This window comes from Catharus ustulatus, chromosome 1 (genome assembly GCF_009819885.2).
Source record: "Catharus ustulatus isolate bCatUst1 chromosome 1, bCatUst1.pri.v2, whole genome shotgun sequence".
NCBI classification, from domain to species: Eukaryota; Metazoa; Chordata; class Aves; order Passeriformes; family Turdidae; genus Catharus; species Catharus ustulatus.
This window is the reverse complement of record NC_046221.1, coordinates 99,277,467-99,349,555: the sequence shown is the minus strand read 5'-3', so window position 1 is coordinate 99,349,555 and position 72,089 is coordinate 99,277,467. Positions and strand designations below refer to the sequence as shown.

Genomic DNA, 72,089 nt, shown 5'->3' with positions numbered 1-72,089 from the left:
GATTTTATATTGTGACAAAAGGAGCTGTCGACAAAATTCAATCACTCTGCAACACTAAATTTGAAAGGTTTTTGGGACTTTAAATATAACACAATATCATTTAAGCTTTAAATCAAACAAATACAATTCACTTCCTTAGGCAAGAGAAGGAGCAGAGACCTTTTTGTTCTCCAGATGAATTTTTATTTGTGTCAAAACTCAGAGAAGTCTAACACAGCATTTCAAATGATGTTGCCTCAAAGTAGTTGCATTCACATTTTGCAGTGAGTACTGCACTATTTCATGTTTACTGTCTGCAGCTGGTAGCCTCTAAGTTTAGGAGAAAGACCTGTCTGCACTTGAAGAATGGGTGTGAATATGGAAATTAGGACTTGGAGACTGAACCTAATCAAAGAGCCAGGCCTGGTATATTCTATAATTTTGTCTCAATCAACATCTTCTTCCACTTATCTTTTTATGCTACTAGCACAGTATATAAATATAATCTAATTCAGGAACTGAAACATTGTGAAACTTATTCACTGGTGTATTGTATCTGCTTCTCACATTTTCAAGTTTTAGCCATTATATCTGACTAGAAGAAAGAATTGTTTCGGATAAATCGGTCAAAAAAGCTAGTAAAAAAAAATAATTTTTTTTTACCTCCCATGGGTATTACCCAACTTCCAGTTGAGTCTAGAAAAAATTTTCTCACTTTTAAAGCACAAATCTCTGAAATTCTCTCTTTTTTTAGCTGAGGAAAATGCTTCTTTCCCTATAACTTTGTTGATCCATGTCCCAGTCAGCACCCATTTTGCTTGTAAAGGATTGTTTAGAGGATTTAATGACAACCCTTTCAGGGGGAAAGAAAGTACATTTCTTTGTATTACAGAGGATGACTGCAACTGTGCTCCCAAACTTCAGAACATTTGAATTGCTTACAGGGAACTTGAACTATTTACTGTGAAACTGCCTTTTAAAACTCAGCAGTTTTACCCTGCTTCAGTTTTCTGTTGATCTGAATGCTGAATGTCCAACCTGCATTATTTTAAAATGTTTGTTAACAAACTTTCCAGTCCAATTAATTTCTTGCCTCACTTTGACAGAGTTTCTCATATAACTGCATATGTCTCACTATGAATGAAAGAATAATTTTCAAGACTAAGACTGAAAAAACTATCATAATAATCTTTTTTTTACCTTCTTCATACAATTCAGCCTCAAGCATTATTTCCAACACTTAAGTTAAAACCTCTCTATACATCTTTCTAGAAGCTTGACTTCAATGGGTAAAATTTTAATACAATGACAATATTTCTCCATAGTTTCAATCAAACCAGCCTTGAATTAACAAATATTGTAATGGTTAACCCAACTGAATTAATCAAGCTAGAAATGAGGTCTATTCTAATTCAAATTTCTGAAGGTGATGTAAGTTGCAAAAGGCCCAGCTTAACTGCCACCACTAAATCACTCAGAATCACAACATGTGTGCTGAGAAATGGAAATCAGTGTAAGACTGAAAGAGGTGTTGGCAAAACAACAAGACTTGGATTTGTGTGTGTAACTCATTTTATTTAAGAGCAGTGAATCAGCATATTCTGGAAAGTAAGAGACCCACATACAAACTTCTCTTCATTCTTCCACTGGTACCATAAGAGTGAAGCACACATTTTCACTGGTCTGAAACAACCTGGCTGTTCAGCTGTCTTGTGCATGGCATGCAATGCTTTGAAACTTCTTGCTCTGGGACCAGATAGGAACATGTCAAAGTACAGACTGGCCATGAAGCAGTGCAACCTCCTTCAATCTCTCTGTTTGCCAGCAGCAGCTTTATGAGGATGATCCATGAGTTACTTTCATCTCACTGCATCATGTCAGAAACTAAATGTCACTTCTGATCAAAGTTAGGCAAGAAGGAGGGATTGTCAGAAAACACAACCACAAGTCATGCATAACAGAAAGGATGAGAATTTTAGATTATCTATGGCGAATAAGTACACAGACTTCATCTCACCAGTGGATAGTACTCATCCAAGTTGTTCTTTGTCATTATAGAAATACCAGCTCTTGCAGCTGGCTGAAGTCATTAAGAGCCATTCCAGAGCATGTGTGAACATACAAACCTACCCTGATTAGAGGCTATCCCACAGCATCTGCAGCTGCTTTCTAGTGGCTAGAATATTGCAAGTCCAAATACTCTAACAGGAACAAAGGTTGCCAGTCTAACACCTAAACCCAAAAAATTGATTTTAAATGGTTACAATAGTGGATGACTTCTCCCTCCACTCTGACTTCTGAATCTGCTGCAAAGGAAATAATGACTCTGCCAGGTTGCAATAAAGTGACATGAACCATCGATGACTTTTAGGAAAAAAACTCACTAGTATCTGAAAGGTCACAGTAGGACTGAGACTTTGGAACTTTAACAAGAATCATAAATGATTTCTATTTCCTCTTGGGCACAGCAGCACCACAAACCGTACCTTACTGCTGTTGTCACTGGACTATTTCTCTGGCAAAGGATTTCTGTTTGGCGAGAAGAAACATTTTTGCCCATAGTAAATGTTACATTTTGAAGCATCAGTTTATAGCTGTCAGGAAAACAATAAGATTAGAGGGAATTGAAGATCTGCAGATGTTTCTGGTAACATTATGCAGATCCAATGACTGTACTGTGTAATGTCTACTTAAAAAAAAATACTACAGCCCCCAAGATATGCTTATCCTCAAAAGTACAGTACGTCACTGAAAAGGCATGTACTACATGAATTAACATCCAGAAATGAATGTGAGATCTATCAGTAGTTCTACTTGCTAAAGAAAAGTTTAAATCTGAACCTTCTGACAACAAGTTTTCATTTTCCATGGTAGTGGTGCTCGTGCTTTTTACCAGATCTTATAAAATTCTGCACAGATTCATGCATATGTATGCAAATAGTGGAGGGTTGTGAAAACACCATTATAGAAAATAAAACCAATATGAGTCACTCATTGCCAAGATAATATTAACCAAATTAAAATATTTAGTTGCTATGCTTTGAAATCCAGGAGAGAAAAAAAGGCTGTTTCCTTGTAAAAATCACCTTGTGATTTTCTCAAGCCCCTTTTCCTCATCAGTCCTAATTCCCACCAGCCTGTCTTCTACAAGCTTGGGGATACTCAGAAAAATCCTCAGTGAAGACTCCTACATAGGGGTTCAAATGCATGAGAAGTCTATGGCACATATAAACATTAGAAAAAGATATATATATGCATATATATACATTTATACACACAAACATAAGAAAGCAAACATCACCAGTTATCTCCAGAATCACACATTGCCTCTACCATGCTATGTTGCCATTGCAAGTCAGCATTTATTAACACAGAATGACAAAGAAGGTTTTTAGTAAGAGTTCTGAAGCTCTGGTTGCAACAGAGTCCACTTCCTCCAGTGCAGGAGGCTCTTCTAACACACAGCAAAATAAAGGAATGTACAGAGGAAGAGGTATTACCTTGGAACAAGAAATGCACCTCCACTGGAGTCCATGAAGTTGTCAGATGCATGGTCAACCATGAAATGTGATATTAGTGAAGAAGTCAGGCTGATGGAGTTGCAGTAATGTTTCCTGTGCTGGGTGCTTCATCTTGAAAAAATAATTTGTTCTACTGGACCCTAGATTTGGAATTTTATGCAATGTTATCAGGGAATGAAATTGCATTGCCAGTCCAGGATTTTTCCATTCATTTGTCATTCTGCAGGATATTTTGGCTTTCATTTTGCATGCAGTGAGTTGTGGCCAAGTGAGAGACGGAAGCAAGTTGGATTAGGAGAGGGAATAACCACTGAGTGAGGGGAAGACTACTGCCCTTCAAGTAGCTGATCCTCTGGGAGAGATTGTCCTACTAGCCAAAGCGAATTGGATCTGTCTTTTGGCTGAGGCATAAAATCATGTTCCTATCCACCTATCCCCAGTAAAGAGCACAGCTCTTTATTGAGCAGGTTACAGAAGGAGATTAAGAAATTGTAACATGGCTTTACACAGAAGATGTGAGTGAAGGGCTTGTCTGGAAACTACTGCGTGCAGCTGGCACAGAATGACTGAATCCTGCTCTCTGGCCTTCTGCAGTGGGAAGTTAAGCAGGGATCTGGTAAGACCCAGGTGGCTCTGGGGACCTGCTCTGTAGCAGAATTGTCCCACTGCATAAGTTTAGATGCTTTAGATGAAAGCACAACTCTACTTGCCTCTGGTGTTTCTGCAAAGCTGAAACATGGATGAACCATGTGCACTGTAATTGCTCAATATTCCCTGAGAAGTCACCCCCTAGGCTTGATAAGCCAGTATTTCTGCACTATTATTCTACCTGGGATCAAAGATCATCCTGACCATCTCCTGATAGGTATTTTGTCATTGTAATCACCTCTTCCCTCTCAGTTTAAGAGGCTGAGGTGAGTCAGGTAACAGAACACCCCTTGAAGGCTGTGGCTTTATTGTTGTTTTCTCTGAGTAATCGAATAATGAAAAAAAAATGTTCCCATTTCCCCACATTAGCAGTGTGGCTGAGTGACCACTTGTATCTCTGACAGCAAAATCTGGTCAAATAACTTGTGAAGTAATATGTACAGCAATGGTGAAAGAAAAATTGCCCATGACAGCCACTGAGACAAGACAGAATTTTCCAAATCTTTTTCATTACTAACCTCTGGATACTCTGACCTTTCAGGATGCAGCCATAGAATTAAACTGAGCAGAATGCCAAAATACCTGCTAATTAACTTTATTTAACTTCCTCTAATATCAGTTTATGAACAGGATATGCTTTCAAATAATTAGGCATATAAGATCTTTAAAACTTCCGTAATTGTTTTATTTTCTAACTGTGTTAGCTGAATGATTTTTGAACCCTTTGGATTAGTACATTGTTAGAGCTGATGCTAGTGAAGAGGTGCTCTGTGGCTTCCCTTCTGCAGGCAAGAGGAATCTAACATTAACATGACATTCATAACATAACTCAGTTTAAAAGGAGGTATGCTGAGCTTTAGAGAGCAACTGCACAAAATAATTCTACATAGTAGAAATATAAATCAAGAGGCTGAGCATATTTCTTTCAATTCAGGGAATACAGGCGGATCTTTGTACTAGTACAGACAAAAACCCTAGTTTTCATACTAAATTAGGAAAGGAGTACAGCAATACTCCCTCTCTGCTACTTACTGAACCATCTGCCTATTTATGATACTGCTGATTCTGCCAACAACTGTTCCCTAATTCCGCAGAAATCAGGGAGAGCCTTAGTGGTTTTTATAGACCAATTCACAGGTGGAACTTCTATCTTTGCTGGGGGAGCTGTGCAATTCAAGACAGCTGTACTGTGACAGTACAGCTGCAGTCCTTTCCCTTTCCAGAGAGAGAAACTGCTGAAATGCAGTCTGCCTTTGACAGGACACAATATAAACTTGTCTAAATCACTCATTAATGCCTCCAAGGATAGTGACCACTAAAAAGCACACTAAGTAACATTTGCCAGGTGAGATGCTCCTGGCTCTGTCTCCTTTCCTCTGAGTTTCTGATGTTTTCATTGTCCCTTGCAGTTTCACTCTAAGTGCATTACTTGATCTGCACCACTGAAGAGTTGAAACTGGACAACATCCATTATATTTGGGTTCTTCATTATTTTGCTGCCAAAAGAATGCTGCCTGCCCTTTCTCTCACATACCACACATGATGGCAATGAAAGGATGTGTGCAATTGCTGAGCACACTACAGGAGGGAACTGGATGCAGTAACCAACCCTTAAGTTGTCTCTCTCATTTTGTTCCCTTATTAGGTGTGACTAGAAGACACAGAAAATTAAAACAGTCTTTCCACAAAGCTATAAAACCCCCTATCAGCCACCTGAACAGAAGAAAAGAATGGTGTTTCTCTAGAAGCTGGTTAGAATGAAGCTTCCTCAGTGGCACTCTAATAAATTTTGACTGGTGAAGCTGTCAGCAGAAAACACAAGAGTAGATTTGTGTACAACTGCAAATCTGTGCAAGTGTAACACAGTTGATATTTCAGTGAGCAGCAGAGCACAAAGCAAGAACAGTGTGTGCTATACAATGAGAAGACAAAACAAACTTCAGAGTTAAGCTTTTCTGTTTAGGAAACCAGAGAAAAGAGCCATAACCTTGTAAAAGGCCTTGTAATTTTCTTCTGCAACATTTTTGCACTGATTGAATTGCTGCTGGCTCATCTCTGAAGGCCTGAGAAAAGCCAGAAAGTTTCTGGAATAAAGATACTGTGCAGGTGGATAAATGCATGAGAATTTATGATGCATTAAAATACCAGTAAAAAAATACACGTATACATATATATCTGGAAAGTGCATGGTGGATATGCTGTAACTTCTGACTTCGTGCATTTATTGTGGCTTTTTTCCTCCTACTTACAACTTGCATTGTGCTATGCACGTTATCATTAAGATATTATGAAAAAAAAGGCATTTAGTAGGAAGTGTGAGGTTTTGATGGGATGGACTCCACTATTCCCAAGACGAGAGCTGCTCCTGTTCCCTTTGTCTGGCTCAGCACCATTCTTCTTCTCTGCATCACTTCCCTGTAACAGAAATAGCCCACCTGGGCAAACTGGCAAAAGAAAGTTCTGGGTCTGCTCTGAGACTGATCAATGATTCATGAACATGCTCTCATTCCTTCCCAGCCTGAGCATGCCTTTATGATTGCCATAAAGATAAACTCACCAAAATTCAGAGCTAGTGTATGTGCACATCCACACATAAACACTCATGATGATTTGGCACAGGGTTAGCATGTGTATCAAAAACAGTTGTGATTCCATCAGCTGAGATGTAAAATTCACTCTTCGCTGCATGTTATTTTTTACTTCATCTCTAACACCCCTGTAAAACATTCTCTTTAAAGAATGGAAGGGGAGGGAGGCTTTATTGCTTAGAAAACCCAGGAATATTAGAAACCTCTCTATTGACTGATACCAATATCATCCTTCACATATTCATGGGATATTGGATTTCTCAGGCAGAAAAATTAGTGCAGTTGTACTGCACGTGGGGTTTATTTGAGAAGCAGCGCAGGGACTGTGACAGCAGTAGGAGCAATAATGGGAAGTTCATGTTTTATTCTCAGTTATTGAAGGACACATACCAAGAGATGCTGTTTAAATCACCCTGTGAATCAGCATAATTTTGAGGTTGGCAGGAAGAAATCGCCCTTGTATTTAGAGCAGGCCAAAATTTTTCTGATAGAAGAGTTCTGCAGAAAAAACCCCCGTATGTGGGTCGTGTCAGGGTTGTTAGCTGTGGCTGCTGAGAGCCCAGGAATACTCAGTGGGTGAACCTTCAACATAGCCAGAGGAGATTGGCTTTCCCTAGATAAAGTCTTGTGTAAGAGTAAAATAGATCTGTGAAGCAGGTACTGCAAATGAAGTGTCTTGCGAATATTCTAGGAAAATAACTGGAAAATTATTTTCTATTGGAAGAGAAATTAATCATCACCATTTGTCTTTACCTCTGGTACATGCTCGTGACTACTCTGCAAAATAAACCTGCATACATTTGTCATGCCAGATGCTGAATGTTTATCCTACCTCTCTGATGTTTTCCCTCTCATGTGATACAGGGCTTGATCCACCTTCTGTGACAACACGGAGCTGGAAAAGACTCGTTTGCAACCAGTATAGGTTATTTTAAACAACGTAAAAACAGTCTTCATCACAGCAGAGCTGAAATTACTTTTGTTAGGCGTCAAGCACACGAATAAAATTATGTGAGCTATCTTCAGGATACTTTTAAAAGAGCTTCTCCTCCAAAGAAATTCTTAGTGTTTTATGTTCTAATACAAGCAGCAGATTCACATTGAACAGAGAACATGCTGTTCCCCGTGATGATGTACTCTGAAGATGGATGTTGTGCTTTGTGCTGAGAGAATGTGTGAATTCACTTGACTTCTTTCAAACAAAGCTCAGTCTGGGGAAGAGGCTTGGTGTCTGTGCTTGGAAACAGGCTAAATTACAATAGCAACCTTTACTTGACACTGCACCATGGTGCCAACAGGCTAAACAAATAGAAATACAGTGTAGCAAAAGACTCATAAGAAAAATAAACTGAAGAGTTTGGCACCATAAATTATAGCATTTTCTGTGTGCTTGACAAAAAAGAGGGGAAAGAGCCCTGCTGTCAGCAGGCATGCTGGGTCCTGCCATGCTCTGTACCGGCTGTGCTGCACCAGGCACTTTCCCTCTACCATAATATGGTATGAAATATTACAGTAAAATAAGTAAATCAACAGCAAAATGCTTCCTTCTTTATTATGTTTAAAAATTAACTATTAGTGTAAGTACATTATTCTTTCTGTGAGAAAGATGCTTTTAAAATTGGCTTTGCTTCCATTTACAAAAAAACATTGACAGTGTGAAAAAATTAATGACACAAAAAGTCAATGTTTTAACTGATAACAAATACTCCTTAAAAGCAGAGCATTCATGAATAACTGTTTAGAAAAATCCAAATTAAAACTTACAATATTTTGTTAAAATTATTATCATGATTTGAAAGCAAGGGAAACTAAAACATGGGAAACTGTTTTTTATTAAACAAGCATGAGAAATCCCTCTGATTTCATCAAAAAAAAAAGAAATTTGGTGTAAATAGCTCAGGATAAATGAAGATCCCACATTATACATTGATGTGAGATGTTGTTGGCTCTCAAATTTAAAATAATAACACTAATTGATGCTTGCTTTAACTGCAAGAGTTTACATCTACCGTCAAGTATTATTCTTAGAGAAAAATTCTTCTTCCTAAAGAAAAGACAATCCACATTTGTAGATGTACACAAAAGACATTCATGGACTGCTAGTTTGTGTGAAAATTATTATTTCTGTTGGAACATTTTTTTTAGAATTGTGTCAGCATGAAGAATGGTTTCCATTATCCCAGGTTTTTTAACTTTTCTTTTAAATGTCTCCCATCACGTATTATTGATTTCCTTATAATAGCTCTGAAACTAAAGAAAAAATATTTCTTTCACTGCAATTCCCATCAAGACTTCAGATGAAATGTTTTTATTATAGGCACTTTGAATTAATGTGAAGCCTTCTAATGTACTCAGAAGTTTGATAAACCCTCTGACTGTTTCCAAAATGTCCTCTTCAATGAACAAAGGTTTAAAACCCCAAAGATTTAAAGCTCTGTGGGGACAAAGCAGGTTGCTGCAGGTATTTCGAGTTATAAACAAGACTAAATTTAAAGCTGTAAACCATATGTGATTACTCCCATTTTGAATTAGAATCCTGCTGTTCCTTATAAAACTAGTTCCTCTACAAAAGCCAACTTCTTTCCATGAACCTCTGTAGAAAACAGCATTATCCCTACACTTCAACTTTCACAGTGCTGCAATTAGCCAACTGCATATTAATTGGCTACATGTCATAAAGATTTTTTTCAAAGAACTCTTTTTATACAAAAATTGCCACTACTAAAGACAAGGCTCAGTCAATACTGCCAGAGAAACAGCCACTATGTGCACTCTTAAATAGTAAGTGGTAGGAGTACTTTTCTTGCTGATTTGATGTGCAGTAGGCAGAAACCACCAAGAGAAATAATGACAGTTTTATCAGGGATATGATTTAGGAATTACTTTTCAGTCATGTTATGATTATGGCAAATATACAGAGAAAGGAAAAACTAATTTAATATCAGGTAAATTTGCACTAAGCAGCAAAAAGACTCCCTTGGTGCCCATGGATAAATTTTAGTGCAAGGAGCTTTAAGCAATATCCTGCTTATATATATATGCATGCTAAGATGGATTTTCCTGCAACATAATTCCTCCACACACTTGCCACATTTCTGTATCATTACCATCCAGTCTTCATTTATATTTGCTGCTAGGTAGAAAGCAAGCAGTCAAGATCCCATCTGTCTTTGAAGGTGATAGCAAAATGTTCCCTTCTAAAATACAGCAGGAATACATTTCCAGAAAAAAATTCTTTGTCTGTGAACATTGACAGTAGTTGTCTTGACTCGTATAATGCATATATATACTTAAAGAATGTTTGAAGAATCTCACATAGATAAAAATATGAGTCAGGTTCAAACAGACAGACAAAACAGTAGGAGGAAGTACAGCCCTCTGTCTCTATGCCTTTTGAAGACACAGAATACTTTATTCGACTATATGTTAGATATACAAGTCATCTATCTATCTGTCTATCTATCTATCTATCTATCTATCTATCTATCTGTCTATCTATCTATCTATCTATCAGACCTGCAACTGTTCACATAGCCTGTTGATCTGTAGTTAACACTTGAGCCAGCTCTGACTTCAAGAGAAAATGAAACAGGCCTGTGGCCCTGGGAATTCTGAGATGGAAACCAGAATTGACTCCCAAGTGATCAAGCTGTAGAAAACCTCATCCATAACAGCATTCCTTCATCATGTGGTAAAAACAAGATACATCTGAAATTAGCAGGTGAAGAACACACTGATATCACATTGGTTTGGGGACCTTTTCTGACAAGCTGAGTGTTCAGATTATTTGATTCTGACAGCTTGCTCCTGTCAGTAAAGAAGGATTAAAAACCCCCATGCCATATATAACTGTATATTTTGGCATTTGTTGCAAAGGCTCGGAGAATGGTTCAGCGTAGACAAAAGCACAGCATTTGTGTGAATGTGTAAACAAGAGAAATGTATTTTGTTAAAAATAAACTCCTTTGGAATAGTTCTGCCAATTAAACAGTATCAATAAAGGATTATTATTATTATTATTATTATTATTATTATTATTATTATTATTATTATTTTATAGAAATAAACCTTACAAAAACCCCCTGAAATTCACGTCTATCCATTTAACCCATTTCATTCTCATGCTTTAAAAGTGGTCATCACTACAGTTCCTGCAAGGACCTCCCTCTCCTACTCACTAAAAATTATTCTTCTGAAGTAGATCTCAGAAAGCCTCACAAGGAAAATCACTCTAGCTGCTCCTTTGTCTCTAGAAGCTAGGCTACTTCTGCCTCTCTGTCTACATATCCCTCTTTCCCCTTTCTACACACCCCGCTTTCACACACCTAGCCAAGGAGGGCACATTTTACTTGGAGCCCAACATTCAGGCATGGGGGAAAATAGTTATGGTGGCTTTCTAGCTTAGCCTCTCCCTTCCCTCATCCAAGCCCCAGGGAGACCAAATGTTGGGCTGTCAAATACCAGAAAAAAATCTTTGTTCTGCTCCCCTGTGTAACAGTGGAACTTCACTGGGAGTTGCCGCATTATTAGACCGGATACTTTGCAGAATAAATTGAGTCAGTATGGAATATCGAACACATTTTTCAGTTAGACTAGAAGGTGAGATTTGCTCAGTAAGCCTTTTTTAACTAAATAATACAAAAAGTGTTTTTTACCATCATGGATATTTTAGAGAAATGGATAATTAATAAAGAGGAAATGCATTATCACTTTTTTACAGGTGACTGTGAAGATAATGACCTTATCTACTATGAATAATTGTACAAAACTTCTTCAAAAGTGCTGCACAATTTTTGATCATGCCAGATATGTAAGAACATTAAACTAAATAAATAGCAAAAAATGCTACCATGCCTTTTTCATGTCTCTAGCAGATAATTAAAATGTTCAGAACTCTAAAAATATCTGGTGACAGGATAAATAAGCTACATCTTTTCAACTTCCTTCTTTAGATATGCAAAAAAATTTAATTAAATTAATCAGTGTAGAAAGCACCACACTTTGAAAAGCACAGGCAGGAAGGGACATTTCTGGTACCTATGACCCAAAGCAGGAGTGATTCATATAATGAGAATTTCTTAAATAATATTAGCTTAACAGATGGTTACAGATTTTTCAGACCAATCAATTCATATGCTTTTCACAGAGACTGAGATTAAAGAAAGGGCTCGTAGTGACCAACTTTAAATACAGTAAACTGATCCTTATAAGCTCTCTCTCCAGACTTTCCTTTCCTTTCCTTTCCTTTCCTTTCCTTTCCTTTCCTTTCCTTTCCTTTCCTTTCCTTTCCTTTCCTTTCCTTTCCTTTCCTTTCCTTTCCTTTCCTTTCCTTTCCTTTCCTTTCCTTTCCTTTCCTTTCCTTTCCTTTCCTTTCCTTTCCTTTCCTTTCCTTTCCTTTCCTTTCCTTTCCTTTCCTTTCCTTTCCTTTCCTTTCCTTTCCTTTCCTTTCCTTTCCTTTCCTTTCCTTTCCTTTCCTTTCCTTTCCTTTCCTTTCCTTTCCTTTCCTTTCCTTTCCTTTCCTTTCCTTTCCTTTCCTTTCCTTTCCTTTCCTTCCCTTCCCTTCCCTTCCCTTCCCTTCCCTTCCCTTCCCTTCCCTTCCCTTCCCTTCCCTTCCCTTCCCTTCCCTTCCCTTCCCTTCCCTTCCCTTCCCTTCCCTTCCCTTCCCTTCCCTTCCCTTCCCTTCCCTTCCCTTCCCTTCCCTTCCCTTCCCTTCCCTTCCCTTCCCTTCCCTTCCCTTCCCTTCCCTTCCCTTCCCTTCCCTTCCCTTCCCTTCCCTTCCCTTCCCTTCCCTTCCCTTCCCTTCCCTTCCCTTCTAAAATTGTTTTAAGGATACCTCTCACACTCCCCCATTCAGTTCACCAGAGAAGTCAAATTAAGAGATTAAGAAACTCTCAGGGCAAAAACTTCTAGCAAATTCAAGTACTCCTAGCTGGAGTTTGCTCTTGCCCCTTACTTGGAGGTCAGCAGAATTTAAAAGGAGCCAAGTTTCTAAAGTACATAGACATTCCTAGGTGTAATTAGTATTTCCTCAATGGTTATGCATTTGTCTTAAGTGCCCTCTTCAAAGATTACAAAAGAGAGTCATGTACATCTTAAAAAAATATCCTTTCCAATTCCCAGGTTCTCAAATCACTCCCTACCACACGAGCATATCAAGAGCTGTCTTGACAGATCTTGACAGACCACTTCTGGCAAGAAGGCAGCCACAAGTGCTTTGATTAGAACAGATTCACAAAACTTCAGGCATCATAGATCTGTTGTATTTTCAACTTCTTTTGAATTTACCATTGGAATGAACATGTATTATTAGGTTCCAGAATCTGCAATCCTATGCTGGACTGCTGGCATTTTCTACACTGAGCAACACCTGCAAACCCTGTGAGCCCTTTTATGCCAGAAGAACCTTACTCAAAAAAAACTCCAAAACAAAAATCCGAAAGCCAACAATGACCTTTGTCTCAGTTGAGTTATTATTTAATTTTAACAAATGTGGACAAAACTTTGAGAAGAATGAGTGTTCTGTTTTAGGAGAACAACTACTCCTGCTTATGCAGCTTTGAGAAATTACCTCCCTGGTGCCACAGTTTTCTGAAGTGCACCTAAACCACTAGGTGTGTTAGGATGATCATTGTATTTGAATTTCAAATAAGAAATTTGTCTTTTCCATTCTGAGGGGAATACTTTGACATTTATTAAGCAGCACAAAGGATCAGCGTCATCATAATAGTAATGCAATTATTATATCCCAACAAACAAGACAGGATGAATAAAATAATTATCAAGATGAGATTAAGCTGAAATTGGTGTGTTGCAGCAGGAACTGCAAGCTGCAGAGGAAAATTAGGTATGAGTCCTTAAAAAATGTAACCCTTTACAACTTGAGAAGATAACGTGATGAGGAAGAATATCATCAAAATACCACCTTTGGTCCAATTTTGTTTTCAGTTGAACAGGTGAAAGCCAGCTAAACCACTGGTGCAAGAAGGCAGCACTAATATGAAGAAGAAATAAGCCCAGTATCTTCTGCAAACTGCTACTGAAATCCCTGAACTCACCAGTAGCCATCAAACACCAGCTCACAGGACTTCAGCTGGTGAATTGGCACCACAAGCAAACACTGGAGTTAGAAATGCATGCAGCAATGTTTACACACACAGATGTTTAACTTGAATAAAATAGAAAATGCATAGTTAAAGAAAAAAAAATAAATTAGCTAATCACAAATTTTCTTGGAGGAATTTTTACTAGTTTTGTTTTAGTGTTCCAAACACTTCATTGGAGGTTTTGTGAAATAAAAAATATGCACACCTTGGCATAGCTCTGCTAGGGAATACTGAAAAATGTAAAGACTATTCCTTTCCTAAATACACTGACAGGAAAATGGAGTTCTCACAGCTACAAAAATGAATCATTCCAAAGCTGTCCTCTAGAAATATATTTTGCTGGTAAATAGCCTGAAAAGACTGATCTGAGAGATAGCTCCATTAATTTTCAGACATCACATTACAGGAGGCAAGCACACGGAGTAGGTGAGTAGCCTGGAATCCACCCATGTAACACACTCTAATTATAACTTGTGTGTCATCTTTCCAGTAGACTGTGTGTTTACGAGAAACTGTCACTGACTTATGACATATGGCAGGGCAATTGGGTTGATCAGGGGTTTAACCTATAGGATCTTGAGAAGGTCTTATTTCTATTTATGTTTTTATTTCTCAGGACCTTGGCACACCGTCAGGTGCTGTAGAGCTCCGACATGGGTGAGTAGTCTAGTTTTCCTTGGTAGTCAGCAGGGAGAATTGACCTCTGCAGGCCATTTTAGAGCACTTGAATTCATCATTGTTGTTTACTTCTGAAGCTTAGATTCCTGACAGAAGGCACATAAATCAGGTCATTTCCGAGCATTAAAAAATGCCTCGTCATTAAAATTTCAATAGTGTATATTGATCTCATACATAAGTGCAGAGATTGATCAGAACTTGCTTTTATTCCTTTTCTGCCAAGGTGAGCTAGTGAGCAAGAGCTTCAAAGCAGCTCTATCTGGTGACCTTATTTTAATGGCTGATTCCTATGAAATGCATAGAATGAGTAGCAGAACATAGCCTTGTACAAGTGAGTGTATTTTAAGAGAACACCCCCATTCAAACACCCCATACAAATTACTGGAAAGCTGTTTTAAATAAGTGTCTTGAAAGTATTTGGTTTTTTTCATCCATTTTAGATCGACTCATATGAGTAATGAGGTAGTATATAAAGAATGGCATTCTTTGCTGCTGATTTGTGCCCTTTGTGCAGATCAAAAGAATGCTCATCATGGGTCAGTATTTAAATTCCTTGAGAAGAAAAGGCAACATGATGTGAGAATTTGAAAAAATCATGTGAAAGAGAACCTTGCAATTAGCAGATTGGATGCCTGAACTGATCAGATTTTTGGTTCTGTAGTCCCATGTTTTTAAAACTAAAGTCATAAAAATACAGAATTTCTTTATCAATTAATAGGGAAATTGCAAAGGTGGTGTCTAGCCTGGTGAGCAGCTGCCAAGTAAGGTTAAGTACTCAGTGAACTTTTCACTCGGTGATTGAGTTCCAGATAAGAATCTTGAAAATCCAGTCAGAGCTCTGTTGTTATTGGTTAGTCAGATTTATTTTTAAAGGGTATTTTTACATGAATTTGATTTTATAGTGTTAGAAACGTATTAACATATTTTTGTCATAGTTCCAATTTGATCTGAAACCTTTCTGTTTTCCTGGGCTAAGGAATAAGGGCATGCATGTGCCCACGCACACAAACACACAGAAACAGCTCTCCACCTACAAAATACCAGTAAGGAAAATAACCATATCAAACCAGAAATGTCAAAGTCTAGGTAGAGAATCACAGAATTGATTTAACACATCCTATGTAGATTCCTTAGGTGTTCTCCAAGATTAAAAGGGTGTTGGATTTTTTTTTAAATCACTTTCTCTTAGGGCAATGGACTTACCAAAGGGCAAATAAAATTGGATGTTTCCAAGGAAGCAGTCCTTCCACAATAAAGATGAAATTCCTGCTGCTCCATGACACTGAGGTGACTGTACCTTATCTTTCTACAGTGATTGCCTGCAATACACTGACCTAGAAGGTCCTTTCTGGACCTGGATTTCTTTATGTAGCTGTCAAAGAAATTAATTGGAATAACTTTCAATTCTGTTTGTTATTTCTAAACATCTTCATAGCATTTGTGTGTTTCATGTGAAAGAAAGAGGGAAAATATTAGGCATTTTTTAACAAGCAAGCCCACACCTTCAGCTGATTATTAATTTTCAGAGAGCAAAGCTTATTGTGAGCTGTTATGAGCTTGAAGTAAATAATATTGTTGTGATTCAACCCCAGTCAGCAACTAAGTACTCCCCCACCCCTGATGGGGACAAAAATTGGAGGAAAAAAATCACACCTCATGTGATGACTGAAACAAACCCAAATATACTAAAACTAATTAGAATAATAACAGTAGTCATATTATTTTTATTTAAAAGGAGAGAGAGAAAGTAAAGAAACCCAAGAGAAACATGTGATGCACAATTTAATTTCTCACCACTCACCCACCAATGCCCAGCCCATTCCTGAGCAGCAATTAGCAGGACCTGACCAACTTCCCCCAGGTTATCGACTGAAAACAACCTCCTGTGGTTCTTTGCCCAGCTTGGATCAGCTGTCCTGGCCGTGCTCCCCCAGCTTCTAGTGCACCTGCTCGCTGGCAGAGCGTGGGACGCTGAAAAGCTCTTGGCTCAGGGTAAGCACCACATAGCAACGACCAAAACATGAGTGTGTTATCAACATTGTTATCACACCAGATCCAGAGCACAGCACTGTACCACTGACTAAGAAGAAAATGAACTCTATCCCCGGCAACACCAGTGTCTGGGTTTATTAATATACTGTATTTTATGTGGTTAATACAGTTCAATATAAAAGGCTCTGACTTGTAACAGCTTCTGAGTAAAAGGGAATCTATCAAAGCAAGACGTTAAACACCATTTTTTTACCATTGAGCTGCATTTCTTTAGCACAAACTCTTAAGCAAATTTCAGGGATGATTAATCAAAGGAGTCAGTCAAGACCTGTTCAAATCTATTGTTATGAATTCCTATTACTATTATGCAATTACTATTATGCAATTGTATTTTTTTGTGAAAGACTGGAATGAGCTGTGGTGGCTATCTATTATTATTCATGTGGCAAATAATAAGTGTCATCAACTGAATAAGGAAGTTACAAATTATTTGTGCAAATGCTTCTTTTTTTTTTTTTTTAACTATTTGTCATTGGAGGTACTAGTGCAGATCCACTGCCAAATGTAACACTCATTACCCCAAGGAAACCCTCTGAGAAGGGAGACTCAGGCCACTGAAATGTCAGCTGTAAACAACTGCTGCTTGAGTGACTGACTTAATACTTGTTCACACCAAGCATAGCATAGTAACAAAACCTTTTCCATTTATTCTACGTGGTATGAAACATCCCCACATTTACAGTAATGGACCTAACTTTGGCCCAAATTCAATGAATTTTTTAGCCTATGATTACTGCTCTAAAATGATGATTTTCATCCTGCCTACAGGCAAAAGCTGAATTTTTGCTGTGTTATGGGACCAAGTAGCACTACACGAGGGGAGCTGGTTGGTCAAACCACACAGTTATTCTGGGGACACAAACTCTGTAATTAGCACGTTTCCAGCAGTTTTACCCTAACCCCACTCAGACTGCTGGAGGCACTGGACATCCACCTGCTGCTGCAGCACATCATGTGCACTCTGAGGTGTATCATATCCCCAGCTCAGCTTCAGCTGTAAGGCAGCCTCCAAGCTCAGCCCCAGTGGAAAGAACTGAACTACAGGAACAAGTGTCAGCTGGGAATTTGTTTCAAACACACTCCTGAACAAAATTAATACGCTAATGTAGATATAGCCTAAGTGAACCCCCTGAGTTTCCTTGCATGCAGCCTCAGTTAATGTGTTTTCTATGTTCTTCACTTCTGTCCTTGACAAGAATTCAGGCAAGATTTATTGGGAATAAATCTCCAGAGACTAATTTATGCAGGCTTAAATCTGTGGCTGTGCTGCAGCGGTAACTTCAGGGGAAGTGACCTTATCCCAAGCTGCTTGGATACACTGTATTCCACTAGTACAGGGATTGTTCTTTGTCCATAATCCTCTAACCAGTTTCTTATTGTATTTAAACTCACTGTTTTGCTCTTCCAGCAGATTAACTCCTCTTTGTCATTCAAGGGAATATCAGCCTTTAAAATAAATGCAAACCAGTTTATTAGCAAGGATTTAAGAGTTCTGTATGGATTTGTACTTCTAATTTTATTCAAGTCAATGACTATTTCTTTCTTGGTGTGTGTGAGAAAAATTTGAAATCTGAATCTAGACAACAAATTTGAATTCAGATGTCCTAGAGCAAAATATTGTTCTATAGTATGACCAACATGAAAAGTAGGGAATATTCAGTGCCTTAAAAATACATTTAAAAGGAGAAGCCATTCAAGTGAACATCTGGTTTTTAATTTGTGGTGAAAAATAACAGACCTTTCCCCATGTCAGTAAAAGATGATTAATCAAGAAAGGTCATTTTATCCTTCAACTATTTCTACACTGGCCTGAACCTGACAGAGTTCAGTATCATTTACCTTAGCTTCATTCAAAAACTGAATTTAGTTCTTAAATGAAAATGCACAAACTCAGCAGACAGCTGAAGCAAGACACATTAATTGTGGGGTATTTCTTAGACTCTTAATGTTAAATCTAATAAATTTTATTAATAAAAAAGTTAATAAAGTTAAAGTTAATAAAATTATTCTTAGCACAGTTTGTGATAAGAATGAATGTTTCTAACACAAGTTTTAATTATCAGTTTGACATTTAATTCAGTAGGTTGGCATTACTCTAAAGTTGGAATTTGACTCCTTACCTAAAACTAATCAGGTAATCTAATCTAACTAATCAGATACAGTCAACTTTTGCATTAGCTATTGTGTGATGGTACTTTCCACAATGCCCTGCCTTTCTGTGCATTTTGTGTCCAGTCTTGATGAGATACAAAATATTAAAGGGAGAACCAAGGCATGGGGACACTGCTTTTGAAACAGCAGATGTCTGATGGAATAATCCATGGCACAGGGCTGATCCTGAGGCCTTGGTGTGAACTGCTGCACACACAGCCCACAGGAAAAGCACAGTTTAGATCTTTATGAACCAGGACAGCACCTCAGCCAGTCAACAGAGTGGAAGCAGGTGGGCTCTTCAAATGGAAAGGACCTTGTACTGAAAGCACAGGGATTTGATCCTGATCATGAGTTTGAGTCATGTGAAGAATCCAAAGAGGTGGCAGTCACTGAGGATGCTCAATGCCTCTAAACTCATTTTCTCATGCATCTTGTGCTGCAGCCCACAGCCTCATCTCATCTGCTGCTGTCAAAGATCTCACTCCTGCCTCTCCATACATCCCTGCATTACACCAAGTAATTAAAACCAGTGAGGTGTTTAATATAATTATAAGCTAAATAACTTTAAGCAATTTCCTTAATCTTTTTAGAATTCTTGCTGCCTTTTCATAAGATTTAATGTTGCCTTTGAAATCATAATCGATGATGCTTCTTTTTCAGTATAATCTCCTTTGAGTAATAAGTGATTAGAAAAGCTTTATCCCAGAAAAGCAGCATATCAATTTTATTTATACCAGTGAAGGAAATCCCGGAAGAAACAGATATTTACAGAATTATTACCCTAAAATTAGAATTTTCTCAGGAAACTACATCTTATTACTCTATGTTTTTCTGATTAGCATATCATGAGTTTGAGCATAAAGTTGGTAGCTCAAGTGTCAAAAAACACTTGCTACAAATCTATCAGTTTTACCAGTCCTACCAAACATCATCCCTGTCTAGTATCATTTAGGCTAATTTTCAGGAAAAGTGGAAACCCTGATGGATCAAGTTTGGCATTTGAGTCTTTTGCCAAGCTACATGATGATAGATTTTTCTTCTGACTTCAACACTGACTTCAATACTGCAGAATTTTGCAGTGCCATTGCCTTATTTATACAGGCAATATCCCCAGTAAAGACCTTACAAAAATGTTCAAGATAATTGATAAACTGGAGAACACTACATTAATGTTGTTTTGTCCAGTTTGCGTGAAAATTACTTTTGAGATGCTAATTCTTTCCTTACAAGCCTATTTTCTGTTGTTTGTATGGTCCTTGAGTTAAAACTTAAACCAAGTTTATTTTATTGCCATTTTATGTTTGTGTTTGAAGATCTGCCACAAGACAGCCTTATTGAAGGGTTTTGTATTGTACTAAATATGTACTAGGCTGAAAGATTTCAGGCAGTAGGTGCACAGCCATCATCAGAGAGTTGTCCCCTGGTCTCTCCCACTTCTAATCACATTTCTGTGCTCTGCTTTTTCCTATTTATTTTTCTTTTTTTCCTCTTTTCTTTTTCTTTTTTTTCCCCCCTCTGACAGGTTGAAATGTCATATGCAATGCAAGGAAGTAATGCTCTCTGCTGTAGGAGTTGACCTCAGCTCAATCTTCATCTGTGAAATAGGATGTAATGCTCTTGCTTCTCCAATCATGGAAAGTAGCAAGTGTTCTTTTATAAATCTTCCCAAGCAGACAAGAAATCCCGTTCCAGTGGTTTAACCATCATTAGTGATAAAAGTGTACTGATTGAAAGGAATTTTTTTTCTCTTTTATGGTAGCAGTAACTTCCTATTTATAGTAAATTGTTAAGAAGGGAAGGAAAAAGAGAATTAAGACCTTTTGATCTTAAGAACTTGTTATCTGGCTTTAGATCCAGGAATGCTTTAACAAAATGCCATTCAAGGTTTTGGTAGTACTACCACTTAAGCACATGGTTAGCTATTCTGCTAGACCTAAAAACAATTCAGTAAGGCATCCTATGATACTCCTACCTGTAGAAGCCATGTAGCTACTTACAGGTATTTTCCATATAGTTGTCTCAGTAGCAACTGAGTTTTTGCATTTCCTTTCAATATAAATATGAAATTGGATACTTTTTGAGCATGGATACTTGTCAAAATGTTAGGAATATTAACATTAATTAAAAGTTGAAAGATATTTTACTGGTTTAGGACAAAAAAAACCCAAAAGAATATTCCAAATGTCTGTTTAGAGGCTGTTGTTGAGGAAGATCAAACAGCTACATGCCTGAATTGGAGCACAGGGTTTCTAATCTTATCACTAATTGACTCACTTTTACTTTGTGGGAACAGATAAGAAAATGATTCTTGTTGCTGGGTTGTTTTTAGAGAAATGATGAGACATAAACATAAGCAAAGGGATACACAATTCACTTCATCTGTGGCCTTCAGGTCCAGACAGGAAAATTATATTGACACTAATTTCTCATTAGGTGTTCATACATGTCTGGTCAGTAATGTACCTGAGCTATTGAAAAATTTCCTGGGAATTTACTAATGACAAAGAAGGGGGAAAAATTAAATGTGATTATAGTAATTTCACAACTATAAGGCGCACCAGATTATAACGCGCACTTCCGGGTGTCGGCAAATTTCCGAACTTTTGCCCATATATAAGGCGCACTGGAGTATAAGGTGCACTTTTTTTTTTTGCAGTGAGGATCCGCTGCCAGCTCTCCCCGCGCGGTTGCTGGCCATGGCCACGTCTCCACCCAGCAGCTGTGCCCCTGCAGCCCCGCCTCCACCCGGCTGCCGCGGCCCTGCTGGCTCACCCCACAGCTCGCGGCTCACACTTCTGGGTTGGCAAATTTCCGAACTTTGTCCATATATAAAGTGCACGGGACTATAAGCCGCACTTCCGGGTTCAAGCCAAAATTTTAGTTAAAAGGGTGCGCCTTGTAGTCGTGAAATTGCTGTACTTGCTCAGTATATAGCATTAAAAACAGCCATGGAAAGAACTGAGCCTACAGCTCTCAGACCCAGTCTTCCAACTGTAAGCCTTCCACAGAGATTTTCGGTTTCTTTTTTGCGGTTTACAAATACAATCAAAGCTGAAGAATCAATCTATAGTGCTAAAAGGTAACACAGGCTACCTTTTTCTTTTCCATCCAGTTTAAAAGTCAGGAACAGCAGCTTCAAACGAAGAGAATTTCTACTGTTTCCTCCTCTTTTTTAGTGAAGTGCAGAAACTCCAACTGCAGAGAAACACTCATTCCCTTCTGCTCCTGTGACAATCTGCGATCCTTCATGGTTGGATCTTGTCACATTGTGAAAGAACTTGTGCATCACAGAGTCTGTACCATAACACAGAGAGTGGGAGGCTTAGCAAACAGAAGTTGGGCTCCTGCCCACAGTTTTTGAGGCTTGTTTCAGCATGTTGTTCATTGTTCAATACCCACTATCAGTTAGAGAAATTGCCAGAGAGAAACTGCCACACAGGTTTCATTGTTTATTGTACCTTTACTGTACACTTCAGAGGATAAGGTGTGAACATTCAATCAGATGTGGGGGACTGAGGACAAGGTATCACAAGAAGGCCAACTTTTACCTCTGAGAGGAAGGCAGTATGATTCTGCTGATCATTTTCCTGTATCAGGCAAGTATTATGAAGTCCAGCTAATGAGTAGCAATCAAAAGACCAGCACATCCATTCATTAATCATTGGATGCTCTTGTGGGGTGTTTTCACTGAATTAGCTACATCTACAATTAAATAGTACTTCATCATAAATAAATTGTATTATATTCAAATTCTTCAATCGTCTTGAATACTGATTTTATTGAATGAGTTACCAGGCAATTAAAAGATTATTTAATACCACGTCCACAATGCAACCATAAATGATTGAAACAACAAAAGTAACATTTTTGTGCAACTTCCACAATTAGTGATAATACAGTTAGAAAGTTAAAGAATTCTCATATTTCCTTACAAATATTTACAGTTTAAAATCTTTATTCACTTTCTATTGTTTAAAAATAAAAAAAGGCCCAGCACTAATTTTATGAAGTGGTGCTAAAACACATCTTGTACCTGCCAATGATATTGCTGAATTCTTTAGACCATTATCTGAAGAAATCACCTGTTGTAACCCAATACCCTACTGTTTTGGGAATGGTATGTCCCTTTAGCCCTGTGACCCCTGCAGGACTGGTGGACTGGCCCCTGCGGTGGGATTGGCCAGAGGCCAAGGCTGACCCCGCCCCTTTCCTGACCCTTAAAAACCTGTGCCCGGGTTTGGAACTTCCTCTTTTTATCCTGCTCTCCCACTCTGACCACATGGAAGCCTAAGAATAAAACAGGATACCAACCCTGGGATAAAGAGCCTCTAATATCTTTCTGTTCTACATGAAACAGCATCCCAGGCCAGCTCTGCAAGGTAATTGGGGAGCAGGCCAGGCCCCAATAGGGTGCAGTTTCAATCACCTCCTATAAGGAACATTCATTCCAATTATAATGCATATTTCATCTATTATTATGAGAGCAGGCTTAGATAATATAGTGGTTTGCTGCCATTTACATTTAGAAATGTATATCCCGTTAAGCACATTCAGATTCTAACTTTTCAAAATACAGACATTCACATGCATTGAGGAAAACTTCAGACTTCAGATTCCAAATTTAGTAGAGGTGTTTTATTTAAGTGCTTTCAAAAGCCACATTGTTTTTCTCCTCATTCTGGTAAACATTTCGCTATTAGCAGTCACTTAAAACTGGTAACTCAAACTTTATTTTAAAATGTATGTGACCCCAGCAGTATAAAGCCACTTCTGCTTCCCATTAAATAAATCAACTAGTAGGCTTCCAGTACTTAACTTCTTCCAGTAACTAGATTTTCAGTAGTTCACAAAGTGTACTGTAAAATTAAATAACATCTTTTCTTTTTCTTTTGTTTGAGCCAAGAATTTCAGGAGATTTTCACTTTTATTTTCCATTGTTCATTTACCTTTTTTTGTAATAAAAACGTTGTTCAGGCATGGTCCAGCCTAAAACCCACTATGATCCTGAGATGGTCTTCTACAGCACCTCCACCTCACCTGTTGTTCCTCACTTGAATGAGAGTAGATGTTATTCTGCCACAGGGGGAGCACCATTGGTGTTCAGTTTTTCTCAGATCTTTTTGATTTCTAAGCTTGCACTTGAATGTGTTAACAGGGTCTGCAAATTTATCGAGCACAGTCTTTACTCCACAATTCAAGAAACTAATGAAATTACTGAGAAGGGCATGTCTGAACTAAAACTATTTGCAGTTAACCCATTCGATGCATGAGTTGGTTTTGACATTAACACATTGTTAACCCTGAAAACTATATCCAGAAAGAATATGAATGTTCTAATTTCATTTATAAAGCTGTGATACCTCGGTTTCCAGTTACTACAGTGATATAAGAGAGTTATTACCAGTACTGAAAGAAGAAAACATATTTCTGAGTCTTCAAATCTAATGTCTTCACTTAGTTGAATTAAAGAGAGCCCTTAGGAGAAGCTAAGGCAATTTATCTTTTTGGTTTTTTAGTGGTTTTTTGGTTTATTTTAAAAGCACTTCAGCTACTTTGTACACAAATCCCTACTAACTACTTAATTTAAAAAAATATCTCTAGATGTGGTTTAAAGAAATACGGATGCATCATTTAGTCTCCATTGTCCTCCTGCAGGGTTTCAGTCAGGAAACTATCCAGCCATACAGATTTCATTACTGAAATAGATGGAAACATCAGCTTTTGTACAAGCTTCGAGCATAGGAACAGGAAGGCAGGATCAGTTTTTCTTTGTCAATTTTCCCTTTCCAGGGCTATTTCTGCCCTGTCCCTTTTCCACATCGCTGACCAGCGCAGCTTCTCGGGCTCCCTCTGCTGGGAGCCGGGCAGAGGCACTGCCTCAATAAAAACACGAGGCTGATTTCATTAGCCCTTCTTGCTACGGTGATAATTAAGAAACCATCAGTTTATTAAAATATAAAGCTTTGTGTAGTCTACGTGTGTAATCCAGATCATAACACACTTCCTGAGCTAAAAAATATTTTAAAAGTCTACAATGATTCCTTTTTTTTCCCCCCTCAACTTCTTTCAGGGTTTGAAAAGTGAGACAGCAGATTAGTGCCCCATAATCCCCATTATAATAATCCAAATAAATTTTAAACACCTAAATACAAAATTTCAGGCAAGTGACTTTTAATATCTCTCCTTACTCAGGCAAAATTCTCCAATAATCTGGATGTCTCATATTTTCTTTTAGCTGGCATTCTTTTCTGCAAACTCAGGTGGGGATGTGCACTTTCTCTTGATCCCCAGGATATTTCAAACTAGCATGGGAGAATTTCTAGATCAAATACCAGTAGATACATCCCTCTTTTGAGCAGATATCCAGCCAGTTGTAACATTGCTACAGATTTTTAAAAATATTTCCATGATCAATATAATGAAGTCTCCTCTAAAGGCATGAGAAAAAGATGGGTTTTGTTATTATTTGTTTGGGTTTTTTAAATTAGAGTAACAATATTAACAATTTTATATGGAAAGTCTTTGTATTAAACCAGAATTATTTGAAATAGGAAGAAACACAGGAATGTTTGCACGAGGCAGCCCCAGATCACAGGCCATATGTCTGTTTGACCTGGATGACCTTTACAATCAAGACTAAATAATTTTTCACTGAGGTCAAGCTTGTAACAGTTATTGCTTTTTCAGAAGTTCTTATGGTTTAAATACCTGTATTTCATTTCCGAGAAGCAGCTGAGTACAGAGATAATGAGAAACAGATACTGAGTGATAAACACATATTTCTATGATCGTGTCTTCAACACACAGGAGTTACCTGCTCTTCACTGTATCCAGAAAATAATGGCCTCAGGTAAATTTTAACTGTTAGAACAAACTTGTGGAACAGCTTTCGGCAGCTCAACACATCACTGTTGCTGGTGCACCCCTGTCCAGGGATAAGATCTGCTGGTGTAAAGTCTCCCTTCCTGAATTTTATGATGGTCAAGGTTGTGTGTATGGGTTTTACCAAGAGAAGCTTATGAATGTAATTTGTCTGACATAATGACTATACAGAATGACTTTAGAGAATTTCAGCTTCATTTTAAGTGCTTGCCACATTCTCCTCTGCTCTGCATAAATATTGCCAAACTGTTGAAGAAATATGTAATTTAACACATAATTTTTTACATGAAAGCTTTCAATTTCAGGGATGACTAACAAATACAAAATTGAGCTATTTATATGCCTGTGTGAATGGCTATGAATTAGTTTGGTATTGTTTGATTCAAGTTTGTCTACATTAGGTTTTCCATAGTGTTTTAATGAATATTTGCTGGTTTCTTTTCTACAACTTAATGCAGCAAAAATTTCAAGCAGTGTATTTTTTATAAGGAAATGTGTACTATAAGAGCCTAGTAGAAAATTGTCCTAAGATAATTTAAACACATACCCATTCTCTTCAGTCACTGTATGTAATATTGTCCCTCTCTTTGACACATATGTTTTCCTATGATCTTGCAAGGAAATCCTGCTATTGCAAACATCTTGCTCTTAGAAAAGATCACAGAATAAAATAATAGGGAGAAAGGTAGCAAACTCATGAAACAAAATCCCTGAAGTACTTCAATGTCATTAAATTCAATTTGGATAATCTCTACTGAGGATGTAACAACACTACTCTGGTTCTCTGCATCTCAGAATAAATGTTTTATCTATTGATTATTTTTCCTACATGTTAAAAAACCTGAGGAGCTAATTCTGTCTCCAGGAAGTAACTGATAGATACAACAGATGGGTAGTGGTCTTGACATTATATTTTTGGATAAGAATAGCAAAAGATCATATTAATGAATAAAGTCATCCTTTCATAACTGAAACATTTTATTGAAAATTCTCGGATAGATAAAACGAGCTATCAATTCACTCCAGACATCTCTTTTGAATATTTTTCTTTTTAAAAGTCTTCATTAGAAATGTATAAAAAATAATCTGAGAAATATGACTAAAGTAATTGAAAACTGGTTTTTCTCCTTAGTTTCTGTGGCCATACTTTTTCCCTTCAGTGCTTCAGTTTTACCTTAAAAAATTAAATCAAACACAGGCCACCATAACAAAGCTAAAAAGCTTGCATTTTAATTTATATTACCACACTAAATTCTTAAACAACTATGTGAATACAGGTTGTGGATTTCGTTAGTAAATAACTTTTTATAAAATGTCAAAATCCAATAGAAAATTGATACAAACTGAAAAGGTTCCAGCTAAGCCAAATTTCATCAATGATAGATTTCAAACTCAGTGAACTTAAGAGTTCGCTCTAACCTAAGTTTTTTAAAAATAGAAACAGATTCACAAAGCTATTCCAATTCTATAATCTATAAATTGCTGCTGTGATTGATTTATTTCTGGACAATTACAGTAATTTCACGACTATAAGGCGCACCCTTTTGACTAAAATTTTTCCCCAAACCCGGAAGTGCGCCTTATAGTCCGGTGTGCCTTATCTGATGGACAAAGTTCAGAAATTTGCCAAACCGGAAGTGAGAGCTGTGAGCTGCGCGGGGAGCCAGCAGGGCCATGGCTGCCAGGTGGAGGCGGGGCAGAGCAGTGGCGGGCACGCCCTGGCCCTGTGGAGGCGGGACGGCCCCTCTACAGGCACACCCCTGCCCCGTGGAGGGGGCACGGAGGGGCGGCGGCCATAGCCTGGCCCCAGAGAGGCAGCACGGAGGGGTGGCGGCCATGCACCGGCGCCACCGGGTACAGGTGGGCCCGGGGGCCAATGACTGCCTGGTTGAGGCGGGGCCTCGGCCAGCAACCGCGCAAGGGGAGCTGGGGGCTGATCCTTGCTGAAAAAAAAAAGTGCGCCCTATAGGCCAGTGTGCCTTATATGATCTACAAAGTTGTGAATTTTGCCGACTCCCCAGGGGTGCGCCTTATAGTCCGGTGCGCCTTATGGTCATGAAATTACTGTACTTGTGGGATATCAGTGGAAGATTAACCTAATTAGAAAAAAAAAAAAATACTTTTTTTAAAACATAGGAGTTTCAAAGAGTGGTTTCTGGTGTTATTTTAAAAGGAGAAATAATAAAAGATACAGCAAGAATACAATCAAGATAAAATGAGTTATTGTGTCTTCTTTTTCACACCAAATCCAAACTAAAACTAAAAATCAATTTCTTAAAACTATCAAAGAAAATACAGGAATAATTTATCTTCTGACTCTCAGTTTATCACTATACAAAATATGAAGCCACCCTATTGCATGTTGATTTACACTGGTTACTCCAGGATTCCTTGGGGTAAAATACCCCAAAAATAATGTCAAGAGGGCATTTGATGACCAAGAGCAAACACAGCTTATCATGCTGAGCAGTTGACACAAAGGACTGGGCTGCACACAGGACTGACAGGAAAAGTTGGATATGTAAGGGCATGAAGTATGGATGCTCTTGCAATGTTTCTTCAGGATAGTTTGTATAATCCTCTGGATTCACTAAAAATGATCATTGCACACCAAGGCATGTTGCAATTTTCCATACAGAAGGAAAAGCCAAGGGATCTTCATATATTGGATCAAATTTTTACCTCAAGTTCCTTCACCAGGTGGGCACATGTGAATCTGAATTGTCTCCAGCAAGACCTGTTTGTGTCCAAATATTGAAAAGTGTCTGCAAAAGCAGAGAGAATACGCTGTTTTCCATACACTTAAATAAGAGAGGAGCATGCTTAGATTGCTGCACTAGTAATGTAAGTAAACAATAGCAGAGGTTTCTGGTTGTAAATGACAGCTGAGCATTAGGAGTGTCTACAAAGGTGGTGGGGTTTCCATCAGTGCTGTTGTTTTAGGACAAATAGGTATTTATGAAGATTGGTTACATGCAATTAATTGTTCTTCTTTCTGGTTTCTGTTTGCCTTTGGAGATGTGTGGCAGATAGATGCAACTTCTCCAGCAGAACCTCTTCCATGGAGCTCTGCATATGCCCTGAGTGAGTCGTGAGAGAAGATGGAAGGGAAGGCAACCACATCTATAATTTTGGTGAACTTCAAATAAACCCTGAGTAATAACATCTCCTGTGAAATGTCAGAAAAATGAAAAATAGGATCAGTTTAATGATCTGAATTCTGAATGAAGCCCTGTCCCAGAGCAAATTAAAACATTGCACAACTGAGTCTGAATCCATAGACCCCAACTCAGGCAGTTACTAAACCAAATAAAGACGAAAAGTGGTTCAAACAAAACCAAGCTTAAGCTACCTCCATCCACTGCAATGAAGTGTTGCAGTACGTAATTACCTGAAAGAAAAACTGGTCTCTGTTCTGTCAGAAAAATAATTGCAAGAGCTGGGGAAAGGATTCACTAAAATCCAGACATCTGGCAGCAGCACCAAAATTGGCTTCTGCAAGACATGAATTCAAGACCTATGGCAACTATGAAATGAATTTGCTGTGCTGAATTTGTAGTTTTTAATCTCTGTATGTTAATTCCCTCTCCTTGAATTCTGATGCAGCCAAAGTCCTAGCAGCAGTAAAGTGATGTGCAGTATACAAACCTGTAAAAGAAAATCATATTCTAGTCATTCCCAGAACTTTGTAGCTGGAACTAATTTTGTCAGGCTATTCAACTAGAAGATATATTTTGTAAAGCAGATGGGATCTAATAGTAATTCTAATAGTAGTTCTAATAAAAATTATTAAATCTACGTTTTTGTTTCCTGATGCACAATTTATATGACAGTCTGACATAAAAAACTAAAATAAATGGTGAACTAGCAGGTTTTGTCTACAAAAATCCTGTTTTTCTTTACTACATCTTTGCAAGGACTTTGCACAGCTATAGAGGTATATTTTTACCATTTTCCTATACACTATAAATCTCTGTTTATATAGATATCCATATTTTAAAAAAGGTCAATATTCCAAGAAAAAGCAAAATTATGATTTACACACTTTTTGGGACATGATTCCTCCAGGAAAACGGCAACCCACTCACATTTTTTTCCTTCATAGCTGTACTTGGAGCCATCTCCATGCTCCTTGGCAAGGTGTATAAACTCCATTTTGCTTCTCTTGATTGAGGAAGACTGGCGTCAAGCCAAGTCCAGGGTGCTGCTGACACACAAGCCCTGTCTGAGCACTGTGGAGAGCCTGAAGGAGCCAAGGTTACTGCTACTGCTGCTGCCAGGGTGGAGGAGAGTGCAGAGGCAGCAGTAACTGCTGGGAAAGGTGTCCGTCGTGTCCAACCACTGCCCACCCATTTTCTCCCTTTGCCCAAAGAAATGCCACAGTGGCCAAGGTCTCCAGGGCTGGACAGTGAGGTCCTGGCCTTTTTCCTTACATCAGATGTTCATTGCCTCTGCCTGTGCCTGGAGCTGACCCCAGGCAAAGCAATCTGCAAACTCTTGGTTGCTTTGCCAGCAGCACACGACTACTTCAGCTGGAATCACACTTTCCAAGTTACTTCTTTCTACTGCTACTTCTTTCAGCCTTGATCATTATGATGTTTGCCAACATCATGGCTAAGACAAGCACTTGAGCCCATATTTCTGTTTTTCCTATATAGAAACATGACCTTAATATGAACTTAACCCTTTTGTAAGCCCTGTGACCTCACTCCAGTCAGTCGCACATTTTACGAAGCAGTTTGAAGGCAGAATAATTGTCCACTTAAAAGACTCCTGCACCTCCTGTTCCCATGACCTGGATACCTGCTGCATTCTCCTGAGTTTAGTAAGACCTGATCTATTGTGCTATATTGTATTACAAGTGTTCATCAAAATACACTTGATTCTGTTTTAGACAAAACACAGCTGTGTTTTTATGCACAGGCAAGTTGCTTCTGCAGCCAACATCAAAAAGCATCCCATGGGGTAATTGCCACAAATCAAGGAAAAGCAACTCTTTTCAACAACTATAAAGCAAGTTCATGTTGTTAGACCATGGTGTTTAGCTTTTGGCATTTTTTACAGAGAAAATTTCTGGGCTTTGAATAAACTATGGATACATGTTTTTATGTACAATTTTTAAGCCTAAAACATATTACTTTAAAGCACTAAATAGTAATACAAAGTACGAATGGGATTTTGGAAACTAGGTTTCAAATTTAATTTTGATTGCCTGCATTTTAAGGCTTTTTAGGACTGATTTTTAAGAACAGGAATAGAGAACTAGGAGAAAAAAAATAGTCAGCACAGACTCAGGGATGGAATGACAATGGCTCTCAAATGTATACGGGCAGATGTTTACTTCTTTTTAAATGTCAGCAAGAAGCAATAAACTTCAATTTATTGGTGACACTTCCCCACTATTGAAATTTGAATGTAGTAACAACTGTGACCTGTAGGTTACATTATTCACAAGATTATAGATAGAAGGGAAGTCAATGCTTATAGATGCTTGACTTTTACATACTAGTAATTTTATAGAAGGTGAATCAAAGGTTGCTTATGAATCATGGACTTTTTTATTTGGCTTTTGAAATTTTTCTTAAAGTTCACATCCACCTTTAAAATGCAAATTTCTACTCCAGGAACTTGTCACAAAGAAAAATTGATTGATGTGACTATTACGGCTGATCTTGTTTCACAAATAAAAGAGTCAGTCTTCAAAATAAACCTGTTTTTGGTCTTGTGTTTTATAAACAAAACATGACCAAATCTGGGGAATATTGTTTTGCAACAAAGAAAAAGTGGTCATTCAGCTAAGGGCTGAGCTGTAAAAGATTTCTAAAGGTTAGGGTTCCTCATATGCTTTAGTATAAATACACTTTAAATGGTTTCTCTTTATTGACACTGGGGTGCAGCTGAGAACCTTGAGCCTCAACTCCAGCTTCAACTTCACAACAGAAGAAAGCCTGAGAACACTCCCAAAAGGCCCCAAAAGAACTTATACAGGATTTTACTAAAACTCGGCTCTGAAGAAGTTGTGTATCTTATTATTTTATTATTGTGGAATGATAAAATGCATAAAGATATCTATGTATGTACTTGTATAATCAGAAGCTGATTTTTGTGCCTCAGTTATTCAATGTAATCCAAAGTGGTGCAGTAGCTGAAAACTGCATCATTTATTGTTTCTAAGGTGCTAATTAAAAGTTCATTTTAAATATAAATGCATTTTACTGACATTATATTAACTACATGTTATTTTACCTATACACATGCATTCAATAGGAACAAAGAGCTTAGTAGTAATTAATATTTTAAATCAATACATTGGAATTCTCATTCCTGAAATAAAATTGTACCAGTGTAAGTCAAATATTTTTATTTTTGGGACAACATAAAAATAGGACAACATAAAAATAACATAACCAACCATCGATGAGAGCAACAAAAAGGACATCCTTGTATGTCTTTACAGTAATATCGTCTGGATTAACCCACTGAGGAGTAAATATGAAGGCCTAGACTTAGCAGGGTATATAGGCTCCCATCCCTTTTAGACATTTCTACAGAAAATTTTGGAGCCAAAGTTTTGGAGGTGAGTTATCTGATAAAGATGATTGTGGATTCTAGTCACAAACAGAAGAACGCTGCATGCAGTTTCTTGCTCTTTCTGAAGTTCCTAGGCTATTTCAGTTTTAGTTTTAGTTTTAGTAGATCCTTTCATGTAAAAAGTGTTCAGGAAAACAATAAAATGAATTCAATAAAACTAGGTTCAAGGTTCAAGGAAGGTTCAAGGAAATGTGTGAGGCACTTACTTAAGAGATCTCTTTTGCAAAAACATGAAATTTATTTTCTTAAAGTGCAATGCAATACTTTTACTGCTTTATTTTCTCATTTTTCAACTAGTTCCTGTATGTAACTATATATTTATTTGTACTGAACTCATAACAGCTTTTCCATCTCAACTTTCTTTTGCATGAAAATTTTACTCAGTCTAGATAAGATCAGTGGTTTAACATGTCAAGACCTGTCTGGTTACGACAATCTTAACAACAATTGTGAGTGTTGTCAGTGTGGGAATTTTACTTTGCTCATGTACAAGCTGATGCCTGAAGGTCTGAGACAAAAGCAACAATAAAGTTGTATTCTTGGGTTTTTTTCCCCTCTAATGCTCAGGGAAGTCTTATAGGAACTGTGTACCTTACAATAGACACGTAGCAGTAAAGCAAAGCTTGTACCCAAAACTGTCAATTAATCATCCAAAGGAAACCAATAGTCAACTCTCCCATCCAAATCATTAACGGGATTTTCAGGTTGATTGCCACTAAAAGTGATTTTGTTTCTTTACCCACTTTTCTGGGTAAAATTAAGCGTAATATCCTTCGTTTCAACCTTTCAGGTTACTGTGTACAGAAGATGTTATTTTCCAAGAAAACAGAAGTGTGAGTGGTGAGGACCAGCAACATATCAGATGGAGGATTGCATTAGCTTCATCAAAACCAGGGCTGCACTCCAGACATCCTGGGAAATGAGTGTTGTCTGGCAACATGACATGATTCAAAAGGAAACCATCAGTCGTATTCAGAACACTTCTTGTACCTCCTTCACCACATGAAGGAATTCATAGGCTAACATAGACATCAGCAACACTAAGACAATCTATAGACTTCTGTTCATTTTCACAATATACCCAGAGAGTGTCCAAAAAGTGTGTGCTATCTGATATATCCTGGAAATGTTTAACAGTGTTCTTTCTCACATCTCTTGCAGAAGTAGAGACTAGTACATCTGCACAGTAATCAAACATGCCAACAAAACTATAAAGAATGCACATTGCAAAAAATTCCAAAGCCAAGTCTTTGAGGAATCCTTACTAGTTTATTTTTGCTTGATATATTTATAAATTCTTAAATGAGTTGCAGCAGATGTAGAAGCCAGCTCCATCCAAATAAAAGTTTCTTAGATCTATATAAACTGAATTGTGCTCTCCCATGATGTGTTGCTTCGGACGTAATGGAGCAGACGATACATTAGTTTAATTAAAATCTAGATCTGCAGAAGTCGATGGCTTTGCAGTCAGCTGATGTGCAGCTGCTGAGATGCCTCAATAGAAGTAGCAAAAAGAAAGGTAGAAAACAACCCGTCAAACTGCAGACCGAAAAGCATGTAAACAAAAGCTCGCTGCCTCCAGCAGCACATCTGGGCAGTTCTGTTGGTCGCTGCTGCTGCCAGCTGCAGCTCACCGACTGGTAATTCGGAAACAAATGTGTAAAAACCCGCCGGCAAATCCGTTTCACTCACAAGGTGTATGTGCCGGTGAGGACATTCACATGAGCTCCCACCCGTGTGCTGGAGGAAGTTTCATGTTTCCCCCGCTCCGAAAGGACAGGCTCTCCAGGAGCCCGGTGAAGCTGCCTGCGGCTACCCGGCCCCAAGAGCGCCTCAGCCCGGACCGCTCCTGCGAGCGGAGCTCTCGGGCGGCGTCATCCGGCAGCGGAGGGCGGCCAGACTTCCCGTTCCATTCCTTGTGCTTTGCTTTGTTCTTTGGTTTGGTTTTTGGTTTTTGTTGGGTTTTTTTTTAATAGGAAGGCGTGACAATGTCTGCCGCCTTTTGTCCTTAGAGACACCGAGTGATTAATGGAAGCCTGTGAAGGCGGCGAGAAGAGGGAGCACAGGCGGCGCTTAGTCCGGAGCGACTCTTGCTGCCGGCTACCTGTTGAGGTGGGTTCACGCAGGCGCTTCATTTATCCCTGTCTTTCCAAGCGAGTTCACCTGTTCCCGGCTGAAGCAGCCGAGCGCTGCCTGGCCCTGCTGGGAGACGCGGCTCCCGAGCCTCCCTCGGAGCGGGGGCACCGAGCGAAGTTTCCTGGGGACAGGACCGGGATTCCGGCTGCCCTGGGTGGGGGGAGCCCCTGCTAAGCCGAAGGGAGGGAAGAACAGGCGGGGGGACATAAAGAGGACGAGAAAACCCCACCTCCCCTTTCTCCGAGGAGACGTTCCCGGAGAGCCCAGTCTCCCGAAGCAGCGCAGAGACTCCGCGGCTGTGCGGGCGGGGCGGGCGCGGCCGGGCGGGCGGAGCGCTGGGGCTGCTGCTCCTGCTCCTGCTGCTGCTGCTGCTGCGGGGGCGGCGGGGCTGCCGCGCCGGCTCCGCTCCCGGCAGCGCAAGCTGCGCCCCGGGCACCTCCGCTCTTCCCTCCCCGCCGCCCGTGCCGGTGCTGCTGGAGCGGCTGCCCCGGGCTCGCCGCGCTCCGCGCTGCCGGGAGGAGGCGGCTCCGCGTTCCGTCCGCGGAAACTTTGCCCGACTCGCAAGGGGAAGGATGGAGACAGGAGAGTCCGCGTTGGAGCTCCTCAACCTGTCCCGAGCAGCGGCAGAGACTCCCCGCGGGGAGTTCAACCTGTCCGGGCTGCCCGAGGCCGAGGGGAAGCCCCTCTTCGGCATCGGCATCGAGAACTTCATCACCTTGATCGTCTTCGGTTTAATCTTCACCCTGGGGGTGCTGGGCAACACCCTGGTGATCACGGTGCTGGCAAGGAGCAAGCCAGGCAAGCGCCGGAGCACCACCAACATCTTCATCCTCAACCTGAGCATCGCCGACCTAGCCTACCTGCTCTTCTGCATCCCCTTCCAGTCCACGGTCTACATACTCCCCACCTGGGTGCTAGGAGCCTTCATCTGCAAGTTCATCCACTACTTCTTTACCATCTCCATGCTGGTGAGCATCTTCACGCTCTCAGCCATGTCTGTGGACCGCTACGTGGCCATCGTGCACTCCCGACGCTCCTCAGCTTTGCGTGTTCCCCGCAATGCAATGTTGGGTGTGGGGCTCATCTGGGCGCTCTCCTTCGCCATGGCCTCGCCTGTGGCTCACCACCAGCGCATCTTCCACCGTGAGACCAGCAACCAGACCTTCTGCTGGGAGTTCTGGCCCAACCCACGCCACAAGAAGGTCTACGTGATTTGCACATTCGTCTTCGGGTATCTGCTCCCACTGCTGCTCATCTCCTTCTGCTATGCCAAGGTGGGGCAATGTAAAAGGATGGGGGCACACAGTGGTGGAAAAGGTGTCCATGAGCCATAGGGCCATTTCTGGGTATGTGGAGGGACTTGGCGCTGCTGGGAGAAAAAGCAGCAAGGGTGAGTTTGTGCCACAAAGGGAGAGGGCAGGTTTTATAGCTGAGGAATGTCTGAGGGGGGACAACATATGTTCAATATCACAGAGAGGTCAGAACGACTGCATGGGGTGAGTGGGGGGGTGTTCTGGCAATTACTGGGATCTCTCTGTCAGATTCCCTTGCTGTAGAATGCTAAGAACCCCCAGTTCTCTGCTGCTTTCTCCATCACAATGACTCTTTTAATTTCTTGCGGTGGTGTATGAGGAGTTTTGACTCAATAAAGTACAACAAAGCAACAAGTTGTTCAGGCTTCAGATGAAGCATTGTGGTTCTTTTAAATGTGCAGTGCATTTGAAAGTGACAAAAATTATCTGTTTGGTGTTAAGAATAAAATGTGCATCATGCTGCCTGGTCCCTGTGGTGCCATGTCTTGCCCCAGTTGAAGTTAATGAGAGAGTTACCTCTGACTTCAGCAAAGCCAGGTGGTTCTAGGGAGCAGGACATGAGAACCCAGGTAGGAAAAAGCAATAATTAAGGGTGCCTGAATATGAGCATTTAAGGACTTTTCTGCTTTAGCAAAAATGTCACATTTTTCTGGAGTAATAATTGCAACCTTCAGCGTACAGTCCTCTGCTTACTGCTGAATGGGATCTGGAGCGCAGTTGCTACCTGCTGAGAAAGGCAGAGCTCCTCCTGTTTCTGTGCCAGCTGCAGTTGCAGGATTTCTCCTTAGGCAGTGATTTGCATTTGAGAGGATAGGACTGCTCTTGCACATACAGACTGCTTAGGTCAGTTCTTCAGCTGGCAAGTTGAATAGAGGTACCTGAAGTACTTAATTTGAACAAGTAATTTTATGTTCTGCTCAGTTTTATGTGTATTACATCAGCTTAATTGTGATGTGCAAATTGAGGTTATAATGTCGTCCTACTCTAATGAAACCAAGGTGTGCAGAACACAAAGGACAACATTTCTAAATGGCTGTTCATAGTGGAACAAATCCAACCTGGCAAATGAAGAAACACAAGTTTTCGTACATAAACCAAATCCTGCTTTCCCTGAATGAATACACTGGTATTTCATCTGCTGTGGTGAATACTGAGCTGTAGTGATAGATTGTCAGTTTGAAGAAAGTATTACACATCGCAGGGAGAACATTACAGAATGTGTGCACAGGGGCATTTCAGCTACTAATTCTTTCCTTTTTAAAGCCAAAGCATCTTCATTTTCAGCATAAAGTACTGGCCTTCAGAGTCTAATTATACGAGAGAAGATTTAAAAAAAATCTTTTCAAATTAGCATAGTCCTATACAGTGTAGGTATTATAAAAAAATATGCTTAACCAAAATATATGCATAGTAAATAAAACACAATTCGTCATTACAAAGCACCTCTACAGAAGTTAATCTATTAGAATTAATATGTAGTTTTAAAAAAAGCAACAAAAAACCCCTCCAAGCCAACAGAAGCTACTCTATGTGAAAAATATGCCCAAGAACAAGTTACTAAAATCAAGACCACTTGAAATTACAATGAAATAATGTACCTAAACTATTGTCAGGCTAGAGTCTCACCCTGGCTTTGTGGTGTGTTTTGAGCCTGTATGTGTGATCCTGCTTGCCATGGTGTCAGGCTGGAGGAGCCAACCTGCAGGGGTGGATTTTAGATGATAGCTAGGCGATAGCTGGTATTCCCATCAGTTTGCAAGCTGAAAAGTACAGTGACTCTTATAGAGCTATGGAAAGTATTTGTACCCCACAGCTAAAGACTCACTCTTCCCTTCTTTAGGAGCCCCTGGCAAACCTCCAAGTGCAGTAATTCGGGGCAGGGAGAGCCTTCTTTTCTCAGGCAACCCCAGCTCTCTCAGCCTGTCTTCATAGGATACATTAATCTCTGCATTAGTTTCTTATGGACTTCACTGCTTTTCATGAACTGTGGATCAGCAAGATAACACAATCTTCTGCTACTGTAAATTAAGACAAAGGAGACTCATTTCTCTATTTGAATATATTGCCTTTTCCAGACTTCTTTAAGGCAATTCTGTTTCTTTCATAAACAAATTGCTGTTGAACTTTCAGTATTGAACGTGTCATTTTTTAGGCACTCTAATAGGGAGCCAAGGTCTTTCTCTCTCTCATTCACATTTATATCATATTAGCAGAGATTTGCATTTTTCTCATGGACAACAATGCTGTTACAATGTACAGAAGTGCTGAAGTAGTGCTGGAAGCAGTGTCCTCCCAAAATATCTCATGTGATATATGCTCTTCAGGCAAAGATTTATGAGGTCATGCTCTGTCTTTTGTGTACAGCTACCTCTTTTCTCTCTTCCACAACTAACACTGGTTCAGTTTCAATGCAAACTTTTGATAGAGGAGTGAAAATATCAGAATTAAGGATGCTTCCCTAGTTTTGTGAAAACAGCAGACAATTAAGAATGCAGTCTCCATTATCCTCTCTCTTTTAAGGAGTCAGTTTGCATTCAACTGTTACACACCAACCATAAGGGAAGAGGTCTTATCAACTTACAGAGAAGACACATCTTTTTGGGAGCACGGTAAAGAAGTCACAAATCCATGGGAAATCAGCTTCTGTTGCCTCACAGAACTACTCTTGAAAGAAGCTTACTACATCAGAGGGAGGAGCAGTGATTATGTAGGGATCAACTGAGTCTCAGCATTGAGTGCTTACAGACACCTTGAGTTTTGACTCTTTTATTATCATTTTACTTGCTATAATTTTGTAATACTGGCTTTTTGTAAGTGTTTCATAACAGTGCTACATTTGCTCACTAATGTGTCCTTAAAGGATAAAGTGATAAATGATTCCCAGTCAGCTTCTAACATCTGCCAGGGTTATGTTATGTTGTAATTAATTCTGGGTACCTCCATTTTTCAAGGATTCACTCCTTGAAAGTCAGGCCTCTTTCAATCAAACTTTTAGGTTGGACACCTATAATTATTAGAAAACATTTCCTTTTATAGATGTATAATGTTGAAAACTTTCTTTAAAACAAATATGTCTTGCCTTAAGAATGTTTCCATTCTTATCTATCATTCTGAACATTCTGAATTCATGTCATGCATGATTTAAAGACTTGGTTAAAACTAAGCCATAAAAAGCAACAGGCTGAACATAAAATAAAAGCTTATCTGGCTCTGGTTATTATACCCTAAGTTTTACAGAGCAGCAAGGGGAAAACTTCATTAAACTGCACTGAAAGAGAAAAAAAAAAGGTATGACACATTAGTCACACACTCTTAATTGAAAGAGGGTGAAGGATCTCTTGTGACAATAGAAGTAGCAACATTATTTTAAAGCATGCATGCAGGCAATGACACTTGAATTTCAATCAGGTTCATACTACAAAGATGGTTCAGAATGTAATGCTTACATTATCCATAAAACAAGCAGTTCATTCTGACTAGATAGTGACCTTGTGCAGGCTTTCCTTCTGCATGATTTTCAGTGGCTGATCATGAGGGCGTGGTCAGTGAAATGCCAGACAGCAAACATGGTTTTTAACAGTGTAGACGTCAAACTTTCACAGTGTTTGGTAGACTGACATGAATAGGTACAGATAGTTGAAGCTATTTTCATCACTCCTGTATTGGAAAAATATCTTTCTCAGCTTGATTTGGTCAAAGTCCTCAGTCAGGGATCTCAAGCCATTTTGAACATAGTTTCTGAAACAAGTGGGGGAAAAGAATAATTTTTTTAAAAGTTTTAAAGAGAGAAAAGAGAGAGGAAGGAAGGAAGGAAGGAAGGAAGGAAGGAAGGAAGGAAGGAAGGAAGGAAGGAAGGAAGGAAGGGTTAAAAATACACATGCAAATCTGTTAGTGGATATTTTGAAATAATTTCTTAAGAGAAATAACCTGAGACAAATTAAGAGGCACATTGTAGAATAATTGTTCATTCGGGCTGTCACAGGAACAACTGATTATTCATTGGCCCAGAGAAGAGGCAATTTGAACAGGGTAGTGGGGGGAGTGTCTTCAATTTGCCTTGTAGTGGTTGTGCATAAACATGGCTCTTTTTTAATACTCCATGGCATTCTGTGTAGATCTTTGAGAGCTGTTCCACTGCTGTTGATAAGTAATTGCATTTTGCCTATTTCTCTTGCTGCTACCTTTCATGCCATCTGGTACAATACTATGAACACTGCAAATACTTATTTTATGAAATGTGTATGTAATCCAAAAGAGGGGAAGCTGAGAAGGTTCATTTGAAGGCTATAATCTAAATTGACACCACCTCCCAACCCTCTCAAATACCTAATTTACCTGTTACTGGAAAGAGACATAATGCAAAACTTTGGGCTGAAAGTTTCAGAACAGAAGGAAAAAGTGTTTATAACTTTAAAAAAGATTTTGCAGTTCTGATCTCTGGGAAGAGTTTATCTGACTGTAGTTTTGGGCTATGAGGGAGAATCACAGAACAGTGCCGTCACTGGGTGGCACTTGATGGGGTAGAAACAGACCATCACGGTAAGTTATGAGAAAGGGGTATGATAGATGAAGCAGCAGTGATGGGACATGAACTTAATTGCATTCGTCCCATGCCCTTTTTTTAGTTTTATGTTTTTCACTGATGGACTCAGCACTTCAGCTGGTCTGTACATGGTAATGGGAGGTGAATAAGAAGTTTGTGAGGGACAGTTATCTTCCTGTGCTTCTGCTGGGGTTCTGTGTTTTCCTTTGGGTCTTCATGCTGAAGAAGAAAGCAATGAAGTCAAAATGGGACTTTCTCAGGGAAAGTCCATTTATTTTTCTCCTGCTTTTTCTTAGCTCAGGTTAGCCCTTGGAAGTGGCCTGGATAGTGTTTCCTAATAGGAAGTGCACACAGGGTGAGTCACATGGTAGTACAGAAACAGGCACAAATGAACTGCACTTACAATACTAAGTGATTATAAGTAATTCCTTATTTTTATTGTTGTTGGTGGTTCTCTGGTAGCTAGGAGTAAACACCCAAAAAATGAAGTCTGCTGACGAGCTCTGGATATTCACAAATACCATCTCACTTCTTTTAATTCAATATGTATGTCTATAAAACTCAAATGCCAGAGTGGGATCAAGTCTCTAGATCATCTTGGCTGATGTCTATCCTGATAGTGGTTAGCTGTGCACCCCAAAGAACAGAGAAAATGCCCCCAGATGATATTAAAGAATCTGAATTTGGACCCTTTTCTCCATCTCAAGATCTCTGTGTATCCTCTATCCAAAACCTTATGTGTAAATGATTATGTTAGTTTGGATCCTGCTCTTGGACAATGAACCTTTTTGTGATGTATTTTTAAAATTTGCTTGTGAAAGACACATGGTGAGTATCATCACGTTGTTAAATGTCATGCCTCATGTGTCATGCCTCGTGTGTCATGTCTCATTTTAGTATAAATTATGTTTGAAAGCCTAAGCTTCTTTCAAAGATCAAATAGTGCCAACATCTTGATTATGTTAACCAAGCATCCATCTGAAGGAAGAAAATTATGCAGGTGACTCAGAAAAGCTCTGACTCAAAATATACACTTTTCTTATGTTACACACACACTAAAGGTCATTCTAAACCAACAGTCTTTGACTTTATATGGAAGAAGAAAGAACATTAATTCTATGTACAAGATAGGTTTCCATCTGTTTTCCTTGTTGATTTTTGGTATGTATTTGTTATGTAATACATCTGAATATTTTTATAAGAATTCAGTTGTGGTCTGCTTCGTACTTGTTGGTTCACCCAGACTCACATAATTCTTTTGACTTTCCTACTGTGCATGCTTGAAATGTGTAAGCTGTTTCAGTGATATTTGTTAGTGAATCATGCAGTACTAGAGAGCACAGGTATACTCTGAGATACATGGGTTTGAATTTTGTTTGAATAGAAATTGGGGAAATATGATAAAGAGATGCAAATTTATCTTTTCAGGTTCTTAATCATCTGCATAAGAAGTTGAGAAACATGTCAAAGAAGTCAGAAGCATCCAAGAAAAAGGTATGATGCATTCACTACTAATACTAATTTGTGAGTATTTTAGCTTTATGGCTAAGCTAATTTGGTACTTGTTGCTGAAGATGTTACAGAGAGAAGAAATTAAAATTAAGTATTTAATGAAATAGTCAGTGTCCCTCTGAACTTAGCAGATCGGGACCTTTTTGATGAAAGTTTTCTATCACATCGCATCAAGCCACTACCTGAGATCCTCATATTTGGAACTTCAGAGTATCTGAAATTTAGGCACAGGAAGACAACCTGTCTTTTGTATTACTTTTTTCTTTTTTTTTTTTCCTCACAGGCATTTTCCCCTGACTTGTAAACACAGGATTTTAATTTTTTTTTAACTAGTTGATTTTATAATGTTTTAGTGAGTAATTCCTGGCCTGTATGAGGAGCCTTTAAAATGAAATTTATTGTGCTTCCCAGTAGGAGTATAATAAGAGACTTTCAATGATTCTTCAATTCTTCTATTGATTTTCCACACAATGTTTTCTTCTCCTACATTCAAGATATAAGTTATGTACTGGATACAAATAGAATAATGAGAGGTCTTTAAAAAAGAATATAAGCTTCATGATTTAGAATAATATTTGAAAGATGCATTTAAACAGAGAATTTGCCAGTTAATATAATGTGGTCATGATTTTTGAGCAGATCTGACCACAGTGATCATTTGACTAACTTCTCATTTTATGGATGTGGAGAAAAACCCCTTAAGCTGTAGCTCTTCATTTGATCTGATCACTATTTTCATGTGGGCATGGAGAGCGCCTGCAATGTAAATGAGATTTATGATAAATTGAGTCCCTGGACTCAACGGGGAATAAGTACTCTCTCATTTATGCATTCTGTACTTTTTAAAATAATATCCTACACGATAGATTTTGATTCCTAGAATTAAAAGCATTATGGCCCTGTCTCAGTAAAATACTTAACAAATATACTTTTACATTTAATGTTGTCAAGGTCAAAGGTGTAGTTTTCAAAGACATTTTGTACATTGCCATCTCTCATCTAAATTATTCTCAAACTGGAAATATCTCTGCATTTCCTCTAGCTTCTAACTCTCAAAAATTTTCTGACTTCCTTAACTTCAGGATAAAGCATTACATACATGATCAAGACTGCTTGAAGGTATCAGGGTTCAGTAGGCATAGAAGAAAAAAACCAAAAAGTAGTCCAGAATTTTTTTTCCCTAGAAAATGAGTTTCTAAACCTAAGGCTTAACTCATGTTTTTCAAAGCAACCCTGTCTCCGTTAGTGTGTTAATGCTCTCTGGTTAACTTATCTGTCTTCTTTTCCTTCTACTGCCTTGTGAAGAATGCATTACAGGTGTAATTACACATTTTTAGCTTTATCCAAGCCTTTATGAACATTCTAGTAGCAGAATCTTAAAATAAATTTGCTGCATGTGTGGGAAAAGAAAAAAAAGAAAAATATTAATTTGCCTAAATACTATTTATAATGTTTTTTGGTCAAAGATCCTCAATATTAACATCATATACTTCAAGTGGATTTTATTTGCCAGTAAGAAACCCTAAGCAAGCTCCCAGCAAGTAGAAAAGAGCTTTAGTGATACCTTGCTTGCAAAACAAAGTGGTGATTTTGGAAAAGTAAGCTCTGAAGTTAGGCTTAGAAGGAACAATGGGATAAAACAGATGTTGTGAGGTTTCCTAATACAAATTTGCTTCTTCTGCAGATGTGAAACACCTTAAGTAAAAGTTACAAGAGACACGTTGCCACCCTCTGCTTTCAGGTGCATCGATAGCCTATTGAAAGTCATTTTCCTACTTAATTTTTCTTAGAATTTTGAACAAACTGAATTAATATGCCTCTTTTGAAGTAATACTGCATGTGGTATCCTGATAATTTGTTTTCACTTGTAATATTAACCCATTGAACACATAAATCAGAGAATAAATTGCTCTTAATTTATGCAGCATTGTCAGAACACATTCTCCTGATAAGACCTGAAAAAAGAAAATATCTCTGTGGCTGTTTTACTGGCAACTGATTTAAACTTCATAGGGATAAGTAGAGGAATGGCTTGTGGAAACAGATATTTCTTTAGACTAAACCAATTATATTAAATACAGATTTAATATCCTTTGGTTTCTGTTGTGAGATTATACTGACCAATAACAGCATCTCTCATAAGTTATTTTGGCCTGTAATCACAGAAATCAAAACGTTTTTCCTGTAAGTTTTTCTAAGCTAACTCATGTTCTGATTAGGTAGTTCAGTTTAATTGTTACTGTACATTAATCAGTTCAAGAAGTATAGACCAAGTTCAATAAATAGCAAAATATCTACACATTGTCTATCCTGCAATATTTATCACTCTGTGGCCTCTAGGTTAGTTTTGGATGTGAAGAAGTTACCTGAAAAATTACTTTATAAAGTTTTAATACAGAAATTATAAGGGCTCATGACATAATATGCTTTGGAATTATTATTGGACTTTTATTTGGAGACTTGTTTAGCTGAAAGAGACTCTTGGTAGAGGAATAGATATTAATTAGTCCACTGCAAAGCTCTAACTGCTGTGTCTGAAGTAGATGAAAGCTAAAGAAAATGTTGACAGTCAAATTCTACCTGGAGGGTCCCTACCAGCTGATTCTGGAGCTCAGGATGGATCTAATGAAATTGATGGTCCTCTCATAAATAATGGAAGTGAAATATAGAAGCAGCACTGAGGATATATTTTGTTCCATTTTTTAATTTGGTGGTGAACTTTAATTTCCAGGTTGCTTTTGATAATGTGCAATCACCAGAAATTTCAGCCCTTACTTTTGTTTTTGGTTTTTTTTTTTTTTTCACTAACTGTATCCCAAAATGTTTTTGTATGACCCTCTCTGTGGAAATTCTGTGTTTAAAGGAGACACTTCCAAAAAGCTTACTTAAGTAAACACTTGGCCAAACTCTAAGCTTTTCCACCAGCTGCCTTCGTGCATGATAGATCTCTCTTGAAATTTTAATCACAAATTCTTGTGCACTGTACTAAAACATAGATCATTAGATCTGGATGAGATTTCCCAAAGACCCCTGGTGTCATTATTTTACAACAGGCTTAGGTCCACTTCAGAAAAGGCCAAGCTTTTGGGTAGGGAATTAGGAACATCATTCTTTACCTTTGAGGAAGGTTGTGCATTTGCTGTTTACTATGACATTTTCCAAGGCTGAGGTTGTCTTTGCAGTAGTTTATGCAAAATAAAGCCCATATAGGTGATGGGGTGAAATCAGTAACAAGTACTGCAGTGTGCTCCCTCTCAGTACACTTTTTGCTGTGTTTTTGGGGTTTCTCCCCCTCCAAATAGTAGTTTTAAAGTAGGTTTAAAGCTGGTTCTTTGAGTGCTCATCAGACATATGTGTTTTCCTTTCCTTGTCTCAGACAGCACAGACTGTGTTGGTGGTGGTAGTGGTGTTTGGCATCTCCTGGCTGCCTCATCATGTGATCCATCTCTGGGCTGAATTCGGAGTTTTCCCACTGACTCAAGCCTCCTTTCTCTTCAGGGTAACTGCACACTGCCTGGCTTACAGCAATTCTTCTGTGAACCCAATCATATATGCATTTCTATCTGAAAATTTTAGGAAGGCCTACAAACAAGTCTTCAAATGCCAGATTGGTAATGAGTCACTTCTGAATGATGCTAAGGAAAATAAAAGTCGGATAGATACACCACCCTCTACCAATTGTACCCACGTGTGAATGTTGAGAAGCTCTGCATGTTGGCTCTTCTTTATGTAAACTAAACACCAAGAAAAAAAAAGCACAATGGGCTTTATCCTGGGTTTATCTTGATAAAGCTAATTGGTATTTAATGTACTGAAGTCGCATTTGTAACCAAAGTTTGTGAAACTCGTGAAAGAAACCTGGGCTGATCCTTTTCATCTTAGATAGCTTTGTCAAATAAAGCTCTTGGACTTCTATAGATATTTGTGAAAAAAAAATGTTGAGATGATATGTCTGTATTCTTACTCACTAAGCATACAAGATGTTGATGTGGGCAGGTAATTTTCTGACATCTTATTCCATGAAAGTGAAAAATGGATAAATTTCATGTCCTAATAAATACTGGACTACTGTGATTTCAAAGAGGAAAGCTTTTGTTCACTCTTCAAATTGTTTTAACAGCACTTTTTTTTCTTTTTAAAGTAAACTTGGGCTCTGATTTGAAGTTGGAATAAGTTGTGTACACCTTGAGGCAATTGCTTTAGAGAGGAAATGCTATTTCCATCTGTTTAGCTGGTTTTAGTATGCCTTACTCAGCAAGGATGGATTGGTTTTCCACTTCATGTGGCTGCCTTACTGTACACACACAACTTTTGGGTGCACTATATAGGCCTGTATGTAGTTGTGCCAAAATTAAGACTTGTGTCTAACTGGGGGAAGCTTTTCTTCATGTGCTGCATGTGCATGTGTATGTATGTTTTCTTAATTTCATGGGCTTGGAGATGGAGATACAGTTTTAAACGTGTAATGTATACATATGTTTTAAAATATTAGAAGCTCTGGACAATGCTTAAGGATTTAAAAGTAGCACTCCCTTAAAAGTTGTGGGTGGAGCTTAATATCATATAGTTTTAAACTGGAAATATAAAGAAGGTTGCATTTAAATTAATGCAAAGTTCATAAGGTAAATGGTACATTTCCGCAAATTCTTAAATAAAATTAGTAGTTTCCGCAAATTTATAAATTTACTTAAAATGTCTTTAGGTGGTAAACCACTGAAGAAATAAAGGAAAACAGTTACTCCTTTAAAAACATTATTTAGCTGGAGTAAGACATGAATTCACCTTTTTTTATTAATGACCCTCAAAGTCACAGAGCAAATCAAATTAAAGGGACCTCTCAAAGGTTCCTCTCAAGGCAGGGATGCCCTCAGAGTTGTATCACTTCTTTCTCTAGGCAAAATCTGAAAATTTCTAAGGATGCCAATTCAACAATATTATTGGAGCAACCTGTGCTAGTGCCTAATTACCCTCACTAATTTTTTTTTCTTATCCACAGCTGGGATGTCTCTTGATGTATCTTGTGATCATTGCTTTCTGCCCTTTCACTGTGTACTGAACTCTTTTCTCTAACTGAATAATGTGTAAATTTAAGATTGAATTTCCCCTCAGCCTTCCCTACTGAGACCATGTGCTGCTGTCAGCCACTCCTCAGGTCCCTGCCTGGCTCAGTGGCATTCTCCTGCCCTTCCTGCAGCACATCCATCCCTCTCATGAAATGGGGCGCTCAAAACTGAGGAGTGTGTTCCAGATGTGGCCTCACAAGCACTGAGCAGAGTAATTGCTCCTCTTGACCCACTGGCTGGTTCTTGTCAATACAGCCCAGTATTATCATAATTTATGGCTGCAAGGATGTGCTGCTGACTTATGTTTAATTTCTGCTTTACAAGCCCTCGAATCCTTTTCTACAGATTTGCATTGAATCCCAGTGCAAGTGCCAGGACTTGGCTTTTGGAATACTTGATCTTCATGCATTTGATAGCTGTTACTTCCAGGTTTCCAGTTTACCAAGGGCCCTTTGAAAGGCATGCCTGCTTTCCAGAATATCCAACACTCCCCCAGGTTTGGTATTGTGTGTGAAATTGCTGAAAGAGTCCTGCAACCCCCTCCTGGTCTTTGAAGATGCTGAGTGGTGTTGGCCAGATGCTCGTTCAGATTCCTTTTTCTCCACAGACTTGCTTTGGAAAAAAATAATAATTCAGAGTGGTGGAACATCAACTATGGAGAGTTAGCTCACATAAAAATATCTATGTTTATGTGTCAGTATTGTCTTCTTGGAATCAGTAAAACAGTATCAAAGACATGCTATTGCATGCATGGTGTTTGTGTCTATTCTTTCATAGGAAGAGACCATTTGATGATATTTCTAGGAACAAAAAATAAAAATATATACAAATATATATTTTTAAACACTCACAATTGGAAAAGAAGGTTTTATCTCTTTAGGAAACCATTTCCTGGGCTGGGACTGAGGTCTGGAAACAGCCTAGAAAGAAGCTCCTTTGAGTTTTGAGATACTCATCACCTAAAATTATTAAAGCATTATCAAACTTCAGCTGAATTTGCAAAATTTGAGGAAATTCTATGATTTTGAAAGTTGTATTTTTATTTTTAAAAATTGCTGTTTTATTATTTTGAATAAAAATTGCTATGTAAACATAATTGTAAAAAAAATTATAATAACAAGCTAAGTATCTCATCTAGCAAGGAATTTTTTTCCCTAATTGTACATAATTTTAAACCTGATGGTAAACCTTTAAACTTGATAGTAATGGAGCTACATCTGTCTGAATTTTTTAGGATGAGGGAATGGGAGGGTAGGGACTTCTGAAACAACTAGCTAGAAAGGTCCCATCTTGCTCCTGGTGAGTATCAGTAAAACTTCCACCTGACTTTTCAGGGAAACCTTAAGAAGCAGCTGACTGTATAAGGCTCAGTTTCCTGCCTGAAACGTGCCTTTGTTGGTCTGTGTCTCTAGAGTGACTTTGTCATACTCAGCTGTGACACAAAGGTTATGAACACAGAAGCAGTGTGAATGTGTGCAGTGAACTGTGCCCAACCCCTGAGCAGCTGGACACGCTCAGGAAGGTGTCCTGCCACAGAAATACCTGATTTGGGTGGAAAATCAGGGAATGGGTGCTAAGACCCCCTACAGCTGAGTATTTGCTTCCAGCTTCTGAGCTTGTTGGCAGGGGTTGTGGTTTCTGGTGGAAAGCAAAGCAGAAGTTTCACCTCATTGACTGGCTTAATATGTTTTTTATGTCTTTTTGTAAGCAGAAAGGTTGATTTCAGTGTACGTGAAGTAAAGGCAAGATTAAAAAAATATATATTTCTCTGCCTAGGCCCACTGAATTCCATCCTGTTGTGTGAATTTGAAAATGTTATGCTGTACAAAATAAAATAAATAACAGGAATGTTTACTCAGATTCCTCTCAAACTAAGACACTGCAGCAGGTTTCTAACAGTTTGTATTTTATACATCACACTTTCTGCTTTGCACCACTTTTGCCTTGAAAAAAGATACAGAAAATCTCATTACAAAAGATACAGAAAAAAAAAGGTACAGAAGAGATACAGAAATCTCATTAAAAGAGGTGAAGAAATTATTCCACCAGGGTTCTTAGTGCCATGTTTGCCCTGCCTGATTGTGCGTAGGTTGTTTGAGATATAATACAAAAGATTACAGCAGAGCTCTTCTTCCTCTAATAAAGACTAAAATACAATTCCAAGTTGTGTGTGGGCCCAGATGCACACTGTGCACTGCTGTATATAAATCAGATTTAGGATCCATAGCCAAAAAACTCCAATTAATCATTACCAACATACTGTTGAATATGTGCAAACATGCAGTAAAATGTAGGAACTTGTGTAACTTTATGTTCAGCCGTGCTACTTCCCAGGTAATTGTGTTACCCACGTAACTCATTTTGAAGAAAAGAATCTTATTAGTTGCAAGTTGAGCTGACACTTAATGGCTGCTTCTGAGTCATCCAACTACACTGCTCTCAGTCACAAGTATGTACTAAACATATGCAGTAATGTAATCTTTCATAATTGCCTGAAATTCTTGCATCAAAAAATGTAAAATTTGTTCAAAATTTTCATATGTCTAGGGTTGTTAACAAAATTTCATGCTGCAATAGATTATAAAAATATGCCCAAACTGGCTGAAATTATATGTAAAACACATTATGACTGTATAAGGAGCAAACTTAAATTTTGTAGTTGAGTGTTCCCAACTACAATCCTAATATTCTTTCAATATTTTATTTGATGAAATTAGTTGGAACTGTGAGTATTTTAAAATTCTTCAGAAATATTTTTTCTAAATGTAAGCATTGAAAAAAACATATTTTAAAAACCATTTAATCTTGGCAAGATAGGGCATTTAAATGAAAATTTATAAGTTAAGGTCCTTTGACCTTTGCATTGCCTTTTACTACGTGTGCATGCATCTCTTCCTTCAAAACTTAACTTTATAATTTTCATAATTGATTAGATCTCCATTTTCAAAAAATAATGTTACTATCTCCAAGAGATAAACATTAACCTTTATATATTTAATGTTGCAGTGAAATCAGTTTTGCTTTGAATCACACATTTTAGGGAAGGAGAGGGATCACTTTATAAAATAATTTTGTGAATACATTATTTTAGAGACTGTTATGTTCACGATTGCTTCACAGTGTGATGTGACACATTGAACCCAAAGATATTTGTGATATTTTCAGAAAAAAGGACAGCAGAGAAAAGAACAACTTGTACCTTACAGAGCTTGTGTTTGTTTTCTGTATTCAGTACATGGGCAAATGTCAAAAACCAAAAAATTCAAAATTTGTGTTTGTTTCAATGTATAGTGCATGTAAAATAGTGTGTAGTTGTTCTGAGATATGTTGTACTTCACATGAATTATCAAAGGGTAGTTCCAATAGGTCTGTACCATCTTTTCTTGGCTCTGTCATATGAGATACAAACTTCTTTCCTTACAAAATGTTTACATAATTATTAAAAACAGGCAGCATATTTGTGAAAACTTCCAGAAGAAATAGTGTAAAAGTAAAACTGAATAGACTTTGACAGGTAGATGTCACTAGGTGTAGAAAATTTAACTGATATAACAAATACTCTGATTTTCAAGGTCATGGAGGCATGGTCCTCCATTCAGTCTGGTAAGAAGTCTATTGAAATATATGGAATTCATTAATATTTCTTTTTCAAGTGTAGTTTAAATATCTGTAATTTTTGTATAGTTTAAGAGATGGAGAAATAGAGCCAGATTCATATAATTGAATATAAGAAAAAACTATGAGTCCTTCAATGATGTGAAGTAGAAACCTCTTTTATGAAAGCCTATATGTGGCACCAGTTTTGGAAAAAGGCAATCAACTCGATGCATATTTGTGTGTATATTTGCTTTAACATTGATCAACAGCTATTTCAATACAGGAAAAAAAGATGGTTGAGCACAAAACCAAAATATAATCAGTTTTACACATAACAAAAACCTTTTAAACCAAATTTAAAAGCTACAATATAGATTTAAAATTATGTGCCCTTATCAATTTTACTGTGCAGTACTCAAGAATCCTTTGCGTGTGACATTTGTAGAAACAGTGGTGCACTTTGGCCAGATATATTTACTGGATGAAGGCTGAGATCTCATTTTATAGATTTTATTTCCCTAATGGCAGCATTATTTTCTTGGAAAACTACAATTTCCATTGCATGGTCATTCCATTCCTCTGTAAACACCTAGCCACACCTAAAATTTGTTGAAAAAAATAAAACCTCTCATTTATCAATATATCATCTGAGCTACATAGATGTTTCTAGCAACACTTGTCAAGAACTTATTACCTTGTTGAAGTTCAATATGAAGATTTTGAAAGAAAATACAAAATGACTGCTAATGCCTTGTAGTTGTGACATATATAGTAGAGGTGATGGTGTGGCAGTTCCTTTACATTGAATGTCACAATTTAGCACAAGCAAAAGGGTAGTTTTGATATAGCAAAATGAAAAGTTTTACATTTAGGAATGAAGAATGTGGGACAAACTTTAAAAAATTATTATTGTACTAGAAAATGATGAGTCTGAAACTGCCAGTGAACTAAACATGACCTTCAACTCTGCGTGACTGAAATGGCCTGCACAAACCCTGGAATGCTGAATTCAGAGGATGTTGGTACTGGATTTGAGCCACAGGAAGCACCACTGCAAAGCAGGGGCTTTCACAGAGACATTTCCTAGAACTTCTTAAAAAAACCAAAATACCCCAGCTGAACTCTGTTAGCAGTTCAGCACACTCTCCTCCTAACTACACACAGTAGAGAAAATATAAGGAAAGGCTCATTGATCAATATAAGGACAGGGAGAGATCACTCGCCAGTTACTGTCATGGACAGAATAGCATCAACTTGGGGAAATTAGTTTAATTCATTACCAATCAAATCAGAACAGGATAATGAGAAATAACCCCTCATTTAAAAAATACCCTCTCCCCACCCTTCCCTTCTTCCTGGGCTCAGCTTAACTCCTATTTTCTTTACCTCTGCACCCTGACCAGCACAGGGGCACAGGGGATGGGAGCTGCAGTCTGTTTAATCACACTCTGTCAACCCTTCTTCCTCAGTGGGAAGCCTCCTCACACTCTTCCCTTCTTCCAGTGTGGAGTCCCTCCCACCAGTGATAGTTCTCCATGAACCTCTCCAATATGAGTCCTTCCCGTGGGCTGCAGTTCTTCACAATCTGCTCCAGTGTGAGTCACTCCCATGGGGTGCAGTCCCTCAGGAACAGGCTGCTCCAGCATGAGTGCTCCTTGGGATCACAAGTTCTGCCAGCATACCTGCTCCAGTGTGGGGTCCTTTCTTGATAGCACCACCGGTCCTGCCAGAAGCCTACTCCAGCATGGGTTTCCCATGGTTTCCCAGCCTCCTTCAGGCATCCACCTGCTGCAGGTTGGAGTCCCCCAGAGGCTGCAGGTGGATCTCTGCTCCACTATGGATTTCCACTGGCTGCAAGGGCACAGCAGCCTCTCCATGGTCTGCACATGAGCTGCAGGGGAATCTCTGCCCCTGCACCTGCAGCACATCCTGCCCCTCCTTCTCCACTAACCTTGGTGTCTTCAGGGCTGTTTCTCTCCCATGTCCTCACTTGTTCTCCCAATGCAGTTTCCATACCCCATGCCCCCTCAGCTGTGTTGTGCCAGAGCCAATGCCACATCTCTGCTGTGCTCAGCCTTGGCCAACAGTGGGATCACCATGGAGCTGGCTGGCACTGGCTCTGTCACACAGCTTCTGGCACCTTCTCCCAGCAGCCACCCCTGCTATCCAAGCCAAGTGATGTAAACTCAGTGCAGAAGGCTCTTGTTAAGAAGTGCCCTAATAACTTCTCATTTCTCTGCAGACAGACAGACACACTCTGCATCTCTGAAACCAGTGGAGGAGTTCACAAGGTCACACACAGAGAAATTAGGCTATAACGGTTGAATCTTAATTAAGAGGAAGCCTTAACATTAAGCCATGGGTACAAATGACCTTAGAATGCTTAATGAGCAAGTGTAATATATTCACCTTGCATCTACTCACTTCTGGCTATTTCTTGAAAGATTTTATGCATTTAAATTTCAAAATATGGACTAGGTGATAGCACTGCTGTGAGGAAGAAAATGCAGCTTATGTAGCAGAGTGTGTAGACCTGATGATCACAGTGGCCCTTCTGGCCTTAGTCAGTTTGCACTCATATTTCTGTAATTAACAGTATGAGAGCTATGTAGGTACAAAGGAAAAAACATGATAAAACTCAGCTATTATTCAGTCAATTTGTGATCATCTAAAGATATATAAAGAATGACTCCATAAGTGGGCTACAGCCTGGAAAGGTCTTATGATGGTTAAGAAACCTAATTGAAAACTGGCATGTGGATTGCCATTGGTAGAAGAAGAAGGCAAATTATGCTGTATGTTCTTCTCATCTTGCTTAATTACTTTTTGCCATAATTATTCTAAATGTAATCACTCCCCATTACTCATGCATAGCAATTTATTGTTTCCATGGGAACTATGAGCTGATGATTGCCAGCCTATTACAAACAACTGCGTTTCCCTCCATAAACTGATGTCAATTCACCAATTTGTTGTGAAAATATTGGAAATCTTTACAAACTTAAGCCTCTGACAGCAAAGTTTTTAATTCACCCTTGCTTATATGAAACGTTATAAAAGCTAATACTTTATTGAGCAAACATAATCTGCCATGGTGTTTCTGACAGAGCAGTCAACATTTTGGGCAGATTTGTAGAGGTTGTGTGATAGATAAACCTGTCTAATTATGGGTGTCCTATGTGAGTTTTAGAAATATTAGTTACAAAATTGCTCCTGTCATGAATTCTGCCCACTTGCAATAGTTGTACAGCACTCTGATCATGGCATCCTGTCCCTTTGGAGGGATGCTCTCAGCAGTCAATCAACCTTTGCTGAGGATGCTACATGGTCAGAGCAGCACCTCATCCCATTTATAGCTGCTTCCCAGCTTGCCTACGTGCCATGCAAGGCTTCCAATGGAGTTGTAGGTGGGAAGGCTGATGTGAATGTGGGCCTTGCTGTTTTCAAGACTTCTGCTTTCTCCTTACTAAGTTATACACAGAGCAGGGTTGGGTTCGTTCTGTGATGTATTTTAGGGGCTTTTTTTGGTCTCCTACCTCAATGCTATAAATGAGAGCAGAGAGACTTCTTTGGCCTTCATAAGTAAGCCTAACTGGATCATGAACAGAAAAACCTCCTCTGTACTTTCAACCCTGAAATTTGTGATAGTGCAATACCACAGTGGCCACAGGAAACACCTTTGCTTCCTTCTCTGTGCAGACAAAATGAATTGCTATGGATTTCATGATATCTTGATAGTATGGCCTGATGCACTAATTCAAAACTGGTATCTAATTATTAACATCAGAGGAGGAGAAGGAAGGGTAGGAGGACAGGGAGTAAATGTTGAAGACAGTCGTGTGTGAACGGAATTATTTCTGGTTCCAATTTTTAACCTTTACCTAGGCAATGCTTAGTAGTTTGTAGGCAGTTTGTTGCTATAAGGAACACAGAATCCTCTGGAGTTGAGTAATTTACAGTAATTTCATGACCATAAGGCGCACTGGACTATAAGGTGCACCTCCATGAGTCGGCAAATTTTGCAACTTTGTACATTATAAAGGGTGCACCAGACTACAAGGCGCACTTTTTTTTTGCACCAAAGATCCGTGTCCCGCGCAACAAAGTAACGAATTAGTAATGGAATCCCGCGATCGTGGAGTTTACTGGCACGTGCTCAATTTGCACACATTTTCCACAGATTGGTGCAGCCTTTAAACACAGCCCCAAGCGCCCTCCCCGTGCACGGGCCCCAGCACGACCACCCGTCCCCGGCTGGTGAGGCGGGGCTCAGGGTGGCCACAGCTCACACCTCAGGGTTGCTGCGGTTCAGGGCGGCTCAGGGCTGCCACGGCTTGGGACGGTTTGGGGCGGCTCGGGACTGCTCACAGCTCGGGGCTGCCTGCAGCTTGAGGTGGCGTGGGGCTGCCCGCTCCCTCCCTCCCTGTGTGGCTCCTGCTGGCCAGGGGTTGCCTTCGGCTGCCCGGTCCTGCCCACTCTGCACGGCTCGGCTCATGGCTTGCACTTCTGGGTTGGCAAATTTTGCAACTTTGTACATTATATAAGGCACACCGGACTATAAGGCGCACTTCTGGGTTCGGACCCAAATTTTAGTCAAAAGGGTGCGCCTTATAGTCGTGAAATTACTGTACAGTAATTTCACGAATACAAGCCGCAGCAATTTGACAAAAATTTTGGTGGAAACCCGGAAGTGCGGCTAATAGTCGGGGGCGGCTAATATGTGAATAATTTTCTGACATTTACAACCCCAGACGTGCCAGCCAGAGTGCCGAGCCAAGCACCTGCCAGTAAAAGCCGGCATTTCGCAATTGTTACAGTGTTACCGTGTTGCCCTGGCTCCCTGCAGGCAGCACGGGGGGCGGGGAGAGAGGCGGGAGAGCTCTCTTCTTCCCTCCTCTGCTGCAGCCCAGGGGAGGGGGGGCGGGGCACCACCATTGCCGCTGTTCGGGGAGGACGGGGGGGGGAAAGGCGGGGGGCGCCGCCATTGCCGCGGTCCAGGGAGGAGGGGGGGGGGCCGCGCCGTCATTGCCGCGGCCCGGGGAGGACGCGGGGGGGGCACCGCCGTTGCAGCGGCCCGGGGAGCCGACGGGAGCCCTGCACCGCCATTGCCGCGGCCCGGGGAGCCGACGGGGGGGGCGCCGCCGTTGCTGCGGCTCCAGGAGCCGACAGGAGCCCTGCGCAGCCATTGCTGCGGCCCGGGGAGGAGGCGGGGTGCTTTGTCCGCGCCCACCGCCGGCGCCACGGGCGCAGGAAAGCTCCGTCCCCGCCCGCCGCCGCTGCCGTAGGAGCGGGGGAAGCTCCGTCCCTGCCTGCCACCGCGGGGCAGCGCCAACCCGGGGTGACCGAGCCCAGTGGCAGCGGCGGCCGGCCCCGAGCGGCAGCACCGGGCTGGGCTACCTGGCCCCGTCAGTAGCCCCTAGTGGGCCGAGTCTGCACAGCCTTAGCTCAGCCAGTAAACCCCGCCCTCCCGCGGTTCTGTTAGTAATTGCACGCGGGTCCTTGCTGCGAATGACAGAGTGGCTTATGTTCGGGTGCGGCTTATCTATGGACAAAAACCGAAATATTTGCCAACACCCAGAGATGCGGCTTATACTCAGTGCGGCTTGTATTCGTGAATTTACTGTAATTTTTTTCATGTATTTATCTTTGTGTGCCTGTAATAAACCTTGCAGGATCATATTTCTATTATGTTGCCCTTTATTGCTCTACAGTGTTATCCTGAAATGTTTTCAGATTTCCTTGCATTCATATGGATGAGGATTTAAATATACTTTTTAACTCCTGTGATGATAAAAGGGCTTATTTTACCTTCAGTTCTGTGGACACCTGGCCAAAAGGCACAATTTGTGTATAAGTCAGTACTAAATATCCAGAGAAATAACCTAGTGGCAGTTTAAATTGTTCTTAGGGCAAAATGAGATACAACAAGGATGTTCAAATATGGACTTAGTTTTCACTGCAGTATTACAGTTGATAATACTGTGTGAAATATGATTGCAAAGAATATTTATATTATGTTTCCATGCTGGAAAAATTATCTGTGTAAAAGAAATGCAGAACTGCACCATGAATAAGGCTTAAGATATTGTTCAGAAAAAGGTTCATGATAATTTTGCTATGGATGAAATAATAGGTGCATATTTAGGATCTTTTTAATCACAAACACCTCATAAAAATGTGGGCATTCAGGTGTTTTGCTGATTTTGCCACATCCAGAACCTTTCTATAATGTCAATTGAACTAGCACCTTATAGTTAAATTATTTTTTCAGTAGATTTAGTTAATTTATAAGGGCAAGAGTTTCTTCCTCTGTATGTGAGATAGCAGTATTATCAATGGTTTAGTTGAGTGCAAATGGAAATTAAAGGTCTTTCCTACTTGTGGTATTTCCCACTCATAAATATTCTATTTAGAGGTTTTTTCCTACTTTTCATTGGTGAATACTCATTTTCTTTTAATTCGAAATGTCCTCCATCAGTGCAAATGAACTTGGTTATAAAATGGCTGCTTCATGGCTGAAAAAGAGAAATTATTATAGGAGGAACTGCATTGTGCACCTTAATTTGTTTATAAAATTTGACTTAGACCTTGTAATTGGAATCCTTTTCCTATGTATGAATGTTATTTGCTTTATTTCATTCTAACTAAAAGATGAAAACAGATCATATTATCTGCGTGGTGACTCAAATTTCTAAAAAGTGAGTGCACTAATCAAATTAAAGGTCATGGCACTGAACGCCTGTTCATGTCCTGCATTTCTGATCTGCAAAAACCCCTCACTGTTACTGAAAAATATACTGCTTTTAAATTACCTTTATCCTTCCAACAATCAATACTTGAGAGAGAAAGAAGAGGGAGAATATCTGTAAGACTGCATTTCTAAAGCCAAGACCTGTATTACACATTATTTTAAGAGGGAAAAGGGTAAGTTAGGGAAGTGCAAGTAAGGGTGAAGCTGATATAATACTGCTCCATATTCATGTAGATAACTAAATGGAGTGCACCCCTTGTGCATCATTAGGAGGAACAATGGAAACTGTTCCTATTGCTTAAAGTCCATTCTGTTATCATTCTCCTCCAATTGCAACTCTCCATGTCCTTCACCTGAGCAAAATCAAAGTGACTGCTAAATTATTCTGCTGGACTTCACTGAAACAAAGCAAAAGATAAAACCATGAATATGTAACAGTAAAAGATCTTGAAAAGAAATAACTGGGAGACTGGGCATGCCAGCTGCTACTGGGCATTTGGAAAGTTCTCCAGCATGCAATTTTTGGGGATAGATCACTACATGATTTAGCAGGTCAGTAAGTCTTCTCACCAGCTGTAGTTCTGTTATGATCTATAATTTATTTTGCTTTTATTTTTAATCTGATTTAACTTCCCAGGAAGTTGGGGAGTCTATCTAATTATTTTGGTGGAAATCAGATATTACTTTCTCCCACTACAAAATAGTGTTCGTATTGCTGTTTCTGCAGTCTTTCTCCATGCTACAGCCTTGTGAAGACAGAAAATGAAGTATCCTCTAAGGAAGAAGAAAATCTCCTGATTAGCCTTTAACATCATGAAATCTGACCTTTATGTCAGGAAAGCGGCAGTGTCTGTCAGAGAGGGACTTGACCCCATTTGCTGTTTCTTCACCAATACAAAATTGAGGGCTTCAGTTCATCCCTGGAAACTCTGTGGAACCCCTTCTGCTGCAAAAAGAAAAATTAAAAGGAAAAATCTCATTTTTTATATGCCACTTTTTTGTGGAACCATGCAGAAATACCTAGATGATTCACAAACATTTTATATCATTGCTTAACATATGCTGCATATAGAACAGTGAATTCAAAAAAAAGAGATGAAATAATTCCTGAAAGACCCTACCATTGGGTGCTACTATAAGCAATTCAGTTAGGAATTTTAAAAAAGCTCCTAAGAGTGGCAGTCAACACATATTAATCAGACTTTTTGGCCTAGTTGCAGAAAGTAGAGGACATATGTTCTCATCTTCTCATTTTCTATGTTTTATCTTAGTACTGCTTCAGACTTACTTTGTGTTTTCTGCTTACTTTGCTTTCCCAGTGTGAATCATAATTTATTTAAAAAATCAAAATCACAATTTTACAGAGCTAGTCATTTACAGGCCCGATGTAATTATTTTGTATTGGAGGTATACTTTTCACGTAGCATTATTGGCAATAGCCACAGTTCCTTGCACCTGCCCCTAAATTCTGTTGAAGTGGTCATGAGCTCTAGCACTGTGTATGCAAGAGAAGCTATCAGTTTATCCAAATTTAAGTGGCCAGCCTAAGGCAAATAAAGTTTCCACAGAGACATCAAACAGATGTTGCCAGAACATCTCATTGTGCGAGTGTTATCATCTCATTAGGAGCTCTGAGATATTCTGGTCCATTAAAGCAGGAGCAGGCAGGCTGGACTAGGTGTCTAAAACATTATGTAGCTCTGTGTGTCTGTTTGCTGTGCTTGGTCATGCCTGGCTCTCACTGCTTCTAATGAGGTTTTTTGTGAAGTTAATTGTATTATAAGGTTTTGCCTCTAAGAGCTCTGTGACTGCAGTTGCAAGTCTGTTTTGGTTGAATCACTGAAAGCAGGTGCCTGCTGCATTCTAAAAGCTTATTTTGGTGGAGATTTTTTCAGAGGTTTTTATTTTGTTATTGTTTTGTATTTTAACTGCTTATTGTTAGTCAAAAACTGCTTTTATTGATGTTAAAGAGAATATTATTTCTAATGGTGGGAGTTTCACCCCTGGAAGCATTCAAGATTGGGCTGGGCAGGTCTTTACTGCAACCTGATCAAGTTGAAGATACTCATTGCAGGGATGTCCAACCTAGATGACCTCTACAGCTCCCTTCTATCCCAAACCATTCTGCAATCAAAACCACTCTGGATTACCTTCAGTGGGATTAATAATAGCAAGAATCTGTGGTGGAAGTAATGTAATGGACCAACACCACTGGACCAGGACCCGCACACTGTTGGATATCACATTCCCTGACATTTACATTATCCAACACTTTTAACTGAGACACGGTGCTGCTGTCCTCTGAGGCACTCATGAGGAGTGTCCTTCCTACTTCCCAGGCTCCTGGAGACAGAGCTCTGACAATACCAGCTGTCACTGAGGTCCTGCACAATCAGATGTGCCTGGAGCTGGAATCGTGTCTTCTGATGCAGCAGCTTTAGAGGACTTTTGTGAGTGACTGATCACGATTACCTGATGCAGGCCAGTTCTTCTTCAGTCCCATTATTTTTGACATGCAGTAATTTCACGATTATAAGCCACACCATTTTGACTAAAATTTTGGTCTGAACCCAGAAGTGCGGCTTATAATCAGGTGTGGCTTATATATGGACAAAGAACAAAAAGTTGCTGTTTCAGTTGGGAGGACAGGTGTCTGCTGAGAAAGGCAGGAGCTTCTCTTTGAAATGGAGAATGTAAACCCCCTCCCTCCAAATTATTATAATTTTGAAATCAATTTCAGGCAAAGATATGGGAATTAGGAATAACAGTTCTTTTCTAGGGAAATTAAAATAGAAATGCAGTACTACAAAGAAACAAACTCCAAACCCTGACAAAGACAGAGTACAACCTGACACCCCGTCAGGCAGGGCGTTGGTAGCAGTCCCATTAAATGATGGCTGCAGTCCCCTTGCAGTGACAGATGTGATTCAGTTGGAGCAGTGCTCCTGTAGAAGGTGCAGTTTCCCTCCGGAGCTCCAGTGGTGATGTGGAGAAATCCAGTTTCCCTCTGGAGTCCACTGGAGAAAGGGGTTCCCTTAGTGTCACAAAACCTCTGTTTTTATCTTGGTAAGAAATGTTGGGCTCTTCCCCCTGGCTGGAGCAACTTCCAATGGGATGCAGTAATTTTATCAGTCCCACAGTGGGACTCAATGGGCCATTAGCAGAAGGAAGGATGGAGGAAGGGTGGGTTGTGAAAAGATAAAGAACAATGCCCCACCTGGTTTCAATGGATGGTCCATTAGCAGAATATCTGCCGTTGAGATAAGGATCACTGCCCCCACCCTCAAGAGATGGTGATAGAATAGATACCTTTTATCACACTCTGTATTGTAACCTGCGGCTTATAATCAGGTGCGGCTTATGTATGGACATAGAATGAAAAGTTACTGGCACCCGGAAGTGCAGCTTATACTCAGTGTGGCTTATAATTGTGAAATTACTGTACCTTGAAATTTTTTGCCTTGATTTTTTTCTTCTGTACAAGTTCAGCTCATAGCACATCCTAAACAGTGTGCTTAATACATTTTGTTAATTATATTTGGGTGATGCTCTTGAAATGCAAAAGCAGGTTTCCACAGTCCTTAATCCTGTTCTTACAGAGGGAAACAACATGTTGTCTCATACACTTCTTAAATCAGGGCCCTCAAACTCAAGAATGTTGGGTAAGAAATAATGGAAAGGATTAGGAATACAACTATTATTTCCTACACCAGTAAGTCATTTGGTATTTTCAACAAATGCCAAGTTATTTATTGGTTTGCTAGGCTACCTGTTGTTTATGAGCTTAGCAACTAAGTTACAGGGTCAGATGACTAGAAATATATTTTGGAGGGAAATATTTTGGGGATTTGTAAAGAAAAAACACAAAATGAGATCAGGATTGATTAGGTTAGAGTAGAAAGAAGAATGCTTGAAGAATACAGTATCTCTGTGGTGAAAATATCACCTCAGTGTGGAAAAGATATCCATGGCTTTCTAACAATTCTGCGGGCCAAAAATTATTTTCTGATAATTTCTGTGAAACTCTCAACAGTTAAATAGACCCATTCCTTCTTGAATCTGAGTAGTATCTTCTGCTTTCCCAAATATTGAATGTTTCATCATAATTCACTCTTCCTTTCCCATGCCAAATGGAGACATCAAAAGGCTCCTATGACGGAAACTGTAGTGGTTCTAAAGTCAGAGAAGACAATTAAAATTATAGTCTGTTAATCATGGAAAATAAATGTTAGAGCAGTCCCAAACAATACTGGGGTCAGATGTATCCCAAAATGTCTTTTTTTTTTTTTCACTTTTTCCTATGGCCTCTGCTGAGGCCGCTCCCTGGGTCACCTGCAAAGAAAACTTTTTCCTCCCATGGAGGAAAGTGCTGCTCCTCCAAGGTGCTCGGGTTAGCAGAAACATCACAGAAGTGTGGGTGGCCCCAGGGACACCTGCTTGGTGTCACCTGCCAGGCACAGACCCCTTCTGTGAAGCAGCTCTGGCTGTCAGCTATGGCCAAGCAGGGCTGTAGGGATGGGGCCAAGCTGAGTCTGGCTGATCCTGGCTCAGGGTCCATGGCCAGGTGGAGACTGGCCCTGGTGCAGCATCCCTGGGGCAGGGGCTGACAGCCCCGGGGGTGAGATGGGGTCCTGGGCCATGGGCAGGCAGAGGCAGGGCTGTGGATGCTTTGGGACCCTGGGAGAAATAATCTGCTTTTTCGTTTAAAAACTCATCAACACTTTAACCAGAAGATGGAGCCTGAAATTAACTTGTGCTAATGATACTGAGCTGACTGGAAAACTTTGAAGGAATGCTGTATAAACCCCGTGCAGTGGTGACCGAGCAGGTAAGTCCGGTGTATTCAGACAGATATTATTATGCATTTATTCCATGTAAAATTTCCAAATATTCATAGTTTACTAGGAGCTGAGAAATATATTCTAGACATTTGAATACATAAGACAAAAATATTTCACAGCTGTAGTATGTAATAGACAAATAAAATATGCTATATCATACAAGGTAGTGTTTTCCACATAGCACATAAATATAGGGATACTGTAAAATTATGCCTGTTTTTGCACAATATACCAGACTAATAATTATCCACTAGATATACCTAAGGGCATGGTTCTGAAGAAAGTATTTGCTTAATCCTCTTTGCAAGGTTTTTGTTTTTTTCTTAGGAGGAACATAGGAAGTAATAAAAGTTAAATAAGGTTAATGTGAGACTATTATAGATCATTCATATTTTATCAATCTGGGTGGAAAAAAATAAGATTATTAATACAACCAGAGCTCCAAAGAGCCAATAGATTGCTATGTATCCACTTTTCCTACTCTGGTGCAGATAATAATAAGAATTTGGGTTTCATGGTGTGCTATATTTATCTGCAATGATGGACTACACATCATGTGAAAACACATTTACAAATGTACTTTTGTAACAGCAGTGATTTGAATTTCTGTTGCTCCACATATATATATATATATTATCTTGGGAATTCTGGTTGCAATCAAAACGAGCTATTTAGAATGTTACACGTTATTGTAAGCAAAAAATAAATATAAAGGAGGCCAACTGATGAGATAACTGTGGATACCAATGACCAAATCTGTTTCTAGGCTCATAGTCCCAAAATCAGAAAGTGCACAGCTACAGAGTACAAATCACTGATGTGCTATAAACTCATTTTTCACCTCTGCTTCAGAAAAAGCTACCTGTTAACTTATTGCCAGAAAGCTTTGTGCTGGACAACATTCTGAAAACTATGTGAAAGACACACGAAAACACAAGCTGACACAAACTCCATATTGGGTATTCCAACAGATTTTCAGTAGTACAGTAATTTCACTACTACAAGGCGCATCCTTTTGACTAAAATTTTGGTCTGAACCCGGAAGTGCGCCTTATAGTCCGGTGCGCCTTATATAATGTACAAAGTTGAGAAATTTGCCAACCCAGAAGTGCGAGCCGTGAGCTGAGCCACGGGGGGGGTGGGACCCTGTTAAGAAAACTTAACAGGGTAAGACAGTGGCTAAAGCTCTTATGGTTTGCACACTAAAAGTATTGAAACTGCTGTAGTAGTTGATGGACATGGCAATTCACAAAAAAATTCTAAATTATGTGAGAGTTAAATCTTCCATTAATTGCATAAGTAATGCTTGATGATGCCCTAAGCTTGTATGATATTTTATATTTAATTAATGTTAATGCCTATCCTAGTGACTTCAAATGCTGTGTGGACAACCGATGAAGGGACAAAATGTTGGATCCTCAATCAGATAAGTGGCTTGCATATGTGCTTCTTTTGCACTGCCTGTTTGCGTGTCTCTCTCCAGGATTACAGATACTACCGTGCAAAACAACAGTTAACAAGCAGGAAAATAAAAAAAAAGAACCACTACAGATCTAATTTTAAAAACAAATAACAGAAAATTCTAGCTAGATATGTCAAGTTTTTTAATCAACTTAGTGAAAAATATGAGAATCTGGTACATTCCCAAGCTGTTGATATTGAAGTTTTGGTATTTGAAACTGTTTTTGTTTTGACAGAGCTCCTTCTTTTCTCTCTTTTCTTGCCAGGATGCTATTACAACCAAACATTCTTCATTATTCTATTGTGTGAGAATGACAGGTTCTTGAAAGGAAATGAGCAGCTCTGTTTGCTGCTTAACTGTTAATATCAATCTACAGTTATTTAAAGGAAGAAGGAAGATACCAGCATTTTAATAATGACTAAAATCATGCATTTGTTATTAGATGCAGCATTGTTAGATAATATGGTTTTGATTGAATAGAATATTTGTTATTGTGTATAGTTTAAAAAGCTAATGCTAATTATAGTTGGATACATTTTGAGCTCAGAGGGTAACTATCATTTTCTTTTGATGGATCTCACTAATTACACCACTCGGAAAATTTCATCCGCCTCAGCTACGGGTTTCTCACGGAGAGGGCAGGAACTTTCTACAGGCACAAACACATTTCATTTTAGTATTTGCTGTCCAGGTTCTCTCCCAGTCAAAACTGCAATGGGAGTTTCATGGCCACCTTAAAACACGATATCCTTATTCAGATTCTCTGTGAGCTTCAGTATACAGCTCCCTAAATGCAACTTTTGCCAGTAGAAACATGGGGTGATAGTGGCAGAGGCTGAGTACTTGCAGCTGGCAGATAGACTGGGTTTTTTGACAGCTGTGCCTGCTTTATGTCATTGTAAAGCAGCTGAGAAATTACAGCTTGCCATTAGGTTTCAAAGATACATTACAAATGTCCACTATCAAATGCGATAACGATAAACATTAAATCTCCCTAGCTCATGATGGTCTTTTTCTTACATTCCTTGTCTGCATTAGATAGAAAATATGTTTATCCCTTATTTAACCCAAGAGAGTGCTTTGCTTATATCCTCAGACCTTAAAATTCTACATTAAAATTGCCCATCTCATTGCCATTCCACTCCAGCAACAATCACATCTCTGCCATCTCACTAATCTCTCCTCTGTGCCATGGAAAGTGCAATTTCCATCCATTTCCAACCCATTTCCCAACTGATATTTCTCTGTATTCAGACCAAGTGTTCCTTAGCCTTCAGCAAGAGCATTTCTGGCCTTTTTTTTTGCATTTATAGATCTCCGCAAAAGTATGAAAGGGTCTATTTCTCTTCAAACTGTCATCAAACTTTTCATCTTCTTTCATCAAACTTTCCTTCTTACCTGGGAGCGAGCTGTCAGTATAGCAATGAGCTCAGTGCAGAGTTTGGTTTGTCAAGTTTCTCTGACTGTAAATACTCACACCTTGCTCCTAGACCAGGTGGGAAGAAAGTTCTGGCATCAAGAGTACTGCAAATCCAATGACTAGTGTGGTACTTTTGTGGAGATTTGAAGCCAATCACAGCTGATAGAAGGTGCATAGGCATGTAGTATTTTTCCATTATTTCATATTCTGTTCTCCCCTTTCTGCCTGCTTTTTATGTGACCTTAGAAAAACAAAGTAGCTTAGCTATTGAGCTATTTGACTAGTGGAAGTACTAATTTTGACAAACCTGGAATAGCCTGTGGTACAGAATGTTTTTAGTATTGTCTTCAAAGGGGCAAGTCTGAAAAATGAAAAACACATTGAAAATGTGGGCAAGTGTAAAGACAGATTACATTTGGAGGCTGGAGTTGTTGCAGAGACTTGCTGGGGATAGCTGGTTGGTGCATGGTGAGAATGCAATTTGCTGCCTGCCATGTCTTGTCTTAGAGTGCACCGTGAGTGTTTAAACACCTTTCCATTTACCATGGAAAATTCGCTAAAATAATTTTATGTTACTCTCAAATCCTGTTCAGATCCTGTCACAATCCAGGTTTTAAAATCAAACAAAAGTACAGGTAAAATTAATATACTAAGTAGTCTCTTAACTTCAGACACCTTCCAGAGCATATTACAGAAACCTGTCACTCAAATTGAATGACTTTTCTTGCTCATATTTCCAAAGATGCACCACTGGGCCATTTCACCACTCCACCTCTTGCCAGTCACTCTTAATTTTGAGCAATATACACACATTGAAATAAAGAAAACACATGCCCTTACGCTGGAATTTAACTGGTTTTAGAGCTTATTGAAAGTTAAAACAGAAATGATGATTTATTAAAAGTTTTGAGGGGTTTGCAGTTAAGTTAAAATAAGCTAAAAGTCCTGGTAATTTTAAAGGCATTTCATTGTGATAGATGATTAACACTCAAGTTTTAACAAAAGTCTAACCTCTGAACTAGAACCTGTCTCTGTTTAGACTGCTGAAAGAAAATAGTAATAAAATTTTGCATTACTTTTGAGTAGCAACTTGAACTAGATTTAAAAATCCTAAACTTTTATTAATTGCATTTAATTAAATGAGTTTATGTCAATATACATATTACTGATAACTTATATTTTGCTGTATGTTTTATATATTAGGTAGTTTCATGTTTCTGATGAAGAATTTTATATTATTAATGTGAACTGAATGTGACTTACAGTTTCTATACACATCCAACTTTTATAAATATTAAAGAATGGTATCACTCTGTAAAGAAAATATTTTAGTACATCACTTATTTAAATTTGCATTATGAATTCATACCCTTGTATAATTAGTTAATATTTTACTAAAAGTTTAGCATGATCCTCAGGTTGTTCAAAGCATAATTTATACAGCCCTATGGTATTCAACAAGCCAAGCACAAGGTCCTACTCCTGTTCAAGGCCACATTCAATGGTGCTTCAAGAAACCTGGGCTAGTGGGACGTGCCTCTGATCACAGCAGGAGGGTTGGACTACATTATATTTAAATGTCCTTTCCAACCCAGGCCCTTCTCTGAATCTATATAATTCAGAATTGTAGGGGTTTTTATGGAGAGTTTCATACAGAAATTTAAGATCACTAGAAGAATAGCTGTGGGCTTTGCTGTTTACAGATTTAAATAACCATCTGAATTTATCTGCCTTTTCATGTATAATTTGTGTATTTTATTGGTTTCCATCCTCTGCTGCCAGAAGCTAAGATATTATCATATCACTGCTGGATTCTTAGGTTGCTGTGGTTTTCTGATTTTCAGAGAGATAACGGGTTAATATCATCACACTGTTATAGGCAGCTTGAGTCTGCCTATTTCTGCTAGAAGAGGAGACATGCAGTGCCTTTTTACCTGCTTATAGACTGCAGGCTTTTAGCTTGAAATCTTCTCCCACAGTTCAGATTTTTCAGGCAGGCAGGCAGTCACTCACTCAGGGACTCTGCTCCCCTTTTCCCTTCCCCAGGTCACTCTCACACTCTTTTTGTTTGCATAATCTGAAAGTGGGTTTTTTTCTCTTTCACTGGAAAATTTACATCTGAGATATTTTCTGTGGGACTGTGTAAAACATTTTCTGTGTGAGATATTTTCACAGTGACTGACACTTTGTTTGGGTATTTGGACTTTTTAAAATCTCATGTTTAACTTGATTATATTACACTGCAAGCATCTTGGAGCATATTAGAGATGTACGAAATGAAAAGACATATGTACGTTCTTGATGCATTTTATACATAGAGATGATATCTTTTTTAATCCATCTGCATATTTTAGCACACTGAAGGCATATTAAAGATTATTAACCGTTCAGAGACAGCTGAAGTGCCATAGTTATTGCAGGAGTGGTGCAAGAAGCAAAGGGACACTCAAAGTACACTCATGGCAGGTATCTTGTAATGATCAGGCTCTGCCTTTATCAGAGCTTCAGAAACAACTGGGGATAAATAAATCCCATAAATGTATTCAGGAGCACAAATCTTCTAGAGTAAGTGTCAAAGAAGTTGTAAACTACAGCATCTTCAAAATTAACAACTAGTACAAAAAAGCATGTGCCAGACTCTTGGAGGACCAGTTGATTGCTTTTCAGATACAAATCTGGAGGAAGAAAAGTGGATCTTTAAATGTCACTTGTGGAAGGGCAGAATGGGAAGGAAAAACTAAGAAAAGACATCCAAGAAGCAGAAGAGTCTTTAGTGCATTTTTACATCTTGATAGATGTACTTATGTTTAAGCTTGGCTGTGAAAAATATAGATGTCATTGCTACTTTACTAGTATGAGACAATAAAATGTCAGCAACTCACAAGTAACTGCAACTCATATAAGACAGCCACAAGGATAACATAATCTTGCCAAGTTGAACTAGTAATTATGTGTGTACATGCAGCAATTTTAGCTTGCCCCTGCAGAATGCAATAAAAACATAAATCTGAAGTTTAATCTTGTAAATTTACTGTTACTAAATGCCTGCTCATAACATATTTATTAGAATTTAGGTCTGTGTTTGAACAGTTTATTGCATAGTGACAGAACAGTCTACAATAAAAATTGCAAAGCTCTGGAATAACATCAAAATGAGTTACAAATGAGATAGTCCTACATAATAGAGGCAGCATAAATATCTGAACTGTTGTATGGCTTGAACAAGGCTGAAGAATGTCCTGTCCTATGTGGGAATAAAGCATAAAGCTGGGAATTTAAATTAATTGTTTTAGCACAGGTACGAACCACTGCTTTTTGTTGTTACCACCGACCACTGAGTGTTTCCATTGACTCAATAAGGCTAAATGAAATACTGAAGACAAAACATTGTTTGTAAGCTCAATGTTTCCTGAAAGGGGGAAAAATATTTCTGTGGTAGTGTGTATTGCTTATTACTAGGAACATGCAATCAGATCTAGAGCTTCTGAAAAGTAGTAAATGGGTGGTATTGTGCAGAGATAAATTGGACCCTGTCAGTCTCCTGTCTTCCTATAAAACAGTTACATAAGATGCATTTGAAGAAGGTGTTGTCCACAGAGATAAATGTTGCCTTTGTGATAGCAGAGGGAGTGGAAAAGGTATTGAGTTTATCAACTTGTCTGACACCCAGGATAATGAAAACCTGGGAAATACAAGAAGGAAGAAAAATATATGCTGTCAGTTCTTTCATAATTCACTGCTAAGGAAAAAACCTACTTTTTAGAAAAAGCAAAAGATCTAGGCAATAAGTTTTATACGTGCAGAATCTGAGACTCTAAAAGCAAACTCTTAGTTGAATTCCTGATTGCATAATTTTTTTCCCTTAAGTGTGCTGTGAAAAGCGGCTGAATTAGTAGCAACTGTGGGAGCTGGAGAGAAGATTACAAAATTTTCTGAATTCTACCTGACCATATCCAAACTTTTTGATTAGTCACAGCAACTATCAAACTGTTGCCTGTCAAAACAGTTAAAAGATTTCCTTAGTAGGATCTTGATCAGTACAAATGTGCTGAGTTTGGAGAAGTGTTTGCTCCTGTGGGCTGGCCTAACAAACAAATGTCCCAGTAGCACCAGCAGCTAGGGTGGGGATGGAAAACTGACTGTCCTTTGTGAGAACAAAGGCAATTTTACCCTGGCATCCCATTTTCATCCGTGATCAAAAGTAAGGCTTAATAAATAATAAAAACATCAGGACAGGTTATATGGTAGTTGCTTCTGATAGTCTTGCATCTTTGTCTTATTTTTCACTTAGGGGACTCAAGAGTTTGACGGGATTTCCAAACACTTTGCAATGCACAATGACCTTTCTTTCAGCACATTCATTGGATTGCAAAGGCTACTGAATCTTCAGTCTCTGGCTCTCTGGAGATCTCCAAATTGCAGATTACCAGACACAGGGACAATAAACCAGGGTTCTGTTGCTGTCTCATTTTCCAAGACAGCAGGACAAGTGCAAAGCTCATTGTGCTGTAGCAATGCAGACTTGGTAAAGTTCAAAAGGTGCTCAGAAGCAGAAGGGGTGGTCCTGTGTCACTGCAGGCTTTCTTCATCTTGAAATAATGCAGTGCATGTCTGGAGATGACAAATAAAGTAGAAAGCCCTTAGTTTAGTTTACATCAAAGACACAATCCCAGAAGCTGCTGCCAGGGAGTGCTAAGAATGTCAATGGGAAGAGGCTGCTGTGTTCTTGTTTCAGAGAGGCAGCAGGTGTGTGAGTACACTGTACTGGGACAAAGGAAAAGACAGGGACTTTTGAGGAAAAGGTTGTATATGGTTCATAGCATCTTCCCCTGTGTCTTTTCTATACACTAATGAATCATAAAAAAGTTACTGTTACTTAAATCCTCCAAAGTGTCAGCTTGTGATCTTTCTGGCCTTAAAATTCCATCCAAGCCAATGTCTTTTCCTGAGTCATTTGCCCTGCTTCTTCTTCTGACTGCTTCTCTGTTCCAAAAAAATACTCTTTTCTGTATTTTCAAACCCACTCCACCACCACTGAAATTACAGGGATAGTAACAGTTTTCTACTAAAAGACTGTCTCAAGTGCAGTTCCAGCTGAAGTTGGTTTTTTTGGTTGTTTTTTTGGTTTGTTTTTGTTTGTTTTTTTTTTAAGTACATTTATTAATATTTCAGTTTCCATGGCAGTGAACAATTCAGACTTTTTCCTCTCATGTTTTGACAAGCTGTCTTTGTACTGAGAGACCAGAGAGATCACAAGTGGGTTTTATGCTGAATCCTTTAGTGATATCAGCTGCTTTTTAATCAGGAAATGGCAAATACATGGATAGTAGGGTTGCCAGACATCAGGGTCTGGTAGTCTGTCACTCTTCTTCAAATCACAGAAGTAGTCTCAGAGAAAGTTTGGCTGTATGTCTGACAGGAAGATGCAAAGTTGAAGACAAGCAGGTAATTACTCTGAGATTTTTTCACCCTTGAACGAGTTGTCTCTCTGTGACCTGGAAGTGAGCACTTGGTTAAGAACGCTGAGAGAAGTGCTGCAAAGTAATAATTTATGCTATTCTTTAGAAAGTGTATCCCTTGAGCTTTGCTGAGTACATAACAACCCGTGCCAGATGGACCAAGACAGATCTATTAGATATGAATTATTTTACATCTCCTGCCAAGGTACAGCTACTCTGTGTTCCACATAGGCTGCATAGCTTTGGACGCTAGCACCACCCTCCCTCTCCCCTTCCTTACTTACTGTCTATCTGCACTGTACATCCAAAATAGTCTATTAACTGATGAAAGGGAAAGTTGGAAAAAAATGCTAAATTGGATAATTTGTGATTTTTTTTTTCATTCAGATATTAAATGCTAGAGAACATACATTCAGTCATGAATCTACTTCAGAGTTAGGTAGCATATGATTAGTACAATTAAAACTTTTTCAGATTCTGAGACATAATTTAGTTGATATGTATCACTACAATTAGGAAGTTGTATTTGAGTCTTGGACATGGTAAAGTAATAGAAGTTAGTTATTTTGAAAAGCTGATGGCCTAACTAGAAGAGTGATCATGCTGAGATTGCAAATGGGAATAAAAGAAGAAAAACTTTGTGTTAGGTGGTAAATCCATCAGCTGTTAGTCTGTCAGACTTTGGACACATCATCACTGCTCTAGGGCAGTCACAAACAACCAGATTTCAGCTGTCTGAAGACAAAGGTAAGTTTTTTCAAGTAACTATGAGGCAACCTCCCTTTTCCCTATCCCTTCGTGCTGCTGGTTTCAAGAGGAGTCTGGATAGGATCCTTACATCTGACCAACACAGAAGCACTCAATCAGCACTGAAAACAAGGGAGATCTGTAGTAGTGCATGTAGTGAAGTTTAAGGTAAAACCAAAAGTATTCCAAAGCAGTCATGTGTTCACACTGTGGGTTGTCAGGCATTCATCAACCTCTAATCTTCTGGCTTTGGGAATAGTCTCTCTGTTTGTCTCAGTGATTCATCTGCCTCCATCTCTTTGGGAGGTTTCACTGTGCAGAAAGTCAGATTTATCAGCATTTGCTCTTCACCCAGAAACAGAAACATTTTTCAGGATGTATTTAAAAGCAGTATTTTGGAGGATGGACAGCCACAATTTTATTCCTTCTTGTTTTTCTAATCAGATTTTGAAAAGGAAAACACAGCTATTAATTCAATGGAATGCTTGCTTTTATGAAACTGATCTTTGCCACAACAAATGACCAAAGGATACTATTACCTTGGGTATTTATGGATGTATTTCCTCAGCTGGAAATATATGTCCTTGTAAATTAAACAAGAGGGAATTTCATCAGAGAAACAGACTTCTTGTCTGTTTCAATATTGCTGCTCATACTGGCATCGCATTTTTTTTCTTAAGGTGTTTGCATAAAGCCTGAAAAGAAAGAAGGTACTGCTTTACTTCTCCGAGGGTGTTATTGCTTAATTAGCATTTGTTTTACTTTTTGTGTGTGTATTGTCATTGATCTTTAATAAGTTACAAAATTAAAATAGTGAAAATTTTGAGACACTTGTGTTTAACATAACATAACATAACATAACATAACATAACATAACATAACATAACATAGCATAGCATAGCATAGCATAGCATAGCATAGCATAGCATAGCATAACATAACATAACATAACATAACATAACATAACATAACATAACATAACATAACATAACATAACATACATAACATGATCTCCATAACAGGTTTATTTGAATATTCAAAGTCTCTTC

At 39.0% G+C, this 72,089-nt stretch overlaps 1 protein-coding gene across 1 annotated transcript; it reads left to right on the top strand.

Annotated features, from left to right (window-relative positions):
* Nucleotides 1-34,788: 34,788 nt before the first annotated feature.
* GALR1 (galanin receptor 1) lies at nucleotides 34,789-47,510 on the top strand. Its single transcript, XM_033077114.1, has 3 exons — nucleotides 34,789-35,606; nucleotides 41,617-41,682; nucleotides 45,077-47,510. The coding sequence occupies exons 1-3, from the start codon at nucleotides 34,905-34,907 to the stop codon at nucleotides 45,392-45,394; spliced, it is 1,086 nt and encodes a 361-aa protein (XP_032933005.1). The 5' UTR covers nucleotides 34,789-34,904; the 3' UTR covers nucleotides 45,395-47,510.
* The last annotated feature ends 24,579 nt before the right edge of the window (nucleotides 47,511-72,089 follow it).

Excerpts from the sequence above, each read along its gene's own strand:
- GALR1 (XM_033077114.1), top strand. The coding sequence starts at position 34,905 with ATGGAGACAGGAGAGTCCGCGTTGGAGCTCCTCAACCTGTCCCGAGCA. Across the intron at positions 35,607-41,616 it reads TCTCCTTCTGCTATGCCAAG|GTTCTTAATCATCTGCATAA; the intron begins GTGGGGCAATGT and ends TTATCTTTTCAG. Across the intron at positions 41,683-45,076 it reads CAGAAGCATCCAAGAAAAAG|ACAGCACAGACTGTGTTGGT; the intron begins GTATGATGCATT and ends TCCTTGTCTCAG.